General features: G+C 39.6%; 3 protein-coding genes across 3 annotated transcripts; all 3 read left to right on the top strand.

Annotated features, from left to right (window-relative positions):
- Positions 1-30,730: 30,730 nt before the first annotated feature.
- On the top strand, positions 30,731-31,768 carry LOC108404181 (olfactory receptor 8S1-like). The gene has a single exon (XM_037003995.2). It carries the CDS (start codon positions 30,731-30,733, stop codon positions 31,766-31,768), a length of 1,038 nt encoding a protein of 345 aa, XP_036859890.2.
- Positions 31,769-41,653: 9,885 nt separating this feature from the next.
- On the top strand, positions 41,654-42,598 carry LOC140843896 (olfactory receptor 8S1-like). The gene has a single exon (XM_073214310.1). It carries the CDS (start codon positions 41,654-41,656, stop codon positions 42,596-42,598), a length of 945 nt encoding a protein of 314 aa, XP_073070411.1.
- A 20,650-nt stretch (positions 42,599-63,248) lies between these two features.
- On the top strand, positions 63,249-64,181 carry LOC140843805 (olfactory receptor 8S1-like). The gene has a single exon (XM_073214234.1). It carries the CDS (start codon positions 63,249-63,251, stop codon positions 64,179-64,181), a length of 933 nt encoding a protein of 310 aa, XP_073070335.1.
- Positions 64,182-72,089: the final 7,908 nt, after the last annotated feature.

Below are 72,089 nucleotides of genomic sequence, written 5' to 3'. Positions count from 1 at the left end.
TGTGAATCTCTTTGATCTTCATCCCTAAACATTTTCTCAGGGTCCAAGTCCCAAGTCCCTTCCTCATGCCCAGATTATGTTCTGTCCTTGGTTTCTAGTCTTATCTAAGACTCAATATATAGTTTATAACAGTTGAATAATCTTACCTATAGATTCCGATCTGTCCTGACAGGCTAGCACCTATTCTTTGATGACTTCAGAATTCGTGGTGTCCAGCTTGATTCTTGGTTTCAGCTAATCCTGAGTTGCTTGGTACCTGATAATGCAACATCCAGCCCAGATTTCATTACCCAGAAAGGGTGACTCCTGAGCCCTTATTTATCTACATCCAGTTCTTCATCCATGACCCCAGCTTCAAAGCCTTTCCCACAACCCAAATCCTGATCACCTGCAGATTCTGTCCAACAGGGGCATTCTGATGCCCAGGAAATCTCAGAAGTGTGATTTAAGTCCAGTTTCTAAGAGGGTGAATGAACTGAAACATAGTTAAATTCATAAAATCCTATTGATAACTAACTGTGTTGCTGGATTCTGCAGTAACAATTTGAAATAGCCACAAGAAAGTTTCTTCTTTCAAATGATCTCAAGTGTCTTCATCAAAGCATATCATCATTTTGATTTCCACATGATTCTTTATAACATGACTCAGCCACTCATAGGATTATATGGTCTAACTAATCCTAAAAACAGCTGTGTTTAGACAGCCTGAGCATTAACTCCCTGGTTTAGAAGCTCAGGAGAATAACAATTCTGCTATTCCCAGTAGTCACAATTTGAAATTAACCTTCTACGCAACAACTCTTGCAACTGCACTCAAGAAAGTCAGTAAGTTTAAATTTGTGGAGATAGCTTGGATGTGGCCTTTAGAACTACTAGGTTAACACAATGCCAAGAAGCATTATGTGTGAAACTTTGTTATTCTAGAGACAGTTGACTGGAGACAACATGGGGCCAAGAGTATTAGGCTGGTCTCCATGAAGCAACAGAAATTTACTTGGAAGTGAGTTGCTGACTCACTTTATTTACAAAATAAGGTAAAAGAAAAAAAAGTAATGAACGTAATCATTTCTCTAAATAATTTGATTCCCTTTGTATCTGTGTAGATTCATTCTACATAATGGCTCTGTTGAAATTTGAGTCCTTATTCATTGAGATGTCACTTGGGAAATCATTTGCTTAAGTTATCACGGTCTTGATATAAAACAAATTTCCATTTATTTATTAAAATTAGGCATAAAAATGGAGCCACGATGGGAGCATGAGAACAGCAGCAGAAATCTCCTCAAAAAAACCACATATATTTTTGAAAATACAACGAAGACAACTCTTCCTAAAAGAGAAACTAGAAAACACAGGAAAACAGCCACACTACATCCACATATGCAAGAACCCAGCAACTCGCAAAAGGGGTAACATACAAGCCCCACCCCAGCGGGACCTGAGCACCCCTCATCCCAGCTCTCTGGTGGGAGGAGAGGAGTCAGAGCAGGGAGGGAGAGGGAGCCCAGGACTGCTAAACACCCAGCCCTAGCATTCCACACCAGAGCACAGACACAGCGCATGGGTGGGGAGCTGAAAACCAGGGAAACAGGACAGTAAGACCTGTGAGTGGGTTCCCGCAGCTGGTGCCCCAGGGACAAAGAAAAGGGTGTGGTTTTTGGAAGTATTAAAGGAACAGGGACCCCACAGCTGGATGGAAGTGCCCCAGGACACCTACCCGAAGAGTAGGGAATCTGGGGAACTCCAGGCCCCCTAACCCCCTGGATAGCAGGGCAGCTCAGAGGCCCCTCACGGAGATAAACAGCCTCCCACCTGTTTCTCTCCAACGCAGCTCCGCCATATCGAGCAGCGGCCCAAGGCACGCCACGCACACAGCAACAGTGGAGATAAACTCCATAGCACCCAGGCAGGAATCAGAAGCCCTGTCTGCATGCAGCTGCCCAGCACAAGCCACTAGAGGTCGCTGTTCTCCCAGCAGAGGAAGGCCACAAACCAACAAGAAGGACAAGAAGGGACGTTCTCCCAGCCGTCATTCGTGCCAGCTCTGCAAACTATCTCTATCGCCATGAAAAGGCAAAATCTGAGGCAGACAAAGATCACAGAGTCAACACCTGAGAAGGAGACAGACCTAACCAGTCTTCCTGAAAAAGAATTCAAAATAAAGATCATAAACATGCTGACAGAGATGCAGAGAAATATACAAGAGCTAAGGGATGAAGTCTGGAGGGAGATTACAGAAGTGAAGCAATCTTGGAAGCATTTATAAGCAGAATGGATAAGACACAAGAGGCCATCGACGGAATAGAAACCAAAGAACAGGAACACATAGAAGCTGACACAGAGAGAGATAAAAGGATCTCCAGGAATGAAACAATATTAAGACAACTGTGTGACCAATTCAAAAGGAACAATATCCCTATTATAGGAGTACCAGTAGAAGAAGAGAGAGAAAAAGGGATAGAAAGTGTCTTTGAAGAAATAATTGCTGAAAACTTCCCCAAACTGGGGGAGGAAATAATCAGTCAGACCATAGAAGTACACAGAACTCCCAACAGGAAGGACGCAAGGAGGACAACACCAAGACACATAATAATTAAAATGGCAAAGATCAAGGACAAGGACAGAGTTTTAAAGGGAGCTAGAGAGAAGAAAAAGGTCACCTATAAAGGAAAACCCATCAGGCTATCATCAGACTTCTCAACAGAAACCTTACAGGCCAGAAGAGAATGGCATGATATATTTAATGCAATGAAAGAGAAGGGTCTTGAACCAAGTATACTGTATCCAGCACGATTATCATTTAAATATGAAGGAGGGATTAAACAATTCCCAGGCAAGCAAAAGTTGAGGGAATTTGCCTACCACAAACCACCTCTACAGGGTATTTAAAGGGACTATTCTAGACAGGAGCACTCCTAAGACTAAACAGATGTCACAAGAGAAAATAAAATCATAGCAAAGACAACAGACCAACCAAATACTAACTAAAGGCAAAAAATAAAATCAACTACCCACAAAAAGCAGTTAAAGGAAACACAAAAGAGCACAAAATATAACAACCAACATATAAAGAATGGAGGACGGGGAATAAGAAGGGAGAGAAGAAAAGAATCTCCAGACAGTGTATATAATGGCTCAATAAGCGAGCTAAGTTAGGCAGTAAGATACAAGAACCTAACCCTGAACCTTTGGTAACTATGAATCTAAAGCCTGCAATGGCAATAAGTACATATCGTTAAATAGTCACCCTAAATGTAAATCGACTGAATGTACCAGTCAAAAACACAGAGTAATAGAATGGATAAAAAAGCAAGACCCATCTATATGCTGCTTACAAGAAACTCACCTCAAACCCAAGGACATGTACAAACTAAAAGACAAGGGATGAAAAAACATGTTTTAGGCAAACAACAGCGAGAAGAAAGCAGGAGTCGCAGTACTAATATCAGACAAAATAGACTTCAAAACAAAGAAAGTAACAAGAGACAGAGAAGGGCATTACATAATGATAAAGGGCTCAGTCCAACAAGAGGATATAACCATTATAAATATATATGCACTCAACACAGGAGCACCACCACATGTGAAACAAATACTAAAAGAACTGAAGGAGGAGATAGAATGCAATGCATTCATTTTAGGAGACTTCCAGATACCACTCACTCCAAAGGACAGATCCACTGCACAGAAAATAAGTAAGGACACAGACAAACTGAACAACACACTAGAACAGATGGACCTAACAAACATCTATAGGACTCTACATCCAAAAGCAACAGGATACACATTCTTCTCAAGTGCACATGGAACATTCTCCAGAATAGACCACATACTAGCCCACAAAAAGAGCCCCAGAAAATTAAAAAAGATTGAAATTCTACCAAAAAACTTTTCAGACCACAAAGGTATAAAACTAGAAATAAATTGTACAAAGAAAACAAAAAGGCTTACAAACACATGGAGGCTTAACAACATGGTACTAAATAATCAATCGATCAACGAACAAATTAAAATAGAGATCAAGGACTACATAGAAACAAATGACAACAAAAAAAACAAAGCCCCAACTTCTGTGGGAAGCAGCAAAAGCAATCTTAAGAGGAAATTATATAGCAATCCAGGCATATTTAAAGAAGGAAGAACAAACCCAAATGAATAGTCTAATGTCACAATGATCAAAATTCGAAAAAGAAGAATGAGGCCTAAAGTCAGTGGAAGGAGGGACATAATAAAGATCAGAGAAGAAATAAACAAAATAGAGAAGAATAAAACAATAGAAAAATTCAATGAAACCAAGAGCTGGTTCTTTGAGAAAATAAACAAAATACATGAGCTCCTAGCCAGACTTATTAAGAGAAAAAGAGAATCAACACACATCAACAGAATCAGAAATGAGAAAGGAAATATCATGATGGACAAAACAGAAATACAAAGAATTATTAGAGACTGCTATGAAAACCTATATGCTAAGAAGATGGAAAACCTAGAAGAAATGGACAACTTCCTAGAAAAATACAACCTTCCAAAACTGACCAAGGAAGAAACACAAAATCCAAACAAACCAATTACCAGCAAAGAAATTGAAGTGGTAATCAAAAAACTACCCAAGAAAAAAACTCCCAGGCCACACGGATTTCTCTCAGAATATTATCAGACATACACAGAAAACATAATACCCATTCTCCTTAAAGTTTTCCAAAAAATAGAACAGAAGGGAATACTCCCAAACTCACTCTATGAAGCCAACATCACCCTAATACCAAAACCAGTCAAAGACCCTAGCAGAAAAGAAAATTACAGACGAATATCCCAGATGAATGTAGATACAAAAATACTCAATAAAATATTAGCAAAAACTGAATTCAAAAATATATAAAATGGATCATACACCATGACCAAGTGGGATTCATCCCAGGGATGCAAGGATGGTACAACATTCGAAAATCCATCAACATCATCCACCACATCAACAAAAAGAAGGACAAAAACCACATGATCATCTCCATAGGTGCTGGAAAAGCATTTCACAAAATTCAACTTCCATTCATGATAAAAACTCTTAGCAAAATGGGCATACAGGGCAAGTACCTCAACATAATAAAGGCCATATATGATAAACCCACAGTTAACATCATACTGAAAATGGAGAAGCTGAAAGCCTTTCCTCTGAGGTCAGGAACAAGACAGGGGTGACTACTTTCCCCACTGTTATTTAACATAGTACTGGAAGTTCTAGCCACAGCAATTAGACAAAACAAAGAAATACAAGGAATCCAGATTGGTAAAGAAGAAGTTAAACTGTCAGTATTTGCAGATGACATGATATTGTACATAAAAAACCCTAAAGACTCCACCCCAAAACTACAAGAACTGATAACAGAATACAGCAAAGTTGCAGGATACAGAATTCACACACAGAAATATGTGGCTTTCATACACACTAAAAATGAACCAATAGAAATAGAAATCAGGAAAACAATTCCATTCACAATTGCATCAAAAAAAATAAAATGCTAGGAGTAAACCTAACCAAAGAAATGAAAGACCTACACATTGAAAACTATAAGACACTCTTAAGAGAAATTAAAGAGGACACTAACAAACGGAACCTCATCCCATGCTGCTGGCTAGGAATAATTAGTATCATCAAAATGGCAATCCTGCCCAAGCAATAAACACATTTGATACGATCCATATCAAATTACCAGCAACATACGTCAACGAACTGGAATAAATAGTTCAAAAAGTAATGTGGAAACACCAAAGACTCCAAATAGCTAAAGCAATCCTGATAAAGAAGAATAAAGCGGGGGAAATATCACTCCCCAACTTCAAGCTCTACTACAAAGCCATAATAATCAAGACAATTTGGTACTGGGACAAGAACAGAACCACAGACCAGTGGAACAGATTAGAGACTCCAGACATTAACCCAAACATATAAGGTCAATTAATATTCAGTAAAGGAGCCATGGATATAAAATAGGGAAATGACAGTCTCTTCAACAGATGGTGCTGGCAAAACTGGACAGCTACAGGTAGAAGAATGAAACTGGGCCAATGTCTAACCCCATACACAAAAGTAAATTCAAAATGGATCAAAGACCTGAATGTAAGTCATGAAACCATAAAACTCTTAGAAAAATACATAGGCAAAAATCTCTTGGACATAAACATTAGCAAGTTCTTCATGAACATATCTCACCAGGCAAGGAAAACAAAAGCAAAAATGAACAAGTAGGACTATATCAAGCTGAAAAGCTTCTGTACAGCAAAGGACACAATCAACAGAGCAAAAAGGTATCCTACAGTATGGGTGAATATATTCATAAATGACAGATCCGATAAAGGCTTGACATCCAAAATATATAAAGAGCTCACACACCTCAACAAACAAAAAGCAAATAATCCAATTAAAAAATGGGCAGAGGAACTGAACAGACACTTCTCCAAAAAAGAAATTCAGATGGTCAAGAGACACATGAAAAGACGCTCCACATCACTGGTTATCAGAGAAATGCAAATTAAAACCACAATGAGATATCACCTCACACCAGTAAGGATGGCCACCATCCAAAAGACAAACAACAACAAATGTTGGTGAGGTTGCGGAGAAAGGGGAACCCTCCTACACTGCTGGTGGGAATGTAAATTAGTTCAACCATTGTGGAAAGCAGTATGGAGGTTCCTCAAAATGCTCAGAAGAGACTTACCATTGACCCAGGAATTCCACTTCTAGGAATTTACCCTAAGAATGCAGCACTACAGTTTGAAAAAGACAGATGCACCCCTATGTTTATCACAGTACTATTTACAATAGCCAAGATATGGAAGCAACCTAAATGTCCATCAGTAGATGAATGGATAAAGAAGATGTGGTACATATACGCAATGTAATATTATTCAGCCATAAGAAGAAAACAAATCCTACCATTTGCAAGAACATGGATGGAGCTGGAGGGTATTATGCTCAGTGAAATAAGCCAAGTGGAGAAAGAGAAATACCAAATGATTTCACTCATCTGTGGAGTATAAGAACAAAGGAATAACTGAAGGAACAAAACAGCAGCAGAATCACAGAACAAGAATGGACTAATAGTTACCAAAAGGAAAGAGACTGGGGAGAATGGCAGGGTAGGAAGGGATAAGGGCAGTGAAGAAGAAATGAGGTATTATGATTAGCATGTACAATGTGGGGGGTGGGGGAAAGGGGAGGGCTCTGCAACACAGAGAAGACAAATAGTGATTCTACAACATTTTGCTATACTGATGTACAGTGACTGTAATGGGGTTTCTGGGGGGGGACTTGGGGTAGGGGAGAGCCTAGTAAACATAATATTCTTCATGTAATTGTAGATTAATGGTAACAAAAAAGGGGAGGATTACTCCCTGATAGGATAAAATTAACTACAATTCAACAATTAAAGTATGCTTTACATATCCTTAATTTTGGTCTTTTAAAGGGTGTCGGATGATCAGCTATGGAAGTACATGTTTCTGATAATATTTCTTTCGCTTAAAAAAAAAGCAGTTCCTGTGTGATAGTCTCTAATAGGTTCTTCATAATGGTATAAAGGTCATATCAAAGTGTGGTCAAAGGGTTTGTATGTGTTTATACAGAGGATCAAAGCCTAATTTGGCTACCCAGAAAATGAATTAAGATACAATATGAAGAACAACTTCCAACATCAACATCCTCTGGAAGAGTCACTCCAGAAGATGATCATCAAAAAACTTCAACAAAGATCCTGGCACTGTTGCAGTTGTAGTTGCATTCATCCTGTCGGTTCCTGGGCTTGCCATTGGAATGAAGAAGGAGATATCTAAGCTGGCCAGTGCATACAGCAAAACAACAAAATTGACTGGATCTATACTGTTGGAACTCAACCAAGAATTAGGAGAAGTGCAACTTGCAGTTCTCCAAAATCTTGCGACTATAGACTATCTACCATTAAAAGAATGTATGGGATGTGAACAGTTCCCAGGAATGTGTTGTTTTAATTTGTCTGATTTTTCTCAAACTATTCAAATTCAGTTAGGCAATATCCATCATATCATTGATAAGTTTTCACAAATGCCTAGGGCGTCAAAAAAAAAAAACTGTTTTTTTTGGTTTCACTGGAGATGGCTGGTAATTGTAGGTCTGCTTTGGTTATGTAGCTGTATTTCTATTATGTTAATGTGTGTACACAATTTAGTTAGTAGTTTAAAACCTATACATGCTTATGTTTCTCTACAAGAAGTTATGTCGAAGAAATAATTAATCCTCCCATGTTTTCTTCCATATGCTACCTCTATAGCTTTTCTTCTTCCTTCCTAATTGTAACCCTTTAGTAGCATTCGTGCCTCATATCGAAAATTACAAAGTATCATAATTCTTCCAAGTGGTAAAGATATCTCAAGACAAATGCTGGGCATAGAAGCCACAGGGCATAAATCTGCAAAGAAGTAAAAAGCTAACCTTTTCAAACAATATTGCTTCTCTCTCACTTACCAACTTTACATTTCCCTGTATGGCCCCCGAAGATGACTGGTTAGCCAGAGATGGGTAAGATTCCTTAAGGGAGGAACAACCTAAGACAGGCACAATCGCAGGGGGGGGCCATCAGGAGAGAAACTGGCGAACAACAGAGGGGAGGCTTAGAACCTCACCCCCCCCCCCTGTTTTGAGAGAAATCTTCTGCATCCATGGATGTTTTTGTTGCCCTTGTCTAGCTTGGATTAATACTTAGTCTATAGGCACAGACCTGATCATCTACATTTGCCCTCTTACAGCACTAAATTATGTTTTCTACCTTTATCTTGCATATACCTACCACTTCAGCATTTTATTTAAAATAATAATAATGATAATAATAAGGGAGAAATGTGGGATTCACATATGAATCAAGTATAAAAATCAAACAACTAATCATATCTGACTTAATTGTTTATAGTTGATGATGCGTGATCAAAACCAAAAGTTTCTGTGATATGACTGCCCTTGCACTGTTCACCACCTAAGAACTTATTCACTATGTAAGACCTTGTTCACTATGTAAGAACTTGTTTGTTATGCTTCAGAAGATTGGAGACTGTTGAGATATAGGCTTGGGGTTGATTAATGACTGTGCATTGAGTCCCCTATACAGAATTTTATTGTTAACAACCATTTGATCAATAAATATGAGAGATGCCCTCTCAAAGAAAAAAGTGCAAATCCTGAAATTCATTACCTGACATTTTTCCAAAATAATTATTCTTAGTTTTGTTTGCCATGAGTGTGCTTCTACAAAAGAAAAACTAACTAAAATGATCTGTTAAGCATTATGCAAGTTAAATAAATACCTAATTGTAAAAAGAAACAAAAACCTTCAGGATATGATGTCTAAACTGAAAACCATTGTTCTTTTAGGCCCCAGTGTATGGTCAATATTTCTGATACCTTTTTTTTAAGGTATCACTGTATCATTGATATACAATCATATGACGGTTTTTACAACATTCACCATATGTTCAAGGCCCCCGCACAACCCATTGCGGTCAGTTTCCATCAGCATAGAAAGATGCCACAGAGTCACTACTTCTATTCTCCATGCTATACTACCTTCCTCATGAGCCAGCTACATTATCTGTGCTAATCATAAGGCCCCTTAACCCCCTTCTTCCTCTCCCCAACCCACCCTCCCTAACCCTTCCCCTTTGGTAACCGCTAGCCCCTTCTTGGAGTCTGTGAGTCTGCTGCTGTTTTGATCCTTCAATTTTGCTTTGTTGTTATACTCCACAATGAGTAAAATCATTTGGTACTTGTCTTTCTCCACCTGGCTTCTTTCACTGAGCATTACATAGCACCCTGCTTGTTTCCTCTTCTAGGCTTTACTGTTGGCTCAGAAGGGTTAGTCTGGGAGACCTTGTGCTGGGGAAAGTGATGAGGTTTAGAAAAGTACATGGACTAGGGAGGAGACGAAGCAGGAATTTCCGGAGGGAAAAAAGGGTGGTCAGAGACCAATGAGAAGAGCAGCACAAATCCATCTCCCCAAGCTTCCTAGACATCTACATAAAACCACTTCCTGGAGCATTCTAGAAATCTTAGAAATCCAATTTAGAGCCAGACAGACACAGTAATTTACTCCAAAAATCTAAAATAAGGATGGATTTAATACTAAATAGTTGGAATGACTGGATAGCCAAAATGGAGGTGGATGGAGGGGGTCCTGGAGAAGCAAGAAAGAATGAAGTTACTCCAACTCTAGGCTGAGGCTGATGGCTCCACACTGGCTGCCACTCCACTGGGGATACCAGGGCCACGATCACCTAGGAGAGGCATCGCAGACCACGCTGGGACTGCCGACGAGGGGCTGGGCGCCGCATGCTGGGATCAGATGCGCTGCAGTGTCTCCTTTCCTCCTCCTCCTCCATTCTTCTTCAGTCCTCCTCTTCCTCATACTCTTTTTCTCCTTTTATTTTTAATTATTATTCAAAGAGACCGCTGTTCGCTGATTGACTCAATGTAATCAAAAGCCTATGAGCAAGAGAAGTTGGGAAATATTCTGTGCAGGCTTCCAGTCCAGGCCACGTAAAGTCAAGAATATAAAGGTGAATGTAGGGCTTGTAAATGATTAGAAAGGAGACACCTGGGAGGCCAAGAACTGGGAACCTATGCCTGTCCCTGCCCTGTACAGCAAATGGCTGCTCAGCATAAGGATGGATCTGAAGAATTCCCTGCCCCAGTGATTGCACAGAAATACAGGCAAAGGACTGATGTAATTTCCATAACTCTAAGTTAAAATATTGCAATTTGAGGCTCTGAGGTGCCTCTGGCTTTTTGTCCAAACTGTGGAAACTTTGGAAATTACCAGGCAACTTTCAGAGTGAAGCTGGTTAAGGCCCCCTCTTCCCTTTCTGTATCCCTCTCACTTTATGGAGTCCCATTTCCCCCAGGAAACTGCCCTGTGCAGACTTCTCCTGGCTCTTTCATTGAACCGGCAAATTCACCTAAGGTTTTTATTCTCTGTTTTTTAAAAAGTGTTTACAAAAGGAAATTTGGCTAATGCAGATTTTCCTAATAATCACCTCCACTAACAAAACATTTACTAATTATCTAATTTCAAAATTTCATAAAAAGATGGACCAGTTTTAGTTCTTTACAATCTTTTGCCCTATTTTAGACTTGTTTTCCACTTTGGAAATTTCAGAAGTTTTGTGTTGTTTATTTACTGGCATTATAAAAGGAATATTCAGCAAATATTCAATTCTTAGTATATAATTCATTTAAGTTCTGGTTTATGATGACTCATAATTTCTTTTAGATCTTTTGTCTCATGTTTGCATGATTTTTGCAATATGCGGATTTATGAAACAAATTAACATCTATCTATTTTTCTTCATATTAGATACAAGATTGAAAATATTTCTTGGATAATGCTAAACAGTTTAAATTATTTTTCACTTTAATTTTAACTGTGTTGAAATTGTAAAGTATTATTGATTCATGTCAACTACTAATATTTTTCTTTAAATATTTTAAAATAAGAAATTATTAAGAACAGGAAAATGTTTTTACTCCCAGTAAAAACCACTGTTAACATTTAGGTTTATATCAGTCCAATTTTACTATAAGAAATGTGTCTAGGCTACCTGCTTATAGATAGCTATAATTATAATTCATAAGCAATTTTGTTTATCATAAAATAACCATTCCCAGTTTTTAAAATATTTAGTCTCTACTGTATTTTATCAAGAACAAAGAACGGTGGTCATCAGTTATTTAACAACTTCCCTACTATTGAATATCACCAAAGTTTCCCTATTCCATTCACTCATTTATCTAGCAGTTGTTTTAAAGAGTATTCCCCTCCATTTCCTCCCCTTTTCCATCTGTTTCTACTTTCTTTCCTTCACAACTTTTTACGTTTTTCCTGATTAAGGATTTCAGGAGGATAGATTGAATTATTCTTAATTCCTTGTTCATAATGTGCTACCCATCGGTGCATATATACTACTGTTTTGTGCTGGTCTCAGCTTATCAATAACCAATGTTGTGGTTGGACCAGCCCTCGTGGTTCTTATGATTGCATGACACCCTTCACCAACACACACCTATTTGGAAAAATCAAAGTTTATTAATTAAAATACCTGGAAATAACACAACACTCCTGGGGTGACACAGCGAGTTCAAGGGGAAGAAAGAGAACATGCGCTGAGTTTCTGCTGTTACTGGGGTTCAGGATGGGGCCTAGGGTTTTGAGGCTCAAACGATATTGCTGATCTTGAAGTATAAGAGCAGGAATTTACAACTCAAGGAAGAGAAAAGACACTTGGTCCAAAAGGTCAGGTATGAAATCAGCAAAGATCCCTAAGGCAATCACTTGGAAAATCTGTGCTTCGATGAATGATTATCCAACTTCTGGGATTAATGACATCGTCTCTGCTGGTTCATAATGGGCAGACTTTTCTTGAAACAGAGGTCTTTGTTCCTGTGTGTCTTGGTATTGTTCTTAAGTATCCATTTACCATTAATTCATATTACTCTTTTAGAGTCTATCAAATAACAAAAGTCAATGTTGTTATTGGAACAAACAGAGTGACAGCAGGAGCCCAGCCTTCTATCATAGTGCAAGATACTTTCTTGAATCTGCAGCTCCTTTCATACTTGTAAACATGTATATCATAAACCTTAAACTCAATTTCCTTCTATGAGACTGTTTAGCTTAGTAACAAGCAGTAAATTTTGAAATCTTATGATACAAAATTGAACACTGACTACACCATTGACTAACTTTGTAAACTAGACTAACTATTCCACTGCACCTCAGTCTCCTCTCCTGTAAAATGAGGGTAATAAAATGTTACAGCTCCTAACATTGCTGTGGGGAATTATCATGTCTAAAATATGGAAAACAGTGCCTGGAATTTGTTAAGAAATTAATAAGCATTGACTATTACTTTACTGTTGCTCTGGTCTCATTCTCTTCCAAAATTTTGTAAACACCAGTTTTTAGGACTAATGCACATCTAGGTCATCTTCAGTCTGACTAATGCTTGCCGTTCCCTATAGACAATAAAGTGTAAGTCTAAAATAACAGATACTTTGCATTTCTAATCCTTCAGAAACAAACAGCTGCGGCTCAGTTTAACACCATCTCTCCCCTTGGCTTTCATGACCCACATTCAGCTCTTTCCCTGAAAACCTTTCTTTTGACACAGTGATCACTAAAATATTCATCTGACAGATGTGTATGAATTCAAACCATGTGAGTAAAGGGAAATAACCTGAAGGTTAGTTAAAGGTCAATGGCCAGTTTTCCTTTGCTTCCCCAGGTGTGATATCCTGAAACTAAGTGCACAAGGATGCCACCACCCACCTGTCTCCTTTGAAAGCTCACAGGACACCTGAGAGTTTCATCAAAGTCAAAGCTTCAACACAAAAGGTGCAAAGGACACACTAAGTAGAATCCCTTGAGTTTTTAAAAATGTGTTTGTGGGCAGAGGCAGAGTCAACATGGCGGCATCAGTAGGACAGTGGGAATCTCCTCTCAAAACATATATGTTTTTGAAAATACAACAAATACAACTAATCCTAAAAGAGAGACCAGAAGACACAGACAACAGCCAGACTACATCCACACATGCGAGAGTCCAGCGCCTGGTGAAAGGGGTAAGATACAAGCCCCAGCCCGGCAGGACCCAAAGCCATAGTAATCAAGACAATTTGGTACTGGCACAAGAACAGAGCCACAGACCAGTGGAACAGATTAGAGACTCCAGACATTAACCCAAACATATATGGTCAATTAATATTCAATAAAGGAGCCATGGACATACAATGGGGAAATAACAGTCCCTTCAACAGATGGTGCTGGCAAAACTGGAGAGCTACATGTAGGAGAATGAAACTGGACCATTGTCTAACCCCATACACAAAAGTAAATTCAAAATGGATCAAAGACCTGAATGTAAGTCATGAAACCATAAACCTCTTAGAAAAATACATAGGCAAAAATCTCTTGGACATAAACATTAGCAACTTCTTTATGAACATATTTCCCCAGGCAAGGAAAACAAAAGCAAAAATGAACAAGTGGGACTATATCAAGCTGAAAAGCTTCTGTACAGCAAAGGACACCATCAATAGAACAAAAAGGTATCCTACAGTATGGGAGAATATATTCATAAATGACAGATCCAATAAAGGCTTGACATGCAAAATATATAAAGAGCTCACACACCTCAACAAACAAAATCAAATAATCCAATTAAAAAATGGGCAGAGGAACTGAACAGACAGTTCTCCATAAAAGAAATTCAGATGGCCAACAGACACATGAAAAGATGCTCCACATCGCTAATTATCAGAGAAATGCAAATTAAAACTACAAGAGATATCGCCTCACACCAGTAAGGATGGCTGCCATCCAAAAGACAAACAACAACAAATGTTGGCGAGGCTGTGGAGAAAGGGGAACCCTCCTACACTGCTGGTGGGAATGTAAATTAGTTCAACCATTGTGGAAAGCAGTATGGAGGTTCATCAAAATGCTCAAAACAGACCTACCATTGACCCAGGAATTCCACTCCTAGGAATTTACCCTATGAACGCAGCAATCAAATTTGAGAAAGACAGATGCACCCCTATGTTTATTGCAGCACTATTTACAGTAGCCAAGAATTGGAAGCAACCTAACTGTCCATTGTAGATGAATGGATAAAGAAGATGTGGTACATATACACAATGGAATACTACTCAGCCATAAGAAGAGGGCAAATCCTACCATTTGCAGCAACATGGATGGACCTGAAGGGTATTATGCTCGCTGAAATAAGCCAAGCGGAGAAAGAGAAATACCAAATGGTTTCACTCATCTGTGGATTATAAGAACAAAGGAAAATCTGAAGGAACAAACAGCTGCGGAATCACAGAACCCAAAAATGGACTAACAGGTACCAAAGGGAAAGGGACTGGGGAGGATGGGTGGTTATGGAGGCATAATGGGGGGAAGAAGAAGAGGGGTATTAAGATTAGCATGCATAGGGGGGTGGTAGAAAGGGGAGGACTGTGCAAGACAGAGAAGACAAGTAGTGATTCTTCATTTTGCTATGCTGATGGACAGTGACTGTAAAGGGGTTTATAGGGATACCTGGTATAGGGGAGAGCCTAGTAAACATAATATTCTTCATGTAAGTGTAGATTAAAGATAACCAAAAAAAAGAAAGAAAGAAAGAGAACTGGGATTAATCCCTGATAGAATAAAACTAACTGTAAATCAACGATTAACGCATGCCTTAAATATCCTTAATTTTGATCACTTAAAGGGTGTCAGATGATCGACTATGAATGTACACTCTTCTGATAATATTCCTTTCCCCTAAAAAAAAAACAGTTCCTGTGTGGTGACCTCCAATGAGTTCTATACAATGGTATAAAGGGCATATCAAAGTGTGGGCAAAGGGTCTGTTTGTGTTTATACATCGGAACAAAGCCTAATTTGGCAACCCAGAAAATGAACTAAGGTACGAAATGAAGAACTTCCAACATCAGCACTCTCTGGAGGAGACATACCAGAAGATGATCATCAAAAAACCTCAAACAAAGATCAAGTTGATGCTACAGTTGTAGCTGCATTCATCCCACTGGTTCCTGGACTTGCCATTGGAATGAAGAAGATATCTAAGCTGGCCTGTGCATACAGTAAAACAACAAATCTGACTGGATCTATACTGTTGGAACTCAATCAAGAATTAGGAGAAGTGCAAGTTCTAGCACTCCAAAATCTTACAACTACAAACTATCTACTGTTTAAAAGAACATATGGGGGCGGAGCCAGGATGGCGGCGTGAGTAGAGCAGTGGAAATCTCCTCCCAAAATCACATAGAGCTATGAAAATATAACAAAGTAAACTCTTCCTAAAATAGAGACCAGAGGACACAGGACAACATCCAGACCACATCCACACCTGCAAGAACCCAGTGCCTTGCAAAGGGGGTAAGATACCAGCCCCGGACTTGCGGGACCCGAGCGCCCCTCCCCCCGGCTCCCGGCGGGTGGAAAGAAACTGGAGCAGTTTTTTTTTTTGCTGAGTGCTTTTTTGAAGCCTTAAAGGGACAGGGACCCCGTTGCTAAGGAGGCAGGGCGGCGGGACCGGTGAGCGGGTGCCTGGAACCGGCACCTGAGGACAACGATTATCGCGCGTTTTTCCCTACGGGACCCGGTGGGCGGGTGCCTGAGACCAGCGCCTGAGGACGGAGGGAATCGTGCATTTTTCCCCTTTTTTTTCTCTTTTTGGCGAATGCTTTTTGGAAGCCTTAAAGGGACAGGGACCCTGGTGCTAGGGAGGCAGAGCAGCAGGACCGGTGAGCGGGTGCCTGGGACTGGCACCTGAGGACAAAGAATATCGTGCATTTTTCCCTGCGGGACCGGTGGGCGGGTGCCTGAGACTGGTGCCTGAGGACGGAGGAAATCGTGCGTTTTTCCCCTTTTTTTTCTCTTTTTGGCAAGTGCTTTTTGGAAGCCTTAAAGGGACAGGGATCCCAGTGCTAGGGAGGCAGAGCAGCAGGACTGGTGAGCGGGTGCCTGGGACCGGCACCTGAAGACAAAGAATATCGCGTGTTTTTCCGTGCGGGACCGGTGGGCAGGTGCTTTTTGGAAGCCTTGAAGGGACAGGGAGCCCGGTGCTAGGGAGGCAGGGCAGCAGGACCAGTGAGCGGGTGCCTGGGACGGGCGCCTGAGGAAAAAAAAAAATCACGTGTATTATCCTTTTTTTTTTTTTTTCTGTTCCCGCTCTCATTGTTGCTGTTGTTGCTTTGGTTTGGAGAGTGCTTTTTGGAAGTCTTAAAGGTGCAGGACAGGACACTTAGACCAGAGGCAGGGAATCTGGGGATCTCTGGGCACTCTAACTGCCTAGGCAACAGGGAACACAGAGGCCCCTTACAGAGATAAATAGCCTCCCAGCTGCTCCCCCTCCAATGGGGCTCCACCACTTTGGAGGAGCAGCCCCTGACAGGCAATGCCCACAGCAACAGCAGAGATAAACTCCATAGCAAATGGGCAGGTAGCAGAAGCCCTGTCTGCGCACAGCTGACAAGCATAAACCACTAGAGGTCGCTATTCTCCCAGAAGAGGAAGGCCACAAACCAACAAGAAGGGAAGCTCTTCCAGCGGTCACTCGTACCAGCTCTGCAAACTATCTCTATCACCATGAAAAGGCAAAACTACAGGCAGACAAAGATTACAGAGACAACACCTGAGAAGGAGACAGACCTAACCAGTCCTCCTGAAAAAGAATTCAAAATAAAAATCATGAACATGCTGAAAGAGATGCAGAGAAAAATGCAAGAGCAATGGGATGAGATGAAGAGAAAAATGCAAGAGCAATGGGATGAAGTCCGGAGGGAGATCACAGATGTCAGGAAGAAGAACACAGAAGTGACACAATCCCTGGAAGGATTTATAAGAAGAATGGATAAGATGCAAGAGGCCATTGAAGGAATAGAAGCCAGAGAACAGGAACGTACAGAAGCTGACATAGAGAGAGATAAAAGGATCTCCAGGAATGAAACAACACTAAGAGAACTATGTGACCAAGCCAAAAGGAATAATATTCGTATTATAGGGGTACCAGAAGAAGAAGAAAGAGGAAAAGGGATAGAAAGTCTCTTTGAAGAAATAATTGCTGAAAACTTCCCCAAACTGGGGGAGGAAATAATCGAACAGACCATGGAATTACACAGAACCCCCAACAGAAAGGATCCAAGGAGGACAACACCAAAACACATAGTAACTAAAATGGCAAGGATCAAGGACAAGGAAAGAGTTTTAAAGGTAGCTAGAGAGAAAAAGGTCACCTATAAAGGAAAACCCATCAGGCTAACATCAGACTTCTCGACAGAAACCCTACAGGCCAGAAGAGAATGGCATGATATACTTAATGCAATGAAACAGAAGGTCCTTGAACCAAGGATACTGTATCCAGCACGACTATCATTTAAATATGATGGTGGGATTAAACAATTCCCAGACAAGCAAAAGCTGAGGGATTTTGCTTCCCATAAACCACCTCTACAGGGCATCCTACAGGGACTGCTCTAGATGGGAGCACTCCTAAAAAGAGCACAGAACAAAACACACAACATATGAAGAATGGAGGAGGAGGAATAAGAAGGGAGAGAAGAAAAGAATCTCCAGGCAGTGTATATAACAGCTCAGTAAGCAAGCTAAGTTACGCAGTAAGATACTAAGAAGCTAACCTTGAACCTTTGGTAACCACGAATCTAAAGCCTGCAATGGCAATAAGTACATGTCTCTCAATAGTCACCCTAAATGTAAATGGACTTAATGCACCAATCAAAAGACACAGAGTAATAGAATGGATAAAAAAGCAAGACCCATCTATATGCTGCTTACAAGAAACTCACCTTAAACCCAAAGACAAGCATAGACTAAAAGCCAAGGGATGGAAAACATATTTCAGGCAAACAACAGTGAGAAGAAAGCAGGGGTTGCAGTACTAATATCAGACAAAATAGACTTCAAAACAAAGAAAGTAACAAGAGATAAAGAAGTATACTACATAATGTTAAAGGGCTCAGTCCAACAAGAGGATATAACCATTCTAAATATATATGCACCCAATACAGGAGCACCAGCATATGTGAAGCAAATACTAACAGAACTAAAGAGGGAAATAGACTGCAATGCATTCATTTTAGAAGACTTCAACACACCACTCACCCCAAAGGATAGATCGACCGGGCAGAAAATAAGTAAGGACACACAGGCACTGAACAACACACTAGAACAGATGGACCTAATAGACATTTATAGAACTCTACATCCAAAAGCAACAGGATACACATTCTTCTCAAGTACACATGGAACATTCTCCAGAATAAACCACATACTAGCTCACCTAAAGAGACTCAGTAAATTCCAAAATATTGAAATTCTACCAACCAATTTTTCAGACCACAAAGGTATAAAAGTAGAAATAAATTCTACAAAGAAAACAAAAAGGCTCACAAACACATGGAGGCTTAAAAACATGCTACTAAATAATCAATGGATCAATGAACAAATCAAAATAGAGATCAAGGAATATACAGAAACAAATGACAACAACAACACTAAGCCCCAACTTCTGTGGGACGCAGCGAAAGCAGTCTTAAGAGGAAAGTATATAGCAAACCATGCACTCCTGAAGATGGAAGAACAATCCCAAATGAATAGTCTAACATCACAATTATCGAAAATGGAAAAAGAAGAACAAATGAGGCCTACAGTCAGCAGAAGGAGGGACATAATAAAGATCAGAGAAGAAATAAACAAAATTGAGAAGAGTAAAACAATAGCAAAAATCAACGAAACCAAGAGCTGGTTCTTCGAGAAAATAAACAAAATAGATAAGCTTCTAGCCAAACTTATGAAGAGGAAAAGAGAATCAACACAAATCAACATAATCAGAAATGAGAATGGAAAAATCATGACAGACTCCACAGAAATACAAAGAATTATTAAAGACTACTATGAAAACCTATATGCCAACAAGCTGGAAAACCTAGAAGAAATGGACAACTTCCTAGAAAAATACAAACTCCCAAGACTGACCAAGGAAGAAACACAAAAGTTAAACAAACCAATAACCAGCAAAGAAATTGAAACGGTAATCAAAAAACTACCCAAGAACAAAACCCTGGGGCCGGATGGATTTACCTCGGAATTTTATCAGACACACAGAGAAGACATAATACCCATTCTCCTTAAAGTGCTCCAAAAAATAGAAGAAGAGGGAATGCTCCCAAACTCATTCTATGAAGCCAACATCACCCTAATACCAAAACCAGGCAAAGACCCCACCAAAAAAGAAAATTATAGACCAATATCCCTGATGAATGTAGATGCAAAAATACTCAATAAAATATTAGCAAACAGAATTCAACAGTATATCAAAAGGATCATACACCATGACCAAGTGGTATTCATCCCAGGGATGCAAGGATGGTACAACATTCGAAAATCCATCAACATCATCCACTACATTAACAAAAAGAAAGACGAAAACCACATGATCATCTCCATAGATGCTGAAAAAGCATTTGAAAAAATTCAACATCCATTCATGATAAAAACTCTCAGCAAAATGGGAATAGAGGGCAAGTACCTCAACATAATAAAGGCCATATATGATAAACCCACAGCCAGCATTATACTGAAAAGCGAGAAGGTGAAAGCATTTCCTCTGAGATCGAGAACCAGACAGGGAGGCCCACTCTCCCCAGTGTTATTTAACATAGTACTGGAGGTCCTAGCCATGGCAATCAGACAAAACAAAGAAATACAAGGAGTCCAGATTGGTAAAGAAGAAGTTAAACTGTCACTATTTGCAGATGATATGATACTGTACATAAAAGACCCTAAAGACTCCACTCCAAAACTACTAGAACTGTTACCGGAATACAGCAAAGATGCAGGATACAAAATTAACACACAGAAATCTGTAGCTTTCCTATACACTAACAATGAATCAATAGAAAGAGAAATCAGGAAAACAATTCCATTCACCATTGCATCAAAAAAATAAAATACCTAGGAATAAACCTAACCAAAGAAGTGAAAGACTTAAACTCTGAAAACTACAAGTCACTCTTAAGAGAAATTAAAGGGGACACTATCAAATGGAAACTCATCCCATGCTCGTGGGTTGGAAGAATTAATATCGTCAAAATGGCCATCCTGCCCAAAGCAATATACAGATTTGATGCAATCCCTCTCAAATTACCAGCAACATTCTTCAATGAATTGGAACAAATAATTCAAAAATTCATATGGAAACACCAAAGACCCCGAATAGCCAAAGCAATCCTGAAAAAGAAGAATAAAGTAGGGGGGATCTCACTCCCCAACTTCAAGCTCTACTACAAAGCCATAGTAATCAAGACAATTTGGTACTGGCACAAGAACAGAGCCACAGACCAGTGGAACAGATTAGAGACTCCAGACATTAACCCAAACAAATATGGTCAATTAATATTTGATAAAGGAGCCATGGACATACAATGGCAAAATGACAGTCTCCTCAACAGATGGTGTTGGCAAAACTGGACAGCTACATGTAGGAGAATGAAACTGGACCATTGTCTAACCCCATATACAAAGGTAAACTCAAAATGGATCAAAGACCTGAATGTAAGTCAAGAAACCATTAAACTCTTGGAAAAAAACATAGGCAAAAACCTCTTAGACATAAACATGAGTGACCTCTTCTTGAACATATCTCCCCGGGCAGGGAAAACAGCAGCAAAAATGAGCAAGTGGGACTACATTAAGCTGAAAAGCTTCTGTACATCGAAAGACACCATCAATAGAACAAAAAGGCACCCTACAGTATGGGAGAATATATTTGAAAATGACAGATCCGATAAAGGCTTCACGTCCAGAATATATAAAGAGCTCACATGCCTCAACAAACAAAAAATAAATAACCCAATTAAAAAATGGGCAGAGGAACTGAACAGACAGTTCTCTAAAAAAGAAATACAGATGGCCAACAGACACATGAAAAGATGCTCACTAATTATCAGAGAAATGCAAATTAAAACTACAATGAGGTATCACCTCACACCAGTAAGGATAGCTGCCGTCCAAAAGACAAACAACAACAAATGTTGGCGAGGCTGTGGAGAAAGGGGAACCCTCCTACACTGCTGGTGGGAATGTAAATTAGTTCAACCATTGTGGAAAGCAGTTTGGAGGCTCATCGAAATGCTCAAAACAGACCTACCATTTGACCCAGGAATTCCACTCCTAGGAATTTACCCTAAGAACACAGCAATCAAGTTTGAGAAAGACAGATGCACCCCTATGTTTCTCGCAGCACTATTTACAATAGCCAAGAATTGGAAGCAACCTAAATGTCCATCGATAGATGAATGGATAAACAAGACGTGGTACATATACACAATGGAATACTACTCAGCCATAAGAAGTGGAAAAATCCAACCATTTGCAGCAACATGGATGGAGCTGGAGAGTATTATGCTCAGTGAAATAAGCCAAGTGGAGAAAGAGAAATACCAAACAATTTCACTCATCTGAGTAGTATAGGAACAAAGGAAAACCTGAAGGAACAAAACAGCAGCGGAATTACAGAACCCAAAAATGGACTAACAGGTACCAAAGGGAAAGGAACTGGGGAGGATGGGTGGGCAGGGAGCGACAAGGGGGTGGGGAAGAAGAAGGGGGGTATTAAGATTAGCATGCATGGGGGGGAGGGAGAAAGGGGAGGGTGGGCTGCACAACACAGAGAGGACAAGTAGGGATTCTACAACATTTTGCTAAGCTGATGGACAGTAACCGTAATGTGGTTGTTAGGGGGGACCTGATATAGGGGAGAGCATAGTAAACATAGTACTCTTCATGTAAGTGTAGATTAAATAATAAAAAAAATAAAGAAAGAAAGAAAGAAAGAAAAGGGGGATTACTCCTTGATAGGATAAAACTATTGGTAAATCAAAGATCAACGCATGCTTTAAATATCCTTAATGTTGATCACTTAAAGGGTGTCAGATGATCAGCTATGGAGGTACTCTTTTCTGATAATATTCCTTTCTCTTAATAAAAAAAAAAAAAAAAGCAGTCCCTGTGTGCTGACCTACAATGAGTTCTGCACAGTGGTATGGAGGGCATGTCAAAGTGTGGGCAAAGGGTCTGTTTGTTTCTATGCAGAAGATCAAGGCCTAGCTTGGATACCCAGAAAATGAACTAAGATACGATATGAGGAGGATCTTCTGGCATCAGCACTCTCTGGAGGACTCGTGCCAGGGGATGATCATCAAAAAGCCTCCACAGGGATCTGGGCGATGCTGTGGTTGTGGCTGCGTCCACCCCACCGTTTCCTGGACTTGCCATAGGAATGAGGAGGGAGATGTCTAGGCTGGCATGTGCATACAGTGAGACAATGAATTTGACCAGATCTGTACTGTTGGAACTCAACCAGGAGTTGGGAGGGGTGCACGTTGTAGCGCTCCAAAATTTTATGACTATAGACTATCTATGGTTAGAAGAACATATGGGATGTGAACAGATCCCAGAAATGGGCTGCTTTAATTTGTCTGATTTCTCTCAGACTGTTCAAGTAGAGTTGGACAATATCCATCATATCATAGACAAATTTTCACAAATGCCTAGGGTGCCTAAATGGTTTTCTTGGCTTCACTGGAGATGGATGGTAATTGTAGATTTGCTTTGTTTATGTCACCGTATTCCTATTATGTTAAGATGTGTGTGCAAATTAGTTAGTAGTTTAAAACCTATACATACTTAAGGTACTCTACAAGAAGATATGTCAAAGAAATAATCAATCCTCCCATGTTTCCTGCCATATGCTACCTCTATAGCTTTTCTTCTTCCTTCCTAATTACAACCTTTAAATAGAATTCGTGCCTCATATGGAATTTACCGAGTATCATAATTCCTCCAGGTGGTAAAGATACCTCGAGACAAGTGCTGGGCATAGAAGCCACAGGGCATAAATCTGCAAAGAAGTAAAAAACTAACCTTTTCAAACAATATGGCTTCTCTCTCACTTACCAACTTTACATTTCCCTGTATGGCCCCGGAAGATGACTGGTTAGCCAGAGACGGGTAAGATTCCTCAAGGGAGGAACAACCTAAGACAGGCACAGTCGCAGGGGGGCCATCAGGTGAGAAAATGGGGATCAACAGAGGTGAGGCTCAGAAGCTCATCCCCCCTGCTTTGAGAGAAATCTTTTGCATCCATGGATGTTTTATTGCCATTGTCTAGCTTGGATTAACATATAGTCTACAGGCACACACCTGATCATCTACAATTGCACTCTTACAACACTAAACTATGTTTTCTACCTTTATCTTGCATCTACCTACCACTTCAGCATTTTATTAAAAATAAAAATAATAATAATAATAAAGGGAGAAATATGGAATCAACATATAAATCAAGTATAAAAATCAAATGAATATTCATATTTGACCTGATTGTTTATAATTCATAATTCGTGATCAAAACCGAAAGTTTCTGTGATGAATACCCTTGTACTGTTCACCATGTAAGAATTTATTCACTATGTAAGAATTCGTTCACCATGTAAGAACTTGTTCGTTATGCTTCAGAAGATTGGAGACTGGCGAGAGTTAGGCTTGAGATGGATTAATGATTGTACATTGAGCATTGACCCCCCTATACTGAATTTTATTGTTGTTAACAACCATTTGATCAATAAATATGAGAGATGCCCTCTCAAAAAAAAAAAAAAAGAACATATGGGATGTGAACAGTTTCCAGGAATGGGTTGTTTTAATTTGTCTGATTTCTCAAAGACTGTTCAAGTACAGTTGGACAATATCCACTATATCATAGACAAATTTTCACAAATGCATAGGGTGCCTAACTGGTTTTCTTGGCTTCACTGGAGATGGCTGGTAATTATAGATCTGCATTGGTTATGTAACTGTATTCCTATTATGTTAATGTGTGTGCACAATTTAATTAGTAGTTTAAAACCTATACATGCTTTTAAATTACTCTACAAGAAGATATGTCGAAGAAATAATCAATCTTCCCATGTTTTCTTCCATCTGCTACCTCTATACCTTTTCTTCTTCCTTCCTAATTACAACCCTTAAATAGAATTCGTGCCTCGTATCGAATTCACCGAGTATCATAACTCCTCCAAGTGGTAAAGACACCTCAAGACAAATGCTGGGCATAGAAGCCACAAGCCATAAACCTGCAAAGAAGTAAAAAGCTAAGTTTTTTAAACAATATGGCTTCTCTCTCACTTACCAACTTTACATTTCCTTGTATGGCCCTGGAAGATGACTGGTTAGCCAGAGACGGGTAAGATTCCTCAAGAGAGGAACAACCTAAGACAGGCACAGTCGCAGGGGAGCCATCAGGTGAGAAATTGGGGATCAACAGAGGTGAGGCTTAGAACCTAACCCTTCCCCCCTGTTTTGAGAGAAATCTTCTGCATCCGTGGATGTATTATTGCCCTTGTCTAGCTCGGATTAACACATAGTCTACAGGCACACACCTGATCATCTTCATTTGCTCTCTTACAACACTAAACTATGTTTTCTATATTTATCTTGCATCTACATACCACTTCAGCATTTTATGTTAAAATAATAATAATAATAAAGGGAGAAATGTGGGATTCACATAAAAATCAAGTATAAAATCAAATGAATATTCATATTTGACCTGTTTGTTTATAGTTCATAATGAGTGATCAAAACCGAAAGTTTTTGTGATGAATGCTCTTGTACTGTTCACCACGTACGAACTTATTCACTATGTAAGAATTTGTTCACCATGTAAGAACTTATTTATTATGATTCAGAAGATTGGAGACTGATGAGAATTAGGCTGGGGGTGGATTAATGATTGTGCATTGAGCATTGACTCTCCTATACAGAATTTTATTGTTGTTAACAACCATTTGATCAATAAATATGAGAGATGCCCTCACAAAAAAAATATTTTTAAAATAAAAATAAAAAGGTTTTAAGGGAAAAATTTCACATAAGCTGAGTACCTTCTCACTGTGGTCCAACAACTCAGCCCCAGAGATGAGGATACTTCCATCAGAATGAGAAGCTGGAACCTGTGATTGTGCCATAAGCTGCTGTTTGCCATACTTGGACAGCACGAGGTTTCACAGGGGCAGCCAATGCAAATTGGATACCTGCATAAGTAACTGTGTCTGATTTTTTAAATATATTTAATCATCAAAATGTTCATCCCAATTATGTTTAGAGATACAGTTCCCTGTGCAATGGGGAAGCAATCTGTCAGGTGAGTTAACTCTCACTGCACACCTTCCTTCATAATTTCTAAGAAGGTATCTCCCCTGTCAGTGGCCAAAAGGAAAAGCTTTCCCAGCTGGTCTACTTTCAAAGCCCATAAGACTCCAGGGTTTACAGGAAAGCTTCAACCCTACAGTTCTATAGCCTATATCATGAAATCCCCTAAGACTTCTATAAGCTTCTCTCTTCTAGTTAATGAGCTTCAGGTTTGTCTTAGACTATGACCTTAGGGAATACAGCTTTATGGACATGCTAAATTACACCAGCTACATTAATCTATCTGGGTCCCTTAAGCTAAATTGTATCTGAAGGTCACATGCTTCACTGATACTGTTTGCCCACATATAGAGTCACAGACACAGGTAAAGCAAGTATAGCCTCTTGTGGTCTTGTCAGACGAAAAGTGTCCTTAGGCTAATCCATCTGAGATCGTTATTTGTCCTTCCTCACTGAGACTTGTAAACAGGAAAACTTAACATGGATGCTTCCTGAAATTACACTACAGAAATATCAGTTCTACTGCACATTGTGATCACCTGACCAAAGATGAACATTTATCATGGTAAGACTTGAGCCAAAGGAAAACATTTGTGCCAGAAAATCTCGGATCTCCATGATTTTTCTAAAAGTTCCCCTCATTCCCACATGGAGACTTTCAATTTCTGCTTACTCCCGACCACACAGCCTTCGGGGTCTCACTTCTCAGGCACCTCCTTTCTTGAGTTCTCTCACCATCCTTTCCTTGTGCTGAAGACTGAGTTCCAGACATCCAGACAATCTTTATGAACGTTTCTCTCCTTTGAGGTTCTTGTCCTCAGTTGTTTTCAGCACCTACTAAATAAACTCTCTCTACGCTCTTCAGTGTTGCATGTGCTCTGGGTGTGGAAACTGCAATGATCTGGGAAACTCACAGCAGAAGCGAAGGTGTTCCCAGCCTGGGGAGGAGTGGCGGAAGCACATCCAGTAGACATACTTAAGTGGTCTGAGGTCCTCTTCCTTCCCTAAATACATAAAAAGATCATAAATACAGGTACTGAAAATACTTACTTGTCTATTATTAACCACCCTATCAAGTCTGGTTATCACAAATATTAGTCATTAAGGGAGAAGAGAAAAAGCAGAATCCAGGGAAGATTCAAAGGAAAATACTGAGGTGTGTGAAGTTTGCCTTCCATGCACTCGAACCACAAGCCCTGTGGCCCTTCCCATTTCAGGTGGCCTTCGGAAATCAAAGGTGTTAATGCTCTTCTGAGTTTCTCACATCCCTAACAGTATCTACCTAGACCATGTCTGCCTTCCAGCAGTAGATCTCTCTCTCATCCTGTCTTCATTAATCTGTTTATCCAGTACTTTCATAATTAACAATTATTTTCTGGGAAATTGCACTGAGTAGATAAATTGTGAGACTTTTTCTTGGAAATGACATAAGATTATTGAATCTAAACAAGTTAGTAATATACAATGGCATGATATTCTTTGTCTCTCAGAATTTACTAAAGTTTACATTTGGGCAAATGTTAATTTAGGTAAAAAGAGTTCTTATTAAACAGTAGTATAAACTTGGGCTGAAAGTGAAAGGATGGAAGGTGATAATTATTTGTGATTATTTTTTGAATCATCCAGAATATGCAATGTCTTGCTCCACTTCTCTTCAGGGTGATATCTGAAATTAACATATGCAGAAAACTAGAGGTGACCTATCTGAGATGTGCTCAAGCACAGCTACCCAGGCAAATTGGGAAATAAGTATTTTGTTGAGACAACCACCCTGGGATCTACCTTCTTCTTACCTTCTGCTCTTCTCTGTATAAGCACCCAAACTTCTCTGGCTTCACCTCTTTCTGAATTTCAAAGTAGGCATTCAACTTGAAATGACTACAAGCCACTGTATTTCCTCTCTCAAGGTAAGTGAAGAGAATTTGAAATTAGTGCTCACTTCCCACTGCCAGGGTGAAGTGAAGCCCCATTTTCAGTTGGACACAGTCAGAGGACACACGTTGGGAGCCAGGGGGAGTAAACCATAGAAATCTCATAATGTGTGATTTCACCTGTCTTGCTGACAGCTTGCATGGAGTCACCACAGAACAGAGGTTTTTGATATTGGATCTCTAACCCAGTTTCTCCAAAATTCTTTGGATATGCTGGAGTTTTCTCAGCTAAATACCGGAAACAAAAATGGGTTGTAGCCAGGTGACATTAAATATGGGAAAACCAGAGAGTAAATACAGAGCAAAGGTCTGACCAAAATCAGGCAGTAAATTGCAAATTTTGAGAAATTTTCCAGTTAAATTGAATGAATGGGATTGACTTTTTACTACTGAAGAATAAAAAGAAATTGTTTATTTAGACAAGATTTTACAAACCAAAAGATGAGAAAATTGACTTTTCCATCTGGTCATTCATCCTTGATGCAGAATCAGATTTATTTTGGGCCAGCACACTGGGCTGTGAAGTGCTCACCAGGTATAGAGAGGTAATTTGAATATGGGATCTCATTAGGGGTGAGAGTATGGGAACTTGTCTAAGTAAGAAAGAAGAAGAGAAAGGAAAGTTAGGCAAAGCGGGCCTTGGCTGGCCCAGCAGGTATGGCATTTGTTATGGTGACTTCTCTGGGCAAGAACAACATGAAATTGGTGAAATCTCCCAGGGGAAAGCTGGGGAATTCAGAGTTTCTAGCTGATAGATCAGGATGACCGTAAGCAGTTATCATACCAAGAAGGAGAACTCATGAAGGAATAGAATCTGAAATTTCAAGGTGGGTACAAAAAAATGTATCCAATATGAGATTTCAGGCCGGATGCTGAACAAGTAGGACAAATAAGTGTGTTCACACAACAGTTCAACAAAGGCTAAGTAAGGTTACTTACACAGTATGGTTAAGCAGAGGATCTTGCACAAAGTAGACCTATAATACTTTGAATATTTAGATAAGTGAGAAGTGATGATGTGTTTGATAAATGAATGAATGGAAACATGGATGGAGATGACTGAATATGGAGGAGATAAATGAAATATTATGTAACTAAATAAAGGGATGAAATAATGGATAAATTATCCAGTGGATAGATGAGTAAGTGTCATGGTTTTAAGCAACCCTCCATATGTGGACAGAAATGAGCTAGTAGGTGTTAGCTGCTCACTGAGGCGAAGGAATCTGTAGCTGCCAATTATTACAACAGAAGGTGAGCCTTCCGCCTTCACAGTCACTACAAAGTAAACCCCTTAATCCTCATGGCCTTCCCTTCCTCCTCCACCTCCCAGTCAACCTTAAGTTTTCCATATTTCTGAAACTACAGTTCAACCAGGGAATATGCTGCTAAAAAAACACATGTAACATGCCATATTTGCTTCATTCTTTCATTCTTTGTACATTCAGCAGATATTAAGGACCCGTTGTTGCCTCCCATTATGCTGTGTATTCAAGACTGAAGATAATATGCATGACTAAATACCAAATCTGTTCTCCATAAGAATGTTTGGAGAAAAAAGAACAACTATTAACACATCGTAGTAAAGGCCAGATCACGATAGCTGTCCAAGCGAATGTCCAAAAAAATTTATAGAATAAAGGATAAATGAGAACACAGAATGGAGAGATGCAGATGTGTAAAGGAAATGGACATCAGCCAGTCTGGGCTTAAAAATTACAGATATGGTAGCTTCACAGATAAGAGACAAATGTAAAGCCAATCTACTTACTCTCTCAACACCAACAAGTTATGACAACATTTTAGTTTCAATTTCCTTATTCTCAAATTTGAATAATGCAACTCACACAGTTTTGTTGTGATCTTCAAGTAGAGAAAAAGCCAAATGTTTGATTGTTTATATGCTTAAATATAACTGGAACCAAAGAACTGATAGGTGTCATTACTGTGCAATAGTCTGGGCTGGCAAAGGAGATAATCAAACTATATGTATATATATATATGGAAGAAGAAAGAATTACTGTGAGGACTGAAGAGTCCAACGGATTTGGGTCAAGACCTGAAGAGAAAAATGTCAACAGGGAATCACCTGGAATCCAGGCAGAGAGTCGGAAAGGAATGAAGGCAACGGGGTGCTTCTAGTAGGACCAACAGATTTCTGATTCTGCAACGGAGGCTCATCAGAACCACATGGGGAGGCTTTAAAATACCCATAAACAGAATCCAAAAAAGCCCTAGTAAGACAGGATTTCTGCAGGTAGAGAAGCCAGTTTGTACAGAGATTGCCTGATCTGTAACTGCAGAACAGAGAAGTTCACCATTTAGGAGGGACTGTTGCAAACGGCACCATAGACAAAGTTCTGGTCATAGGCTCATATTGAGTGGATGCAAATCTTGAGTGTTCAAACTGAGGAACTGAACAAGTTTTATCAATCTCAGGAGGGTTTTTTTGTTTTTTACTGTTAAAAAGATAATTTAGGAATCTCCTTCCTTAATCCATTCCCTCTCCCAACACCTGCACCCACATGTGTTTCAAAATTGGCCCTTGAATCAAATAACTAAATGTACTAGAGATACGTGAAAAGTAAAAATGTAACAAACACAGCATGCTATCATTAAGAAATATTGCACTATTTCAAACTTGTGAATGAAGAGTAAAAGACTGTGTGGCTGAAACCAGAAACTAGTAGAATTATTTCTCGAGGAAGTGTCCAGGATGTAATTTGATGAGTAGGACAGTTCAAGGTGATGAAATGAATTGGTCATGGACTAGACTGAAAAATTATATGAAGTTCTTCAAAGATATTTAAGGTAGAGGAGTCAGAAGTGGAAAGAGCATACATGGGCATAGGGTTGAGGAGCTGTGCAGTTAGAAATTTAAGTGACAAAAGGATTCTAGGAAAGCAGGGAAAGTAGATTTTTTAAAAAATTAATGTAAAAGATGAGCAGGCTGAGGAGAGATGTGTGCAGACACTGAGTGAAATGGAAAGCCTGAGGTGCCACGATGTGGAGGTGAACACCCATGCATCTGTCTGCTTTCAATCCAGTAAAATATCTCCCAGCACGGTCCTAGGAAACCACAGCACCATCACGGGATTCCTCCTCCTGGGGCTGCCGGCCGACCCCCACATCCAGGTCCTGCTCTTTGCCCTGTTCCTGTATATTTACCTCCTGACCATAATGGGGAACCTCATGATGATGCTGGTCATCAGGACTGATTCTCACCTCCACTCACCCATGTACTTCTTCCTGAGTCACCTCTCTTTTCTGGATCTTTGTTTAACTTCAGTCACTGTGCCTAAGATGCTGGAGAGCCTCCTGTCTCAGAAGAAAGCAATCTCAGTAGAGGGCTGCCTCGCTCAGGCTTTTTTTGTATTTTCCATTGCAGGGACTGAAATCTTTGTGCTCTCTGCCATGGCTTATGACCGCTACAATGCCATCTGCCGCCCGCTGCTCTATGGCCAGGTGATGAGGAGACAGTTGTGTGGGGGTCTGGTATGGGCCTCATGGGGCCTGGGCTTTCTGGATGGTCTCGTGAACATCCTCATGGCTTGGGATTTGGATTTCTGTGAGGCTCATGTGATGCCTCACTTCAGCTGTGAGCTGCCATCTCTGCTCTCTCTAACTTGCTCTGATGTCTCCAGCAACTTTGCAGTGCTCGTGTGCGCTATTATTGTGCACGCCTCAGGGACCTTACTCCTGGTCTTCTTCTCATATGCCCGCATTGTCACCACCATTCTGAGCATCAGGTCCACCACGGGCAGAAGCAAGGCCTTCTCCACCTGCTCCTCCCACCTCACTGCAGTGAGCTTTTTCTACGGATCTGCTTTCCTCCGCTATCTGATGCCAACCTTAAGTTCCCCGCTGGAGTTGGTTTTTTCCATACAGTACTGTGTGGTCAGTCCCCTGGTGAATCCCCTTGTCTACAGCTTAAAGAACAAGGAAGTAAAAGCTGCTCTGAAAAGAATGTTGCAAAAAGGTCTACAACATCTCACAGAGCAGAGAGCAAGCAGAAGATGACTAGCAAATGAGGTAGAATCTCATCAAATGGTTGAATAATAGAATAGGGAAAAGCTTCTTACTTCACAATAGATATGACAAAATATCTTACAAGAGCCTGTTTCCTTTGAAATGCTAAAGAAGAACAAGAGCTACTTGTTTACTTTGGCTCATATTTACTTCATTGAGGGACAAAGCAATATGTCTGGTAATTATTATTTTGATACAGATTTTAGCACCAATTTTTGCACCAATTATTAATTTGGTATAAACTTACACTACCTTTTAGTTATGAAACATTCCCAATGCAGTTAGCACTGAGTCAGTGCTAACTGTCTAGAACCTCAATTCTTATCTTGATCTAATATTTAAAAAGGAAGCTATGCTATACATAAAAAATCAACGTCCACTGATAAAAAGGAGACATAAACTTCAGATTTACGGTTGAACAGAGAGCTGGGGGTGAGTCTGCACTGGAGAGGGATTTGTAGAAAAGACGGAAGGAGCTAAGTAATGCTGAGAGAGGTAGTGTCCTATTAAGGCAAAGCCAGACCCACAGACACTTTCTATACTCTGTGCCTCTCCTGGCACCTTCACCTAGTGGCACAGGGCAGAAAAGCCACTCCAGTATATTTTAGCATTACTCTGATCTTATCCATTAGCAAAAGAGATGAGGAAATTCATATTTACTGAGCTGTTACTATGAGCCAGGCACCATATGTGGAATTTTATATGCTTTGTGAACATAGCAATTACTCCTCTACAATTTTAATGAAGAATTCCATTTTCTTTTAATTTGCCAATTCTTTAAAACATTGAACATTTCTGTTTCTCCAATTATAAAATAAGGCACTTTTATTTGGGAAATATGAAAACTTTGAAAATGATAAAAGTATCATTCATAATCCCAAAGTGTTGTCCGTGACTCTTTTTGTGACATCCAAGGAGGTAAAAATGAAAATATCCTTCTCCTTCAGTGTATATACAGAAATATTTACAGAATATATTACAGACACACAGCTTTGTAAACACCAGCATTTCCTTGCTCTGTCAGCCGAGGGCCTGAAAGTAAGAACACCCCAGGAGCCAGGAGCACATTCAGCTCTGAGAGCTTGGTTTCTAATACTATTTTCCAATAAAGCCCAGTGCTGCATGGAGAACCTGCTGATTGTAAAGCTGAGGCAGAGAAAATACAACAATAGCCTATAATACACAAAAAAATTGCATTATCTAGAACAAATGGATAAATTGATAGAAACATGCCACCTAACAAGACTGAATCTTCAAAAATACAAAATCTGAACAGACTTCTACAAGAGGCTGATTCAATAATCAAACCTCCCAACAAAGAAAAGTTCATGACCTCATATCTTTGCTGGTGAATTCTATCAAATATTTAAAGAAGAATTAACACCAGTCCTTCTCAAGCTCTCTCAAAAAATTGACAAAGAGGGAACATTTTACAAGGCCATCATTAACCTGATACCAAAACCAGACAAAGACACTACAACATAAGAAAACTACAAGCCAATATCCCTGATGAATAAAGACACAAAACCACACAACCAAATACTATCAAACAGAAATCAAGAGCACATTAAAGGGATAGTAAACCATGATCACCTGAGATTTATTCCATGATGCAAGAATGGCTCAAAACACATGATATTTACCATATTAACACAGAAGATAGAAATCATGTGATCATCTTAATGGATATGGGATAAGATTTTGACAATGTTCAATGTCCTATCTTGACAAATCTAAATAAGTACAGAAAGAATGCACCTCAATATAATAAAGCCTACATATGATAAGCCTACAGTTAACATCACATTTAAGACTTGTACACTGAAAACTATAAGACACTGAAAAGAAATTGAGGAAGACACAAATAAATGGTCAAAAGGAATTCCAACTGTGTAGCTGTTGTAGACAGGTATTAAAAGCCAAAGTTTCTACAGAGACATAGTGAACATAGTGAGGCAGAGTTCAGACACATAAAGTTTCCAAGGCCTGCTCTGGATGTGCAGTGTGGGGGCAGATCTCCCGTGCGAGGCTGCAAGGAGGCTCTGCGGCTCTAGACACTTCATTTCTCACTGATCTTCATTCAGATTTAGATATTATCCAATTGGCCTATTTTATCAGTATTCTTTTCCTTGCAGAGTGCAGACTATGTGCTCTAGACAGCTACTCTGGTTTTGACCTCATCATGACTGAAACCTGAAATCATCCTTGTCTCTCATCTTTCAGCTGTCACACAACTGGCCGCTGTTCAGGGGACCCATGGTGTGCTGCTCTCAGGCACCGCATCACTCACATGAGAGGAGAGCCACCACTTACTGTGCATGCGGTTTCCTTTGAGGTGATGAAAATATTTGGCTCTAGATGGAGTTGGTGACTACACAGCAAGCTGAATGTACTAAATGCCACTGAGTTGTTCGCTTTAAAATGGCTAATTTATGGTATGTGGTGTTCATCTCAGCCCTAAAAATAGTAATGTCTTGAATTTCACGGATGTCTTAGGTCTCCTGAGACAGAAGTTAGTGATATACAATACTCAATTCTTGTTTATAAAATTTACCTGGAACAGCATTTTATTGTGCCTGTTTTTTTTAAGAAAGATTGTAGGGACAAATTTGTGCAGAATTTCAAATAATAGATGTAAATAATCTTACTTCCAGGAGATGATAATTAATTCTCTTCCTTTAAGCATGGGTGGGACTTAGTGACTCACTTACAAAGAACAGAGAATGGAAAGGGGAAAACAATAACTTTACAGGGGGCAAAACTGGCAGATAACACTTTAATCCAGTGATCAGTAACATTATCAGTGATAACTTATGCTTTTATCATAACTCCCTGTATGATGAGATTGAAGGGTATTACACATCTGTGGTCTTCTTAACAAACCCATCTCCTCAATTTAATCACAAGAAAACATTGGACAAATCACAATCGAGGGACATTCTCAAAATGCCCAAACAGTACTCTTGGAAACTATCAAAGCCATGAAAAACAAGGAAAGACTGAGAAACACTCATGATTGGAGAAGGCTAAAGAGACATGATGGCTCAGTACAATATGGTATCCTGAATCATTTACTGGCACAATAAAGGATGTTAGTGGAAAAAACTGGTGATTCTGAATAAAGACTATAGTTCAAGTCATAATATTGTTCTAATATTAACTTCTTGAGAAATGTACCATGGTTATATGTCTACATGAGAGAAAGGTGGATAAATGGTATACAGACTCTGTGTGATATATTAACTTTTATCATTTAAAGCTTTTCCCGAAAAACTTAGAAAGATGAATCAATGTAAAGTAATAAACAGTAATGACAGTTCACTTCAGGAAAACAGTCATTATTTTACCTCTGTGGTGATTCCCTGCAAGATCCCACTTGAAAGGCTTGGTGGCCATGTGTGAACAGTATTTTCCTCAGGAATGTCTGCTGATAAAAGTAAGAGGCAAATGTGAAACATCACAGCTGCCTAAGACAATGGATAACAGTTGGAGAAAAAAATATGCTAATTAAAAAGCTGTAAATGAATACATGAGGAAGGAGATGTCCACTTTGAAAAGCCCCAACATATTGCTTGGATTCTAGAAGTTCATGCACTTTCATAGGTCTGTGCCCATAACCGAAGCTGTGTGTATGCTGTGGAAATCAATGTCACTAAAGGAACTGATCATTAAGACAAACTTTCTTCCTTCAGAAAATATCCCCTGTTGAATTGTTCTTAGATGATTTGTTCAGCTTCTGAAAATTCGAGGAGGTGGTGCAAAAGGAATTCTGTTGAAGGTAGGTTGAGGGCCCTGGGAACGTGTTGGGCAAGGGGCATCAAGAAAGGGGAGGAGAAGGCACCCATCTTCCTGTGTGGACCCAAGGTTCTGAGCCCAGTGCTACTTGACCATCTACGTTTAGGACCAGTGTCATCAGGGAGAACTTTCTATAATCATGGAGATGTTCTACTTGAGGCCGGTCCAGTCAAGTCCTACCAGTTGTGTGAAACTATTGAGCACTTGAAATGTATCTAACTCAAATGAGGAATTGAACATTACATTTTATTTCATTTTAAATATTTTCTATTAAATGAACACATGAGGCTAGCGGCTACCACATTGGCCAATGCAGCTCAACACGGGAGAATGGCAAACTTCTGCTGTAAAAGGCCAGATAGTAAATATTTAGACTTTGAGATCCATTCAGATCCTGTTGTAACTACTCAGCTCTGCCGTTTTTCCACCAAGGTGCCACAGACAGTAAGTAAATGAATGAGCTTGTCTGCAGTCCCATATACTTTATTCATGGAACACAGGCAGTTAGCCGGATTTGGTCCATGGCCATAGACTGCCCTAGAGTATCAGATGCTTGTGCACACTTATCCCCATGAGGGAACTTTTACATTAACTGTGGACTCAGATTATTTCTTCTACTTTCCTTACCAATTCCTTTAAGAGCTTTGATTTTTTCTCAGAAAATTTCTGGTTGGCACCAAAGAGGTAATCTGTCACATGAGCCTCTCCATTCCCCAGCCCCAGAAAGATGAGGAAATCTCTCTCTACATGGCTTCCTCTAAGGGAAGGAGACCTTGCCTGGAACCTTTTCTTTTGCTAATAATATCTTGCTCCATCCACCTTCCTATAAAAATCTTCCATTTTGTTCAGCACCTCAGAGCTTATCTCTGTTTGGTGGATGGAATGCTGCTCCACTCATGAATCACTCAATAAAGCCAATTAGATCTTTAAATGTACTTGGTTGAACTTTGTTTTTAACACAATTCCTTTAAGATCTTCTTTTTCAGTTTTGTATTTGATTGAGCAGATTTGGAAATTATGTAGCAGTAGTGTTGTGATTTCAAGTCACCACTTTACTGGAAACAATTTTGTAACACACAGTGGCTCTAGGAATCCATCAGATTCCTCCAGTTTAAAACTGTGACAGAACGCTGACTCCCGACTCTCATTTACCATAAGTGTCCAAAAACAGGTAGAACTCAGCTCCTTAGTCTTGTTTTCCTTTTACACAGCTCTAACTCAGAACTTCATTATTTCAGAATTAAATTACAGGCATCCTCCTAATCGATCTCCTCCCACAGTTCTGCTCCCCTCAAATTCATTTTCTATGCCTGTAGTACAATGTTACCTAGAAAAGTGCTTATACACCCATGTTCTTCTAAGTTTAAAACCTTATGCCCAGTGCTGGAGAAGTAAAATTCCAAGTTACTTTATTTAGCAGGACATATAAAACCACAGACAATTAACTTCTATCTACCTAGAGTCTCATCCCTAATTGATTTCAGTTTTAAATCACTAAACTCATGAATCATGCTATTCATCATCTATTTAAATTTTTTTGAACTTTCCCACGTGACCATTCATGTTCAACATCCTGGATAAGCAGTGTCTCTTGTCTACATCAGCCCTGCCTTTTGCACACTGCCATTTCCGTACATGGCACGTTTCTCCACTACTGCCCTGTCACACACATGATCCTCACTGAGCTGTCAAAACCTCTGTAGGCCAGGGAGTCTGCCATAATCATTGTCATAATTATGTTTGTAGAGTTCATTCTGGCACTTAAAATGCCCCTTGCTACATAGATGCCTAGGACAATATCCTGGTATCACAGGATAGGAAAATTAATTGCTTTCAAATATATGAATCAGATAATACCTCTTTATGTTTCTAAATTAAAGTTTAATTCTCTAATTTTAAAACCAATTGCATAACAATTAATAAATGCATTTAAAAAGAAGTGCCATTAAAGCAAAATGTTACACCATGTATAATTCAGATTCACTTCTCTTAATACAGTATTTTAACATTTTATTATAATATAAAACTGTAGTCTCAAATACTTACTTATGACACCCAACTAAATTCTCATTAACATAACTTATAAGCCATGAAGACCTTGTTCCCACTGGGAGTTATCTCAAATCCCTGAATCAAACAGTTTTGTAAAAAAACCTACTATCTAAAGGAGACATCACAAGTTCAGATTCTTAATCTTTTTGCTCCAGTAAAAATGTAATGTTAATTGTGATGAAGATAATCTTTTGTGTGAGGAAGGAAATACATATATTCTGAAAAAATGTTTCTGTATATATCTATATATATCTTATAAATGCCTCTTTATTCTGTTTCAAATATTGACTATTTCCCTCTTTAATTATTGTCAATCAATATGCTATTTGCCAGTAACAAAAAAACATCACACATTTTTTACAACTAGCTTTATGATGTAAATGTATTAGAAATATATAAATCGAAATACTTAGAGGCACATTGGTATTGTATCTGCCTCTTTGCTTATAAGGAGCATAATGAGAATTAGAAAAATCATCTATGAAAAGTGCAGTCCTAGCTCTGCCATAAATCAATATGTAAGTTAGGACAGTCATTCCTTTGGTCTTAGTCCACAATATTTACTTGAATGACCTGAACAGGAGGTGGGACAGGCTCATCTCAGAAGGTGATTGGATCAGGTTTCCAGAACATCATTCACAGGTCCTTATGAACCAGTGCTTCACTCACCCGGCTCAGCCCGACTAGGCCAATCCTACCACCAAGTTCCATCATTTAATAGTTTCCAAAATCATTAGACCAAAGAGCCCATTTGCATTGTAGAATACAGTGGTAGTACCCATTTTCAAAGCTTAATATTCACCATGTAATATAAATTGATAGCAAGGTAGCAGTATTTAAAAGATCACCTATAGAAAAATTTTTGAAATAATCCATTCAGTCAATACTGTGTAATAAAGTCAGAAATTAAAACAGATTAATGGGACAGAATTTATTCTCCTGAAGAATAACGTTTTAGTGATGTGGGAAAGTCCCTGCCTAGATGTAAATTTTCCAGGTGCAAGGATACCTTATTTTACTAAGAATCTCTAACTTATTTCTCAGTACTGAGAATATATTGGGAAGGAAATACATGCTTCTTTAGATAAAATTCTTAAAATTAATCTTCTATTGCTCTCCTTAGCAATGCCACCACCTAGTCCTATCTATGTTAATTATTATATTTGGATCATATAAAATATGTTTTGACATTTCGGCCACAACAGTTAAGTCAAAAAAAAAATCTAAAAATATAATTTGTGTTGCCCATGTAGATGCAATTTTTAGTTGATAATTCATTCCTGGAGATGAAGCTGTTCCCTGAAAAGTTGTGTTAGCTTTAAGGGTGGTTTCACACAAGCCCTTTTAAGCACCGGACTGCAGGTTGGAGGTTCACAGACGTCTCCCATAACATATCTACGCACAAATCTTTGTGTTTTCAGTTACTCCCATCATTTCATCATCAGGCTGTTTATATTCAGAAATGCAGCTTGTATGACCACAGGACAATAATATGGATGTGAGGAGTGTGTACAGCCAGCTCCTAGGAAATTCACATATGAGGCGTCCAGTTACTAACTATGAAATTGTACTGCAGGGAAATTCTTCTGACCCTTCCTCCTCTCTGGAGGGCACAGGCCCTCAGGAACACTTACCAAGGTTAGAACTGTGTGTCAACACAGAAGCTCCATTAAATGCCCAGGCCAAAGAATTCCCTGTGGCTTAGAAAGTTAACTTTACTCAAGCAACGAGTTAAAATCTGGCTTCAGGCTGTGACTTCAGGGAATAGAGGTTACTGTCTTGGTGTCTCTGAAACTGCCAGGCTCCCGTGGCCAACACATGGCATCCTAAACAGAGATGCCATCCCAGAAGACCAGAACTCAAGTCACCCATTTGCAGAGAGCTGTAGTACTGTGTTTAGATTCACAGTGAGAATTAAATGCAGAGATGTCTGTGAGGCAGGGCCTAGGATCAGGAGAGAGGAATTCTGCACTCCCAGGGTGGAGACTGGCCTGTGGAGAGGTATTGCGAGGATGAGCATGAGGGAGATTTTCCGCTGACTATACCCAGAGTTTGTGGCTTTCTGAGGAAGAAAATATTCTGTGCTGTTCTTAAAAGAACTGGGTCTCTTATGTGTGAAGAATTACTGGCCTGAGACAGGTCCATCCAGGGCAGGAGAAAGAAACACGTGTTCTGTACCATATAAAACAGGCAACTTGGTGGGTCAGATATTTCTCTGAAGGTTTTTTCTCCCTTTTTCCCAGCTTCTTCTGGCTCTGTTCCTCCCGCCTCTTCAAGTCTCCTCCTGGCTCTCTAAGGTATGTCCTTTCCCCTGGAATATCCTTCCCTCCGTGCCTCCTGATGCCCATCTCTCTCTGCCTCAGTGCACTGCTTCCTTTCCACTAGGTGGGATTCCGTGCTCAGCTGCCCAGTAAGAGCATGTCTCCTTCCTGAGTGACACTGACCATTGGCAAAAGAGGTCCTTTGCTTTCTGTGAACAAAAGCTGCCTGGTCTGGGGCACTGGAGGATTAGAGGATTAGGGAGAGTGAAATCCCTCACCTCAACTTCCATTCTTCGTAGAAGAGGGGAGAACATGCCAGAGCAGATATTGGATTCTTGGTGGCGCACGCTTATACTCTTTCGTAAGACCCAAAATTTAATGTTATTGAAAACCACCACTGCCAACCTCAACCATGGACTCTGCTGAGGGAGGAGGTGAGGGCCCAGGAGAGTGGGTAAGAGCCACAGCAGTTTTGGGAGGTGGGAAATATACTGCATGAAACTTTGTCTTTCCTGCTGTATTAGCACCAGCTTCCTCCTATTTCTCCTCTTTATGGATCCCTGCCCCTATGAACAGAGGTATGCACACTGTCTCTCTGGAAGCCCCCATTCTGGTCAATCTGTTCAGTCCTTCCTGGGAGCTGTGGTGTTCTCACCCTCCTTAGCCTCCAGACCTTCGTCAGCTATCATTTCACTCACTTAAGGACTCATTAGCACTTTCTGAGCAGCATGGACCAAGGAGCAATCACTTGTCATATTTCTTATTTTCCAAAAAGGAAACATAACCTGCCTGACGTCTTGGGAAGGTATACATCTTCTGCACACGAAGCAGTTACCTGTGAACCCAGATTCATGTGCTGTGTCTCCCAGAGTTGTTCCAACTTTTCTGTACCTACACACTTACAGTAATAGGACGAACCTCCAGTGGCGGAATTTTAGCCATTGCCAACGGCAGTTATCCCGGATGAGCCCCATTTAGGATGCCGGTGGGGCCATTGGGGGAGTGTGGGCAATATGACAGGAAAGAGAAGTTAATCTTCGATGATGGGTCCTCTCCAATATCCTGCAGGAACGTCTCAATTTATTCCTTTGGCAGGGATTCAGAGCATTGGGACATCTCACAAATACAAACCAAACTAACGTAGGAAATTGGATTTTTTTTATGGACCTCCCATATTCTCACCTGCAAAGCAGACATTCTCTTTCATTGTTAGTTAATTCCCGTCCACCTCTCCACACACATAATTAGCACACACTGGCCTCTCAAACTGATTCCTAGAAGTTAAATAGGCAGTATCTATAACTGCCAAGTAAAGGATAGAATCTAAGAAAACACAATTAGCTCTTAGTAAGCACTAATTAATTATGGAGAGGTGTTGAATAAGCAACTGAAGAATGAGGAATAACGGGAGCAGAGAAGGGGTGAGGGGCAGCCACTCTCAGGAGCACACTGGAGTGCATGAGAGATGCTGGAGCTGAGGGCCCCAGGCCCAGAGGAAGAAGGTGGAGCAGACTGACATGGCTTTTAGAACAGAATGAGGAAAAGAAGTCAAATTTAGTACAAGGATTGTAGAGGTTTAGGAATTGTGAGGTGGATGGTTGGTGGGGTTGGGGAGAAAAATGCCTGGAGGAAACCAGGTAGGAGATTTAAAATCTTGATAAAATGAAACAGTGAATAGTTAGAGGATGGGGACGACTTGGGACATTGGCAAGGGCACTGAAGGCTCTGCCCACTTCCTGTTCTTATTGCAAAGGAACAAAGGAACTGAATGGCTCTGGGGAACCACAGCGCCGTCACCGAGTTCATCCTCCTGGGGCTGTCTGCAGACCCCCATGTCCAGCCCCTGCTCTTTGCGCTGTTCCTAATGATTTACCTCAAGACCCTGCTGGGGAACCTGATTCTGCCGCTGCTGATCACGGCTGATTCCTGCCTCCACACTCCTATATACTTCTTCCTTAGTCACCTCTCTATCCTGGACATTTGTTTCTCTTCTGCTACAGTGCCCAAGCTTCTGGAGAACCTCCTGTCTCAGAGGAAAATCATCTCTGTCCAGGGCTGCCTGGCTCAAGTCTTCTTTGTGTTTGAGTTGGGGGGCACTGAAGGCTGCCTGCTCTCAGTGATGGCCTATGACCGCTACGTTGCTATCTGTCACCCTCTGCTGTATGGCCAGAAGATAACCAACAAGCTCTGTAATGGGCTAGTGTGGGGCTCCTGGGGCCTGGGATTTCTGGACGCACTCATCAACATCCTTCCAGCTATGAGCTTGGACTTCTGTAAGGATCAGTCCATCCCCCACTACAGCTGTGAGCTGCCCTCTCTCTTCCCTCTGTTCTGCTCTGATGTCTCCACCAACATTACTGTTCTGCGCTGCTCCAGCCTCCTGCATGCGCTTGTAACCTGTGTCCTAATTGTCTGTTCCTATACTCCTATTGTCTCCACCATCCTGAGCATCAGCTCCTCCTCAGGTAGAAGCAAGGCCTTCTCCACCTGCTCCTCCCACCTCACTGCTGTCCTCCTGTTTTATGGCTCAGCTTTCCTTCGCTATTTCACACCAACCTCAGGTTCACCCCTGGAGTTAGTGTTCTCTGTACAGTACAGTGTGGTCACTCCCTTAGTGAATCCCCTCATCTACAGCTTGAAGAACAAGGAGGTGAAAGCAGCTGTGAGAAGGGCCTTTGGAAAATATCTCCAATATTCCAGTAGCTGGCCATAGTCAGAGGATGGTGAAGAATTTGTTTACTGCAGGAAGATTGTCTGGCAACTTGACAGTAAGTCAGTAACTTAACATTGAATGCAAAAAGGAATCTTAGACATTCATAATGTAGCCAGATGATGATGAGAGCAATAACAAGAAAGAGAGGGGACTGTTTCTTTTCCTTGCTGAGTAGTATTCCATCATAAGGCTCTTCCATGGTCCATTTATCTATTCCAGGCCAAGAACATTTGGGTTATTTAGTTACTAGCTATTACAATTAAAATGGCTATGAACATTCATGTACAGGTTTTTGTGTGAACGTAAGTAAGTTTTCACTTTGTGAGCACCCATACCCAGAATGGGATTTCCTGTGGCATGTGGTAAATGTAGGTTTAACTTAGTAAAAACATTTTTCTGAGCTGTTTCTCAGAATGGCTGTACCATTTACATTCCCATCCAGAAAGTATGAGAGATTCAGTAACTCTGCAACTTGTCCATACTAGTGTTGTATTTTTTATTAATTTTAGCCATTCTTACTAAGTGCATAGTGGTTGTAGTTAGAAATCAACTATAACCGAAAAACACAGTACATGTGAAAAATGGTGAAATCGTAATAAGCTTAGTAGTTTTGCACCACCATCACTCTCCTGGATTTAACAACTGTGGTCCAACTGTGTAGAATAATATCATTTAGGAAAGCTAAGTGAACAGTGCACAAGGACTATCTGCCCTATTTTTGAAGATTTTTTATTTTTAAATTTTTTCATAACAAAAGGTTTCAAAAATATGTTAACAAGTATGGACTCTGGGTGATGATAACGTGTCCTTGTAGATTCATCATGTATCAAATGTACCTGTCTGTTGGGGGTTATAGATAATGGGGGAGGCCACCTCTGTGTGGAGGGCAAGGTGTATAGGGGAAATCTCTGTACCTTCATCTCAATTTTGTTGTGAACCTAAACCTTTTCTATTTTAAGTCTTCATTTTAAAAATATGGTATCACACAGATGAAGAGTAAAGGATGTGAGAGAATTAACACAGCAAACTCAAACTAAAATTGTTGGAATGCTCATATTAATATTAGACAAAATCAATTTCAGAAGAAGATATGTTATCAGTGATCAACAGAGGGATATGGTAGGTCTAAAGGAATTAATACATCTTAAGGATATAGGAAACCTAAACATAGAAAAATCACAAATGAATAGTGCTTATTTTATAACACTTGTGAAAATATGCCAATAAAAGGAAGAGATAAATTGACCATAATCCTCCCAAAGAATCAAAACTGGGAAATAGATTGAAACTAAAATAAAATATTGAATGCCTAAACATGTTTATCTTTTATGAAATTATAAAGTTTAACAAGGATACATATTGAGAAAATGTTTTAAAAAAAGAATTGAAATGGGCAAATTAATCAACCATGATTATGGTTCATAAAAATAGTCCATAATGATGATGATCTTCAGATAAATATCTTATTCGAGAAAAGTCAGAGTTTTCAAGAAGGTAATTTGGAGGTACTGGGTAGACACAGAGACCCCCAGGGGAGGCAGACTTGCAGAAGAATAGGAAGGAAGAAGGTGGCTCTGTATTCAGCCTGGACCCTGGGCAGCCCAGAGCTGTTCCAGGGTGTCTACTGTGTAAAAGGAAGTAACCTGGACCTTGTGCAGGATCATATTTCCAAATTTGTGTCTCTAATTTGTGCATTGAAAAGTTTAGAGCAAGGAGGCCGATTGAATAGATCTGGGATATGCCCCATATTCTGCAGGATGAGCTGATTCTGAAGAAGGTAATTGATAGCCCACTAAGAAAGATTAATCTCATTTAGTAGAAAGGGAGGTTAAAGGAATTAAGAAGCCCAGGTTAAAGAAGAAATTTTAAAAAGTCAGTGTCTGGAACACCCTGGGTCTGATAATCACCATGCCGAATACACTTTTTTCAGAGGCAGTGAGAAAATCATAGCAAAAGACCAGCATAAAAGTACAAATCCTGAAATTCATTACCTGACATTTTTCCAAAATAATTATTTTCAGTTTTCTTTGCCATGACTGTGCTTCTACAAAAGAAAAACGAACTAAAATGATCTGTTAAACATTATGCATGTTAAATAAGTACCTAATTGTAAAAAGAAACAGAAACCTTCAGGATATGATGTCTAAACTGAAAACCATTGTTCTTTTAGTCCCCAGTGTATGGTCATTCTTTCTGATACCTTTTTATTAAAGGTATCACTGAATCATTGATATACAATCATATGACGGTTTTACAACATTCACCATATGTTCAAAGCCCCAGCACACCCCATTGTGGTCACAGTCCATCAGCATAGAAAGATGCTACAGAGTTACTACTTGTATTCTCTGTGCTATACTACCTTCCCCATGAGCCACCTGCATTATGTGTGCTAATCATCAGGCCCCTTAATCCCCTTCTCCCTCCCCGCAACCCACCCTCCCCAACCTCTCCCCTTTGGTAACCACCAGCCCCTTCTTGGAATCTGTGAGTCTGCTGCTATTTTGTTCCTTCAATTTTGCTTTGTTGTTATACTCCACAATGAGTAAAATCATTTGGTACTTGTCTTTCTCCACCTGGCTTCTTTCACTGAGCATTATATAGCACCCTGCTTGTTTCCTCTTTTAGGCCTTACTGCTGGCGCAGAAGGGTAAGTCTGGGAGACCTTGTCCTGGGGAAAGTGATGAGGTTTAAAAAAGTGCACGGACTACGGAGGAGATGAAGCAGGAATTTCCTGAGGGAAAAAAGGGGTGTAAGAGACCAATGAGAAGAGCAGCACAAATCCATCTACACAAGCATCCTAGATCTCTACATAAAACCACTTCCTGGAGCATTCTAGAAATCTTAGAAATCCAATTTAGAGCCACACAGATACAGTAATTTACTCCAAATATCTAAAATGAGGATGGATTTTATACTAAATTCTTGGAATGACTGGATAGCCGAAATGGAAAGGGATGGAGGGGATCCTGGAGAAGCAAGAGAGAATGAAGTAACTCCAACTCTTGGCTGAAGCTGATGACTCCACACTGGCTGCCATTCCACTGGGGATACCAGGGCCACATCCACCTGGGAGAGGCATTGCAGACCACGCTGGGACTGCCGACGAGGTGCTGGGCGCCGCATGCTGGGATCAGATGTGCTGCAGTGTCTCCCCCTTGTCCTCCTCCTCCACTCTTCTTCAATACTCCTCTTCTTTGTACTTTTTTTATCCTTTTATTTTTAATTATTATTCAAAGAGATCATCATTTTCTGATTGGCTCAATGTAACCAAAAACCTATGAGCAAGAGAAGTTGGGAAATATTCTGTGCAGGCTTCCAGTCCAGGCCACGTAAAGTTAAGAATATAAAGGTGAATGTAGGGCTTGTAAATGATTAGAAAGGAGACACCTGGGAGGCCAAAACTGGGGACCTATGCCTGTACCTGCCCTGCAGAGCAAATGGCTGCTCAGCATAAGGATGGATCTGAAGAATTCCCTGCCCCAGTGATTGCACAGAAACATAGGCCAAGGACTGATGTAATTTTCATTAACTCTAAGTTAAAATATTGCAATTTGAGGCTCTGAGGTGCCTCTGGCTTTTTGTCCAAACTGTGGAAACTTTGTAAATTACCAGGCAGCTTTCAGAATGAAGCTGGTTAAGTACCCCTCTTCCCTTTCTGTGTCCTTCTAACTTTATGGAGTCCCTTTTCCCCCAGGCACCTTCCCTGTGCAGACTTCTCCTGGCTCTTTCATTGATCCAGCAAATTCACCTAAGATTTTGTTCTCTGTTCTTTAAAAAGTGTTTACAAAAGCAAATTTGGCTAATGCAGTTTTTCCTAATAATCACCTCTACTAACAACACATTTACTAATTATCTGATTTCAAAATTTCATATAAGATGGACCAGTTTCAGTTCTTTCCAATCTTTTGCCCTATTTTAGACTGGTTTTCTACTTTGGAAATTTCAGAAGTTTTCAGCAAACTTGCCTTGTATATTTAGTGGCATTATAAAAGGAATATTTATCAAATTTCAATTCTTAGTATATAATTCATTAAGTTGTATTTTATGATGACTCATAATTTCTTTTAGATATTCTGTTTCATGTTTGCATGATTTTTGCAATATGCACATTTATGAAACAAATTAACATCTATTTTTCTTCATATTAGATACAAGATTGAAAATATTTCTCGGATAATGCTAAGCAGTTTAAATTATTTTTCACATTAATTTTAACTATGTTGAAATCATAAAGTATTATTGATTCAAGTAAACTACTAATATTTTTCTTTAAATATTTTTAAATAAATTATTAAAAACAGGACATTGGATTAAAGATGGCGGCATGAGAAGAGAGACAGAGGCTTCCTCCTAAAACTGGACACAATTAGAAAATATAGTTGTTGGCGCAACTAATCCTGAGTGAGAAACAAGAAAGAAGATGATGTCAGACCGCACACAATTTGAGAAAAGAGCAGACCTCACCAAACGGGGTAACACACCAGCGCTGTGGCTATGTGAGACCTGAGCCCCTCCCTGATCCCAGATCACCAGAGGGAGTTGAAAGCCTGGGACTGCTGAATACCTAGCTCCGGAGATCTGCTCTGGGATCAGGGACCTGCATATCATGGTGCTTTCATGAGACTCGCATGACTACCAGGCTGGAAAGTTAATACAGGCAGAGTTCCTGGGGAGAATGGGATACTGGCCACTTGTGGAAAGCAGGAATCCATATCCAGCTGCTCTGGGACAAAAACCTATACCTGTGTGCTCCGCCCACTGGCTCATGCAGTGGAGACAGGCACAGCAGCCGGGAAGCAGGGAACAGCTCTTTCCTCCCCTCAGGCACCAGTACTGCTCCCCTGCAACCCTCAACATTGCTTCAGGGGCTGAGCAGCTACAGAATAGAGCTTCTGGACACTAGAGAGCCCCATATACAAAAATGAAAAACCAAAGAAACCTGGTCCAGAGTAAAATTAATATAACTCTGGAGAAAGACTTAAATGACATGGACCTTAGGACACTTCCTGAAAGGGAGTTCAAAATAAAAATCATAAACATGGTAATGGAGACATGGAAAGATATCCAAGAACTCAGGAATGAATTCAGGTCAGAGATCCAATCACTTAAGAGCATGATGAAGGGTATTAAAAGCAGGTTGGATACCGTGGAGGAGATGATAAATGAAATAGAAACCAAAGAAGAGGAATACAAAGAAGCTTAGGCACAGAGAGAGAAAAGTATCTCTAAGAATGAAAGAATATTGAGAGAACTGTGTGACCAAACCAAAAGGAACAATATTCACATTATAGGGATACCAGAAGAAGAAGAGAAAGAGAAAGGAACAGAAGAAAGTGTCTTTGAAGAGCTAGCTGCTGAAAACTTCCCCAGTCTGGGGAAGGAGAATAGTCTCGCAGGCCATGGAGATCCACAGACCTCCCAACACAAGGGACCGAAGGAAGACAACACCAAGACATATAGTAATAAAATTGGCAAATATCAAGGATAAGGACAGACTATTAAAAGCAACCAGAGAGAGAAATAAGATCACATACAAAGGAAAGCCCATCAGGCTAACATCAGACTTCTCAGCAGAAGCCTTACAGGCCAGAAGGGAGGGGCATGATGTATTTAATGAAATGAAGCAGAAGGGCCTGGAACCAAGATTACTTTATCCGGCAAGATTATCATTTAAATTTGAAGGAGGGATTAAACAATTTCCAGATAAGCAAAAGCTGAGAGCACTTACTTCCTACAAACCATCTCTACAGTCTATTTTGGATGGACTGTTATAGATGGAAGTTTTCCTAAGGGTGAATAGCTGTCACCAGAGGTAATAAAACCACAGTAAAGAAAGTAGAACAACTAATTATGAAGCAACTGCAAAATTAATTTAACTATCCCCAAAGTCAATCAAGGGATAGACAAAAAGTATAGAATTTGATATCTAATATATAAAGAATGAAGGGGGAAGAAAAAGGAGGGCAAATAAAAAAAACTCATTAGATTGCATTTGCAACAGCATACTGTGTGAATTAAGATACTAAGGAAACTCTTAGATAGTAAGGAAAATAACCTGGAACCTTTGGTAACCATGAATCTAAAGCCTCAAATGGCAATAAGTACATACCTATCGATAATAACCCTAAATGTAAATGGACTGAGTGCACCAATCAAAAGACATAGAGTCACTAAATGGATAAAAAAAAACAAGATCCATCTATATGCTGCTTACAAGAGACTCACCTCAAATCCAAAGACATGCACAGACTAAAAGTCAAGGGATGGAAAAAGATATTTCATGCAAACAATAGAGAGAAAAAAGCAGGTGTTGCAGTACTAGTATGAGACAAAATAGACTTCAAAACAAAGAAAGTAACAAGAGATAAAGAAGGACATTACATAATGATAAAGGGGTCAGTCCAACAAGAGGATATAACCATTATAAATATATATGCACCCAACACAGGAGCACCAGCATATGTGAAACAAATACAGACAGAACTAAAAGAGGGAATAGATTGCAATGTATTCATTTTAGGAGACTTCAACACACCATTAACTCCAAAGGACAGATCCACCAGACAGAAAATAAGTAAGGACACAGAGGCACTGAACAACACTCTAGAACTGATGGACCTAATAGATATCTATAGAACTCTACATCCAAAAGCAACAGGATACACATTCTTCTCAAGTGCACATGGGACATTCTCCAGAATAGACCACATACTAGGTCACAAAAAGAGCCTCAGTAAATTCAAAATGATTGAAATTCTACCAACCAACTTTTCAGACCACAAAGGCATAAAACGAGAAACAAATTGTACAAAGAAAGCAAAAAGGCTCACAAACACATAGAGGTTTAACAACACACTCCTAAATAGTCAATGGATCAACGGCCAAATTAAAATGGAGATCCAGCAATATGTGGTAATAAATGACAAGAAAAACACAAAGTCCCAACTTCTGTGGGACGCAGTGAAAGCAGTTTTAAGAGGAAATTATATAGCAATCCAAGCATATTTAAAGAAGGAAGAACAAACCCAAGTGAATAGTCTTATGTCACAATTATCAAAATTGGAAAAAGAAGAATGAGACCTAAAGTCAGCAGAAGGAGGGACATAATAAAGATCAGAGAAGAAATAAACAAAATAGAGAAGAATAAAACAATAGAAAAAAATCAATGAAACCAAGAGCTGGTTCTTTGAGAAAATAAACAAAATAGATAAGCTTCTAGCCAGACTTATTAAGAGAAAAAGAGAATCAACACACATCAACAGAATCAGAAATGAGAAAGTAAATATCATGACGGACCCAACAGAAATACAAAGAATTATTAGAGACTACTATGAAAACCTATATGCTAAGAAGATGGAAAACCTATAAGAAATGGACAACTTCCTAGAAAAATGCAACCTTCCAAAACTGACCAAGGAAGAAACACAAAATCTAAACGAACCAATTACCAGCAAAGAAATTGAAGTGGTAATCAAAAAACTACCCAGGAAAAAACACCCGGGCCACATGGATTTACCTCGGAATTTTATTAGACATACAGAGAAGATATAATACCCATTCTCCTTAAAGTTTTCCAAAAAATAGAAGAGGACAGAATACTCCCAAACACATTTGATGAAGCCAACATCACCCTAATACCAAAACAAGGCAAAGACTCCCCCAAAAAAGGAAATTACAGACCAATATCCTTGATGATCGTAGATGCAAAAATACTCAATAAAACATTAGCAAACTGAATTCAAGAATATATCCAAAGGATGATACACCACGACCAAGTAGGATTCATCCCAGGGATGAAAGGATGGTACAACATTCGAAAATCCATCAACATGGTCCACCACAGCAACAAAAAGAAAGACAAAAACCACATGATCATCTCCATAGACGCTGAAAAAGCATTCAACAAAATTCAACATCCATTCATGATAAAAACTCTCAGCAAAATGGGTATAGACGGCAAGTACCTCAACATAATAAAGACCATATACGATAAACCCACAGCCAACATCATAATGAACAGCAAGAAGCTGAAAGCTTTTCCTCTGAGATTGGGAACAAGACAGGGATGCCCACTCTCCCCACTGTTATTTAACCTAGTACCAGAGGTCCTAGCCACAGCAATTAGACAAAACAAAGAAATACAAGGAATCCAGATTGGTAAAGAAGAGTTAAACTGTCATTATTTTTAGATGACATGATATTGTACATAAAAAAACCCTAAAGACTCCACTCCAAAACTACTAGAACTGATATCAGAATACAGTAAAGTTGCAGGACACAAAATTAACACACAGAAATCTGTCACTTTCCTATACACTAACAATGAGCCAATAGAAAGAGAAATTAGGAAAACAATTCCATTCACAATTGCATCAAAAAAAATAACATACCTATAAATAAGCCTAACCAAAGAAGTGAAAGACCTATACACTGAAAACTATAAGACACTCTTAAGAGAAATTGAAGAGGACATTAACAAATGGAAACTCATTCCACGGTCTTGCCTAGGAAGAATAAATGTTGTCAAAATGGCCATCTGCCCAAAGCAATATACAGATTTGATGCAATCCATATCAAATTACCAACAACATTCTTCAATGAACTGGAACAAATAGTTCAAGAATACATATGAAAACATCAAAGACCCCGAATAGCCAAAGCAATCCTGAGAAAGAAGAATAAAGTGGCAGGGATCTCACTCCTCAACTTTAAGCTCTACTACAAAGCCATAGTAATCAAGACAATTTGGTACTGGCACAAGAACAGAGCCACAGACCAATGGAACAGATTAGAGACTCCAGACATTAACCCAAGCATATATGGTCAATTAATATTTGATAAAGGAGCCATGGACACACAATGGGGAAATGAGAGTCTCTTCAACAGATGGTGCTGTCAAAACTGCTCAGCTACATGTAAGAGAGTGAAACTGGAACACTGTCTAACCCCATACACAAAAGTAAATTCAAAATGGATCAAAGACCTGAATGTAAGTCATAAAACCATAAAACTCTTAGAAAAAAACACAGGCAAAGATATCTTGGACATAAACATAAGTGACTTCTTCATGAATATATCTCCCCAGGCACAAAAAACAAAAGCAAAAATGAACAAGTGAGACTATATCAAGCTGAAAAGCTTCTGTACAGCAAAGAACACCATCAACAGAACAAAAAGGTGCCCTACAGTATGGGAGAATATATTCATAAATTACAGATCCGATAAAGGCTTGACATCCAAAATATATAAAGAGCTCACGGACCTCAGCAAACAAAAAGCAAAAATCCAATTAAAAAATGGGCAGAGGAGCTGGACACACAGTTCTCCAAAGCAGAAATTCAGATGGCCAACAGACACATGAAATGATGCTCCACATCGTTAGTTATCAGAGAAATGCAAATTAAAACCACAATGAGATATCACCTCACACCACTAAGGATGGCTACCATCCAAAAGACAAACGACAACAAATGTTGGCGAGGTTGCAGAGAAAGGGGAACCCTCCTAAACTGCTGGTGGGAATGCAAATTAGTTCAACCATTGTGGAAAGCAGTACGGAGGTTCCTCATAAAGCTCAAATTAGAAATACCATTTGACCCAGGAATTCGACTTCTAGGAATTTACCCTAAGAATGCAGCAGCCCAGTTTGAAAAAGACAGATGCACCACTATGTTTATCACAGCACTATTTACAATTGCCAAGAAATGGAAGCAACCTAAGGGTCCATCAATAGATGAATGGATAAAGAAGATGTGGTACATATACACAATGGAATATTATTCTGCCATAAGAAGAAAACAAATCCTACCATTTGCAAAAACATGGATGGAGCTAGAGGGTATTATGCTCAGTGAAATAATCCAGGTGGAGAAAGCAAGTACCTAATGATTTCACTCATATGTGTAGTATAATAACAAAGAAAAACTGAAGGAAAAAAACAGCAGCAGAATCACAGAATCCAAGAATGGACTAACGGTTACCAAAGGGTAAGGGACTGGGTAGGAGGGGTGGGAAGGGAGGGATAAGGGGGAAAAAGAAAGGGAACCTTACAATTAGTATGTATAATTTGGGGGAGGGGGTGCATAGGGAGGGATGTGCAACACAGAGAAGACAAGTAGTGAGTCTACAGCATCTTAATACGCTGATGGACAGTGACTATAATGGGGTTTGTGCAGGGGGGACATGGTGAAGGGGGAAGTCTAGTAACCATAATGTTCTTCATGTAATTTTAGATTAATGAAATTAAAATGAATTTAAAAAAACAGGAAAATGTTTCTACTGCACAGTAAAAACCACTGTTAACAATTACGTTTATGTCAGTCCAATTTTACTACAAGAAATATCTCTAGGCTACCTGCTTATAGATAGCTACGATTATAATTTATAAGCAATTTTGTTTATCATAAACAACCATTCCTATTTTTAAAAATATTTAGTCTCTACTGTATTTTATCAAAAACAAAGAACAGTGGTCATCAGTTATTTAACAATTTCCCAACTATTGAATATCACCAATGTTTCCCTATTCCATTCACTCATTTATCTAGCAGTTGTTCCAAAGAGTTTTCCCCTCCATCCCATCCCCTTTTCCATCGGTTTCTCCTTTCTTTCTTTCACACCTTTTTCTGTTTTTCCTGATTTAGGATTTCAGGAGGACAGATTGAATTATTCTTAATTCCTTGTTCATAATGTGCTACCCATTGGTGCATATATACTACTGTTTTGTGCTGGTCTCAGCTTATCAATAACCAATGTTGTGGTTGGACCAGCCCTTGTGGTTCTTATGATTGCAAAACACCCTTCAGCAACACACACTTATTTTGGAAAAATAGAAGTTTATTAATTAAAATACCTGGAAATAAGACAGGACTTCTGGGGTCACACAGCGAGTTCAAGGGGAAGAAAGGGAACATGTGCTGGGTTTCTGCTGTTCCTGGGGTTGAGGATAGGGGCATAGGGTTTTGAGGCTCAAATGATATTGCTGATCTTAAAGCATAAGAGCAGGAATTTACAACTCAAGGAAGAGAAAAGACACTTGGCCCAAATGTTGTCAGGTATGAAATCAGCAAAGATCCCTAAGACAATCACTTGTAAAATCTGTGCTTCGATGAACGATTATCCAACTTCTGGGATTGATGACATTGTCTCTGCTGGTTAATAATGGGCAGACTTTTCTTGAAACACAGGTCTTTGCCTCCTGTGTGTCTTCGTATTGTTCTTAAGTATCCATTTACCATTAATTCATATTACTCTTTTAGAGTCTATCAAATAACAAAAGTCAATGTTGTTATTGGAACAGACAGACAGCAGGAGCCGAGCCTTCTATCATAGTGCTTGACTTTGCTGTATCAGTCTCCCCTTCTTTCTTGAATCTGCAGCTCCTTTCATACTTGTAAACATGTATATCATAAACCTTAAACTCAATTTCCTTCTATGAGACTATTTAGCTTAGTTACAAGCAGCAAATTTTGAAATCTTATGATACAAAGTTGAACGCTGACTCCACCATTGAATAACTTTGTAAACTAGACTATTCCACTGCACCTCAGACTCCTCTCCTGTAAAATGAGGCAAATAAAATGTTCCAGCTCCTAACATTGTTGTGGGGAATTATCATGTCTAAAACATGGAGAACAGTGCCTGGAATTTGTTAAGAAATTAATAAGCATTGACTATTACTTTACTGTTGCTCTGGTCTCATTCTCTTCCAAAACTTTGTAAACACCAGTTTTTAGCATTAATGCACATCTAGGTCATCTTCAGTCTGACTAATGCTTGCTGTTCTCGAGTGTAAGTCTAAAATAACAGGTACTTTGCATTTCTAATCCTTCAGAATCAAACTGCTGTGGGTGTCGCTGCTGATGGCTCAGTTTAACACCATCTCTCGCCTTGGCTTTCATGACCCACATTCAGCTCTTTCCGCGAAAACCTTTCTGTTGACACAGTGATCACTAAAATATTCATCCGACAGATGTGTATGAATTCAACCCATGTGGGTAAAGGGAAATAACCTGAAGGTCAGTTAAAGGTCAATGGCCAGATTTCCTTTGCTTCCCAAGTGTGATATCCTGAGACTAAGCACACAAGGAGGCTGCCACCCACCTTTCTCCTTTCAAAGTTCACAGGACACCTGAGATTTTCATCAAAGTCAAGCTTCAACACAAAAGTTGTAAAGGACACACTAAGTAGAATCCCTTGAGTTTTTAAAAATGTGTTTGTGTATGAGTCTAAAATAGGCCTTCAACTTATGACTCCAGAGAATTAAGGACATAGGCTCCTCCATCTCCTGACCTTCCTGGCTCAGCCAGCCAGTCACGGCTGCCCAGGCAGTACCTGCCCTTCTGAAGGGTCATATCTGAGAACCACTTACAGATTCTCCTAGCATAGTATTTAGAATCAGACAGGAAACTAAAACAAAGGAAGCCCAGGTTGTTGGGCTTAAGGCTGTCAGAGAGAAGCTTCCCTCACCTTTTGCAGAGGATTTGAGAATCCCGGTGTCCAGTGGGACAGAAAAGCAGCACCAAGCCAGAGCTCATAGGATGAGCGTCCTGAAGCTTCTTGGGGAATTTTTTTTTGCAGCGCTCTCTTGGGGACCTAGCAAGAGAAATCAACCATCTGAAGTCCTGTAATTTAGTTATCAAACTACTGGTCCTCATGAACACAGACACCTCTCAGCCTCAGGTTCAAGATCAGAACAGCAGGAAGTCTTCTGAGCCATAAAACGCCAGAGCTTGGTAATGTCCAGATTCTCTGGTTTCACTCTCTCTCTTCCTTCCCTCTCCTCATATGACCTCTTTCTGCATCTCTGAGATCACCTGGGTCTTTCCATAGACATTCTAGGTACTGGAGACTGTTCCCCAATTTGGGGCAGACTTCCACACACTCCATGCAGTGGGCCTGTGTGCTCACCTCTCTAAGCAGCTACATGGGAAATCCTGTCAGGCCTCAGTGACTTATGTCAGGCGGTGGGCATAGAGATTTCATGCACTCTGGGTTGAAACTCTGCATTAGCCCTAGGAATACAATGAAAGCAGGGTACATGAGCTAGGCTGACAGTCAGGGAGGGATGGTGAGAGGACATGAGAACAGATGAATATTTGCTTCTGTTTACGGCCCATTCACATGTATATAGAAAGATCCCTTCTCTGCTATCACCAGCTCTCTCCTTCAAAACTCACCAAACTGATGTAGATGCTGTAGCACACAGGAGACGGGCAGAAGCCAAGAAAAACTGAAGAAAAAAAGTTAAATGTAATGCTGTTATTATTCCATATTTTCCTACTTTCATCCCTTTGTCTAGTTCTGGAGCCTCCCCGACACCCGTGGGATTAATCCTACCTCTGATTATCCACATATCCCCTCCCGGGTCATGTAGCTCCCTCTCCCATGATCAGTGAATAGAAGAAACCCGAAACCTCTCTGGTCCCCTCTCATTAACCCATCGGTCGCAGTGTGATGGGAACTTGTGAAATTAACTAACAGTGTTACTTGAAATAGACTGGAGACCAGCAAAGTGATAGGAATCTCTTGCTCTAGGTCTCACTCTCCAGGCATACGTCTCATCCACCTGTCCCCTTGGAAAGGGTGTGGTCAGCACATGTCAATCCACAGAGCTCAAATTCATCTCCAGCTCTTGGAGCCTTGGTGACCTTGGGCAAGTTGCCTAACTTCCTTTCCACAGTTCCTCACCTGTTTTTTTACAAAGTAAAAGGTTAAAGGAAGACAATGACCTCCATCAGGTAAGACTTACTTGAGAAATAAGTAAGTTAATACATGTAAGGTGCTTGCAGGGTGTCCAGCATCATCTTCACATCATCAGCACCATCATAACCATTACTCATTAGATACAGAGGTGTTAAAACTGAGCTGAGCTTGAAGTGCTAACCTGCATTTAAATGTATACTCATTCTAGTGGAGAAAATAGTAGGAGGAATGACCTGCAAAATAACCCCCAAAATTCAACATCCTGTTTTTGGACAGATGTGTTCTCATACTGCAACTTATGCAGATTTGTAAACCCAGCTTCCCATTAGGAGCGGCACTAACTTCTATGTAGCCCTTGCTTTCCTCTTTCTAAAGATGAAATACATCCCTTCTGCCTCTTTGGATCCAGGCTCAGTCACCCAACCTTCAGTATGAATTGAAAACCCTATAATCTCTCTCTGCAGGGGTAAGTGAGCACCAGGGGCTGAAGGAGTAAATGTGCATGAATTAAAACAACTATCTGCTAATTCACACAGAAAATTCCAAACAGAAATGTTCATGTTCTTATATAAGTGGCCTCTGCTTCATTTATGCTTCATTTTTTTTTGCTACTATAACTACCAAAGAAGATGTTTTCTTCCAACAGGATTTGACAAATAAGGAGATGAAAGGCTCCTTATTTCTTATTTTGTCCAACAGGCTGTTCCCCTCATGGTGAACTTGAGTTGGTTTGAACCACATATGCTGCATTATTAGCCTTGTAAGAAGACTTGTGATGCAAATGAAATCTAAAAAGTTCCCACAGTCTAGGAAACTGTTGAATATACAGTATTAACAGAGGATAAATGACCAGAGAGAACAAGGACTTGGAAGGTGGCTGCTCTATGGGATTTATCTTGTGAGTGTGTCAGGCAAAACCAAGGTCACACTCTGTGGTATCAGGGCAAAGCCTGAGAATACAGCGCAGATTAGAGCTATAAAGAGACCGGTCAGAAGACTGTGTGATGCTACCAATCCATTAATAGTTTTCATGAATAGGCAGAGCCTACATGCATAGACACATATCCGGTGTAAAACTGGGCACTGGACAGGCTGAGAGAATAAATCCCTGAATGCAGGGCAAGAGTGGCAAAAAATCTAAGGAAATAAAGATTACTCATATAACAGTTGAACAGAGGAACAGAAAGGTTGTGTCCTGTCGATACCTAGCATAGCCTGGCATATACAGGCAGTTATGTGAAAATTTGGCATCTGAAAAAATGGGTTTATGGAGAAATCATAGAAGATATCATCTATAGAAATAGAAAGAGGTATTGTGAAATTGAATCTTTGAATTACAAAGGAATGGATGTCTAGGCAATGGACAAGGATAAGTGGAGGATGGATGAATGTGTGGATGGGTGGGTGGGTGGGAGGTTAATGGCTCATATCATGGTTTTCCAGTATTGTTGTAAATATACGTGACATAAAACTTACCATTTTAACCATTTTTAAGTGTCATGGGTTAACAGTTTTTCTAATATGGTCAATATTTGGGGGTGGAGTACCTCCTCAGATGCATGGGTCAGGTAGACACACACACACACACACACCTCTTTTCCCCTTTTCCCTTGCACTTCACCTTAGTCCCAAGTATTTATCAAGCTTTATGGGCTTGAGCTCTTTACCAAAAAACATTAACTACACAGTCTGTACAATGCACACCACTATTTTCTTTCTTCATTGAGCAAGATGAATAAACACTCATGTGCATTTCCCGTCACTGTGCCAGATATTCTAGGTACAAAATATTAAATGGCACGGCCACTGTTCTGAAGACATTCTGATGTCATGGGAGGGGAAAAGAAATACATGAGATATATATTAACACTAACTACCAGATTAAGAGAGTGATTCCTGAGATGGCATTTAGGGAAGAGTTACTTAATGTGAGCAGATGAGTTGTATCATACTGTGGGGAGACATTATGTCCTACTTAGGAGGAAATGCAAAAAATTCTTCAGAAGGAAGGGATAGGACAGAAAACTTGCCTTTTTAAAATAGAGATCAGAGTTGTACTCATGCTGATGATTTTAGGGAAAATATCCAAACACATTCCTTATTTTAAAAATCTGAACATAATGATTTGCCCAATTTTTTTCTAACAAATAAAAAACAAAGCCTAGAATTCATCAGCTTCTCACTAAACAATATTTGGCCTATTACATATTATGGTAAGTTTGGAAAAGGAAGTTACCAAGGAAGATCTAAAAAAGAGTTTAAGATGACAGTTAAAATAGGCAAGGGATTTGGATTGAAAAGCAGAGCATCCAGAGATGTTTGAGCGAAGGCAGGAAGAAAGGATGTCCACAGGGTGCTCAGGGGTAAGTACACTAGTCTGCCCTTAGCAGCGAGTCTTTTTAAAAATGTGGATAACCTTAAAGATCCATAAATGCCCCATGATTGAGGATATTGATTGCAAAGCCTTCATTGAAGGATATTGCATGGCACAAAGACCTCTTGCCTTGGGCCCCTACATAATGAACTCAAATACTGACTTTTCAAACTGGCAATTCAGACAAGTTACATAACATCTGATACTCAATTTTCTCTTCTGTAAAATCTATTCAGCAAGTTTCTATCTCATTTCTTCTACCACCTCGTTACATGCAGAGACAAAGAAATAAACACATACCGACACACCCACGTACTGGTTCTTGAACACATGCTCCTGTCTACACCTTTTAATCTTGTCCCAAAGATAAAATAGGCAATGTATGTGAAATTACCATGTGAAAAAGCTAAAGAAAGGAAAAAGTAATACCATTAAGCAGTTATGCAGCTTGGGTGGGTCTTGAATAGGGGTAAAATTCTGAAGGATGCAGAAAAGAAGACAAATTTGGAACAATCAGTCTAGGCAGTCCACCACAATATACAATGTATACAGAAAATAGTTGAGCACTGTTTCAGCTAAGAGAAAGAGACTAAATTAGGTCATCGTCCAATTTGGAAATATATGTCAATTTTTCCAGAAATCTTAGACATAGAATATCCAAAAAAGAGTTATCACACTGATGTTAACCCAAGGTTAAGGGTTGAAGTAGATCATTACCACAGGAAGAAAGGATTCTAAGGAATGAGTGAAGGCACATATGAAGGCTAAATTAGTTGGGATCCTGCATTCTGGTAATTGAGTTGGTCCATAGCGTTTTCACTTTTGTTGCTGTTTTTAGTAAGTGTTTTACTGAAACAAAATTTACATAAGGCAAAAGTAATTATTTTTAATTGGATAGCTTTTACTACAAATGTTCAATAACCATTTCTGTCAGTTTCAAAACATTACCATCACTTCAAAGTAACACCTGAGACCACAGAGCATTTTCACTCCAATTACCCCTGACCCTGTCAACCACCAATCTCTGTTTGTCTCTATGGATTTTATCTGTATTATCTATTCTGGGTATATCAAATAAATGGAATCATATAATAAATGACTTCCCTGCCTGTGTTCTTTCACTTAGCCTAATGTTTTGGAGTTTCATCCTCCTTGAAGCATGTATCAATACTCCATTCCATTTTATGACTGAATAATATTCCACTGTGTGTAATACAATTTGTTAATACATTTATCTGTTGATGGGCATTTGGGCTATTTCCATCTTAAAGTTGTTTTGAATAATACTGCTATGAGCATGGGTGTATATATACTTGTTTGAGCACCTGTTTTCAATACACTTTTGTTATATACCCAGGAGTGGAGTGCAGGGCTATGGTAATTCTGTTTAACTTTTTGAACATCATCAAACTGTATTCAACAATGGCTGTATCATTTTGCATTTCTAACAGCAATGTACAAGGATTCCAATTTCTCCACATTCATGTCAAAACTTGTTACTTACTGGGTTTCGGTTAATTACTCTTACAGCCACCTCAGTGGATGTAAAGCAGTACCTCATTATGGTTTTTGGTTTACATTTTCCAAATGACTACGGATATTGAGTATCTTTTAATGTTCTTTTTGGCAATCTTGTGTATCTTCTTTGGAAAATGTCTGTGACTTTTGCCCTTTTCCTCACTGGATACTTTGCATTTTCTTGTTGAATTGTCAAAGTTATTTCTGGATAGCAGATGCTAATCAGACATACAATTTCCAAATATTCTGTAGATTGTCTTTTCATTTTGACAGTGTTATTTGATGCACAAAAGTTTTTAATTTTGATGAACTCAATGGTATCTACTTTTCTTTTGTCATTCATGTTTGTGGTGACATATCAAAGAAACCATTGCCAAATCCAAGAATGTGATAAACTGTGTTTCTTCTAAGAGTTTTATGGGTGTAGCTTCCATATTTAGGTTGTAAAAAACTATTTTTACAAAGATTATATATTGTGCTATGTGCTTACTGAAGTGTCATTTCGTTGACCTTGAATTCAACCAGTGTTTTGATTTATTTTGAGTTAATTTTCAATATGATATGAGATTGTGGGTCAAATTCAGTCTTTTGCACATGGACTTCCACTTGTCTCAGCTCCATTTTTTGTAGAGACACTTCTTCCTTTATTGAATGGTCTAAGTACCAGTGATTAGCCATAGTTGTATGGGTTTATTTCTGGACTTTCAGCTTTATTCTTTGGCCTATATGTTTATCCTCATGTCAGTACTACACTGTTTTCTATTAACATAGCTTTGTAGGAAGTTTTAACAACTGGAAGTGCAAGCCCTCCAACTGAGTTATTCTTCTTCAAGATTGTTTTGGCTATTCATGATCCCTTCTAATGCTATATGAATTTGAGGGTCAGATTTTTCGTTCATGCAAAAAAAACATTGGATATTTCTGTATTGATTGGGTAGTTTGAACATCTTATGAATATTGTCTTTCAAACCATGAATATGGAATATCTTTCCATTTATTCAGATCTTTCATTTTTTCAGCAATATTTAAAATTTTCAGAGTTCAATTCTTCCATTTCCTTAAGCTTTTCAAAAATATTTTACTTTCCTAGATACTATTTTTTTAAATTGTGCTCTTGATTTACTTTTCAAGTTGTTCATTGATTATTTACGAAAATACAACTGATTCTTATATTTGCTCTTTACTCTTGGCTGAACTTTGCTGCAATGTTGCTGAAATCTTTTGTTAGCTCCAGCAATTTTGTGTTTGTTCATTGGGATTTTCTATTTATAAAATCATGTCATTTGTTAATAGAAGTTTCTTTTTCTTTCCAATTTGAATGCCTTTCTTTTTCTTGTCTTATTTCTCTAACTAGAACTTACAGTACAATGAGTAGACATCATTGTCTTGTTCCAATTCTTATGGGTTAAGCTTTCTCCCTTTCACCATTATGAAGTATTGCCCATTATGAAGACTACTATGCAAACTGCATTTTTCTCTTCTGGAATGCTCTTTGCCATGTTGAGCAATTTCCCTTTGTTCATAGTTTTCTAAGTGCTTTGTAACATGAAAGATGTTTGAATGCTTTGTCTTGACAAGTGAGATGATGACCTATCTTTTCCTTTGTTGTACTTATATTGTGTATTACATTTATCGATTTTCTTAGATTGAATCACACTTCTATTCCTGGATTAAATCCTACTTGTTTATGGAGTACAAATCTTCCAATATACTGTTGGACTTAGTTTGCCAGTATTCTCTTGGAGCTTTTTACATCCATATTCATAAAGGATATTTGTAATTTTCTTATCTTGTGATGTCTTTATCTTGTTTTATATTAAGGTAATGGTGACATCACTATACATCTCAATAAAGCTGGAGGCGTGATGGTCTTGTCTAGTAAGAACAACGTCTAGGCTGCCTTATAGACAGTTTATGTCAACTTACGTTTGTCCTTTGAATGGGCCATATTTTCTTGTTTATATCTCTTGTAATATATTGTTGAACACTACACATTTGCTTATTATGATGTGGTGACTCTGGAAATTAGATTCTCCTCCTTTTCTCTTTTTATATTTGAAAGCTGTAGTCCTCTTATTTAGTGATTTCTACAAACTATTTTTACAAAGGTTATATATTGTGCTATGTGCTTACTGAAGTGTCATTTCGTTGAGCTTGAATTCAACCAGTGTTTTGCCAGAGTTCCTTGATTTCCTGAGCTAAAAATTTTTCTAATTTTGAAACACCCCTCCAGGTCTTCGCAAACTGGAGCTGTGCTGAGGTATTCAACTTAATATTTTCCCAGAGTGTTTATAATTCTGCCTTCTACTTCACTTCCTGCCTGCACTGAAACTAAAAATCAGCCAGAAGTGAAAATGTAAGATCTTCTTGAGTCTTCTTTGAGCAAGAGAGAAACTGGGCTACTGTGTAGCTTTCTAAATTCCCTACTACACACAGGCACTGTTGAGCACTCTAATTTCCCAAAGAAACTCTCTCCCAAACATTGCCTTCGAGGCTGTAGGTGGTCTATTATATGTTTCAGCCATAATCTTTTGCCCAAGGCAGCTATAGGTTTTTGTTAGCCTTATGATGTTTTCAAATAATGTGTGCCACATTTGATCCCTGAGTGATTTTTGTGTTATGTGAAAATGAAACAAAATATCTTGCATAAGTTCTTCAGGAGTCCCCAGATAAATTAGAAGAGCAAACACAATAATTTGTGAATAAGGTCCGCTCTGCTCCCTCCAGATCTGGGACCAGGGTTCTGTACTAGGAACTTGGGGTGTCATCTTCAATATAGCCACAGAGACTGGAAGGGGGTAAGCAAGGAAAAATAAAAATTACACAAAGCTTTGCTACTATTTTTAAGTTGCACTTTTCTTTATTGAGTGTTCACTTGGTTGCTATAAACCTTCGACGGTTTCTCAAAAAAACCTACAAAGTTGGTGCTTGACTGTCTGATTGTTTTCTGATGTTTCTATAAAGGAACAGGAGCTTGGAGCTCCACACTCCATCGCATTGCTGAAGTCCCTCTCTGTTCCTCTTTTTATTTCTATTCTACAGTCTCTCCAAATGGCCTTGCGGAACCACAGCGCCATCACTGAGTTCATCCTCCTGGGGCTGTCTGCAGACCCCCACGTCCAGGCCCTGCTCTTTGTGCTGTTCCTAGTGATTTACCTCCTGACTGTGATGGGAAACCTCACGATGCTGCTGGTGATCAGGACTGATTCTCACCTCCACACCCCCATGTACTTCTTCCTGAGTCACCTCTCCTTCCTGGATCTTTGCTACTCCTCAGTCACTGTGCCCAAGCTGCTGGAGAACCTCCTGTCTCAGAAGAAAACCATCTCTGTGGGGGGCTGTCTGGCTCAGGTCTTCTTTGTGTTTGTCACTGGGGGCACTGAAGGCTGCCTGCTCTCAGTAATGGCCTATGACCGCTATGTTGCCATCTGCCACTCTCTGCACTACGGACAGATCATGAACAGCCAGCTCTGTAATAGTCTGGTGTGTGGATCCTGGGGCCTGAGCTTTCTGGATGCACTCATCAACATCCTACAGGCTATGAGTTTAGACTTCTGTGAGAATCAGTCCATCCCCCACTACAGCTGTGAGCTGCCCTCTCTCTTCCCTCTGTCCTGCTCTGATGTCTCCACCAGTTTTACTGTTTTACTGTGTTCCAGTGTTGTGCATGGGCTTGGAACCTGCTTGTTGATCATATTCTCCTACGTCCTTATTGCCTCCACCATCCTGAGTATCAGCTCCTCCTCAGGTAGAGGCAAAGCCTTCTCCACCTGCTCCTCTCACCTCACTGCAATCCTCCTGTTTTATGGCTCAGGTTTCCTTCGCTATCTCATGCCAACCTCAGGTTCACCACTGGAGTTGATCATGTCTGTACAGTACGGTGTGGTCACTCCCTTAGTGAATCCCCTCATCTACAGCTTGAGGAACAATGAGGTGAAAGCAGCTCTGAGAAGAACTTTTAGAAAATATCTCCAATATAGGTGACAAGACACAGAAGATGATGGGGGATTACTACAGCATGATCTATTGTTGGCTACCACTAAGAGCATTTTCTGAATGTCATGATGTTGGAGTCAGGAAAATTTTCATAGCAATTCACGTAGGTATTTGGGGATCAGGTTGAGAAAGGTGGAACAAATTCACTCTGGTTTAGGAGCAAACAAAACATCGAATGATTGTATTAATCCAGCCATTTTCCATGAATCATCTTTTTGAAATTTTGGTGGGGCTTGTTCCTAACCTATTTCCCTTTGCTATGCAGTTCATTGATCTACATGGAATAAAGTCACCTAACCATCACAGAAGGGAGCATAAAGCAAACCTGTTGCATCTTCAATCTGGGGAAGATTCAACAACTGGGGGAAAGGATGCGCAGTATTATCAAGTATTTGGGCTTGGAGAGACCCAGGCCTAAGAAAGGTGGGAGAATCCAAAGGGAAATAAGCCAGCCCAAGTGTAGGAGGATCCACCATGGATTCACCAGATGCAAGTTTCTAAAATCTAATGGAAAGTGGCACAAGGAACTATCAAGACTACTTCATGAGGCAGACAATTTAGTAGAAAAGCATTTTGCAATCTGAGCTAGATGCTAAGAACTAGAGTAGAAGTCATAGTTTAGGGAGGAAAAGGGGAGAATTGGTGAAAAACAAGAGAGTCAGAGAGGAGGAGAACACAGTGAGAAATCCAGACCAGCTGGGAAATGCAAATTACTGGTTAACTTAGGTTTAGTGTGTATCTGATCTGGCCAAAAAACAATGACTCCTTGGGGCTACAGTGAAGGATGGAAGTTTTCTCTAAAATTCCACTTAATAGATAATTCCTGCAGATTTAAAATACAATAGAATGATTACAGACAAACATCAAACTTGCTGAGACTATATCTTGATATTTCCCACCACAAAAAAAGAAATCATAATTATGTGCCATGATAGAGATGTTAGCTAATCCTATAACTGCAGGCATCCTGCAATATACAAATGTATCAATTCAACATGTTATAAACGTGTACTCAATACACTTTCACAAAGACGCATGTCAATTATATATCAATTTAAAATTTTCAAATAAAAATAAAAAGGTTTTAAGGCAAAATTTTCACATAAGCTGAGTACATTCTCACTGTGGTCCAACACTCAGCCCCAGAGATGAGGATACTTCCATGAGAATGTGAAGCTGGAACCTGTGATTGTGCTGTAAGCTGCTCTTTGCTACACTTGTATAGCATGACGTTTCACAAGTGCAACCAATGCAAATTGGGTAGTTGTATAAGTAACTGTTTCTGATTTTTAAAATGTTTAATCATCAAAATGTTCATCTCTGTTATGTTTAAAGATACAGTTCCCTGTGATATGGGAAAATAAGCTGTCAGGTGAAACAAGTCTCACTAAACACCTTCCTTAATAATTCCCAACAAGGTATCTCCCCAGTAAGTGGGCAACAGGAAAGGACTTCCCAGCTTGCCTACTTTCAAAGCTCACAAGACTCCTGGGTTTACAGCTAAAGCTTCTACCTTAAAGTTCTATAGCCTATATCTTAAGAATCCTGTAGGGCTTCCATAAGCTTCACTCTTCTACTTAATGAGTTTAAAGTTTGGCTTCAGACTGTGACCTTCGGGAATACAGCTCTCTGGCACTTCCGAGTTACACCAGCTCTATTAGCCTACTGGTCCCCTTAAGCTAGATTATAGCTGAAAGTTACTTGCTTCACTGATATTGTTTGCCCATATATAGAGTCACCAAAGCAGGTAAATGAAGGGTAGCCTCTGTGTTGGGTTGGGGATGACCTGAGAGAAATCTCTCTGTGCTCTTTCTAGAATCAGACTATTTCCCACTGGATTTACTTGTGACAGCAGCAGGACAAAGGCACAATTCAGATAATAAGTGTCTCAGATGGTTATTTGTCTATTCTCACTGAGACTTGTAAACAGAAAAACTTAACACGGATGCTTTCTGAAATTAGGTTATAGAAATATTGGTTCTACTGTGCATCATGATCACCTGATGAAAATGAGTTCTCATATCATGGTAAGAATTGAGCCAAAAGATGACTTTTGTGCAAGAAAATCTCAGACCTCCATGATTTTTCTAAAGGTTCCCCTCATTCCCTCATGGAGACTTCCAATTTCTGCTTCCTCCCGCCCACACAGCCTTCGGTGCCTCGCTGTCTCAGGCACCTCCTTTCACCTGAGTTTCTCTCACCATCTTCTCCTTGTGCTGTAGACTGAGTTCCAGACACTAAGAAGTTTATGGATGTTTCTGTCCTTGGAGGCTTTTGTCCTCAGTTGTTTTCAGCACCTACTAAATAAACTCTCTCTATGCTCTTCAGTGTTGCATGTGCACTGGGTGTGGAAACTGCACTGATCTGGGAAACTGACACCAGAAGCGAAGAGGTTCGCAGTCTAGGAAGGAGTGGAGAAAAAGCAAATCACAGTATAAAGAGACAAGTGGTCTGAGATCCTCCTCCTTCTCTAAATATGTAAATAGATCCTAAATACCTGTAGTAAAAAGTATACTTTTCTGTTACTAAGCACCCCATCAGCTCTGGTCATAAACAATATTAGTTGTTAAAGGGGAAAAGGAGGAGCAGGATCCAGAGAAGATTCTAAAGGAAATACTGAGGTGTGCGAACTTTGCCTTCCATGCACTCAAACCACAAATGTTGTGAGCCTTCTTCCCTTTTCAGGTGGCCTAGGGACATTAAAGGCCTTTATCCTCTTCTAAGGTTCTTATATTCCCAATAATAGTTACCAGACCATCTGCCTTTCAGCACTTGATCTATCTCTCCTCTAGTCTTCAATAATCTATCCAGTCATTTATGTAATTAACTAAAATTTTCTGTGTGATTGCACTGAGTAGATACATTTTAAACCTTTTTTCTTAGAATATCTTCTTGGAAATTATATAAGATCATTGGATATAAACAAGGTAATAATTTATAATGACACTGATATTCATTGCCTCTCAGAATTCACTGAATTTTAAGTTTAGGCAAATGTTAATTTAGGTCAAATGAATTCACATTATATAGCAGTATAAACTTGAGCCAAAAGTCATAGATGGAAGGTGATAACTAATTGTGATTATTTTTTAAATGACTCAGAAAATGCAATTTCTTGCTGTACTCCTCTTTAAGGTGATACATGACATGAACATATATATACAGGACACCAAGAGGTCACCTACCTGAGAACAGCTCAAAACACAGCTACCCAGGCAAATTGTGAAATGACATATTTGGTTAAGAGCTTCACCCTGGCCTCTATTTTCTTCTTACCCTCTCTTCTTCTCTATATAAGCACCCACACTTCCCTCTCTCCACCTCTTTCTGAATTTCAAAATGCCATTCAACTTCAAGTGAGCTGAAGCCTCTGCGTTCCCTCTCTCAAGGTAGGTGAAGAGAATTTGAAATTAGTGTGCTTGTTTTTCACTGCAAGTTTGAAATAAGCCCAATTTTCAGTTGGTCACAGTCAGAGGATCTACTTTGGGAGCCAGGGGAGTAAACCACGGACTCTTACAAGGTCCGCTTTCACCGGCCCTACTGACAGGCTGTATGGACTGTCAGCTCAGAAGAGAGGTTTTCGAGCATTGAATCTCTAACCCACACTTTCCACAAAATCCTTTGTATGTGCTGGAGTCTCCTTAGGCTGAATACTGGGAACAAAAAGGGGACGTAGGCAGGTCTGCACTTTTAGTAAATGTGGACAAACTAGAGAGCAAATATAGGTCAAATGTGTGACCAAAATCAGATACTAAATTAGAATTTTGAGAAATTTTCCACTTAAAGTAAATAGACTAAATTGACTGTTTTTACTGAAGAATACAAATAATGGTTTATTTCAACAAGATTTTACAAACTCAAAGACAAGAATATTGACTTTCCATCTGGTCAATCATCTTTGCTGCACAATCTGAATCAATTTGGGCCAGCAAACTGGGCTTTGAAGTACTCACCAGGTAGAGAAGTAATTCCAATATGGGAACTGATTAAGGGTGGGAGTATGGGAACTTGCATAAATAAGAAATAAGAACAGAAAGGAAAGTTATGAATACATGGGCTGGACCTGCAGGAATGGAATCTGTTGTAGTAAAATCCTTGGGCAAGAACAACCTGAAACTGGTGAAATTTCCCTGGGGGAAAGCTGGGGAATTCAGAGTCAGTTGAGAGTTCTGGCTGACAGGTCAGGATGACTATAAGCAGTTACCACACCAAGAAGGAGGGCTCAACTGCTTTTTGACAAAAGCACCAAGAACACACAGTAGGAACAGGTAGTGATAAATGATGTTGGAACTGAAAAGCTTCATGCAAAAAGTAAAACTACACCCTATCTTACACCACTCACAAAAGTTAACTTAAAATGGATTAAGGGCTTAAACATAGGACCTGAAACCTTAAAACTCACAGAAGAAAACACAGGAAGAAAGCTCTTTCATCCAAATGATTTTTTGAATATGACACCTAAAGCACAAATAAGTAAAAGCAAAAATAAATAAACGGGACTATCAAACTTGTAGTCTTTTGCACACCAGAAGAAACAATAAAAAAGAAGAAAAGGCAACCTACACAGTTGGGGTAAATATTTCTTTTCAAGCCATATATATAACATAGGGTTAATATTCAGACTATATAAGGAACTCATCCACTCAAAAAGAAACAAAATCCAATTTCAAATCACTTAAACAGACATTTTTCCAAGGAAGATATCCAAATGGCCAACAGGTACATGAAAAGATGCTCAATATCACTAATCATCATGGAAATGCAAATGAAAACCATGGTGAAATATCACCTCACAGAGTGATATTTTGGCCACTATCCAAAAGACAAGAAATAAGAAGTGTTGGTGAGGATGTGGAGAAAAGGGAACCCTTTTACAGTGTTGGTGGGAATGTGATTGGTACAGCAAACATGAAAAATAATATGGAGGTTCCTCAATAAAATAGAAATATAACTACCATATGATACATAAATCCCACTTTGGGAATATATCCAAAGGAAATGAAATTAATATTTCAAAAAGATATCTACACTCCCATGTTCATTATAACATTATTCACAACAGCAAAAATGAAAACAACATAAGTGTCCATCAGTGGATTAATGGATAAAGAAGATGTGATATGTATGTATATATATGCAGAGGAATATATGCCATGAGACAAAAGGAAACCTTGCCATTTGCAAAACATGAATGAAACAAGAGGACATAATGCTTAGTGAAATTATCCAGAGAAAGACAAATATTTTATGATCTCACAAATTTGTTGGGGGAGCGGGGGGCAGAAAGCCAAACTCAGAAACAGAAAGTAGAATGTTGGTTACCAGAGGCCGTGGACCTGAGGGAGATGGGGAGATGCTGTCAAAGCCTTCAGTTATGAGATGAGTAAGCTCTGGGTGGCTCATATAAAGCCTGGTGACTACAGTTAATAATACTCTATTGTACACTGGAAATTTGTTGAGACTTTGTAAATATGTGACATCTTGAATGTGTTAATCAACCTGATCATGGTAAACATTTCACAAAGTATATGTATGTCAAGTCATCACATTGTGTATTTTAAATATATATCATCTAATTTTCAATTATAACTCAATGAAGCTGAAAAGGAAGGAAGGAAGGAAGGAAGGAAGGAAGGAAGGAAGGAAGGAAGGAAGGAAGGAAGGAAGGAAGGAAGGAAGGAAGGAAGGAAGGAGGGAGGGAGGGAGGGAGGAACTGAGGAAGGAAGGAAGGAATGAAGGAAGGAAGGAAGGAAGGAAGGAAGGAAGGAGGGAGGGAGGGAGGGAAGGAAGGAAGGAAGGAAGGAAGGGAGGTATGGGAGGGGAAGGGAGGGGAGCTTAGAAGGAAAGGGAAGGGAAGTAAAGGAAAGGGAAGAGAAGAAGGGAAGGGAAAGCAGCAGACACCCAGGAGTTCCCATCCAGGGTTTCCATGGAAGGCCAGAAGCAATATCACCTAAGAAGTGATGTCACCCTTAAAGTGACATCCCTGGATCCAGGCACAGAAAGGAAATATCACCAGAAGCAGAAGTGTTGACACCAGATATGAGATCAGTCCAGAAGTGACATCATTACGAGCTGGTGTATATAAGTGGTGTTCAGAAAATAAACTGTGTCACTTGTCCACCATCAGTGGTCAGTGAACCTCCTGATCCCAGCTTTGGTTTCCATGTCTTTCTTACATATTTCTCTGTGTTTTCTTTAATCTCCCCATCCACTCCTCTCAGTTTCAGCTGGTTTGTGGAGCTGGTCTCCGCGGATTTCCAGTAAGATTTCAAAGCCGATTCCTGAAAAAAATTCCTACCATTTGCAACAACATGGATGGAGCTAGAGGGTATTATGCTCAGTGAAATAAGCCAGGCGGAGGAAGACAAATATCAAATGATTTCACTCATCTGTGAAGTATAAGAACAAGGAAAAAACTGAAGGCACAAAACAGCAGCAGACTCACAGAACCCACAAATGCACTAAAAGTTACCAAAGGGAAAGGGACTGGGGAGGATGGGTGGGAAGGGAGAGGTAAGGGGAAAAGGGGCACTACAATTACCACACATAATATAGGGGGGGCACGGGGAAGGCAGTATAGCACAGAGAAGACAAGTAGTGACTCTATAGCATCTTATTACGCTGATGGACAGTGACTGTAATGGGGTATGTGGTAGGGACTTGACAATGGGGGGAATCTAGTAACCACAATGTTGTTGTTCATGTAAGTGTATATTAATGATCCCAAAAAAATAAATTTTACATAAATTTTATTAAAAAGCTGCAGATAACAGAAGCCAGACACATTTAATATGATTTCATTTATATAAAGTTCAAGACAAAAAAATTAATGAGTGATGTGAGGATAGTGCTGCCAATGGGAAATGGGTTTACAAGAAAGAAGCATGAGGGAATGTTCTAAGCTGATGAACGTTTCTGCATCCTGAGCTGTGTGGTGGGTACACATGTGTACATATTGGAAAAAATCCATTGAGCGCTACCTTTAAGATGAAGGCACCTTACACACTTGACTTGCATATTTTGTTTCAATATATAGGAAAACTTAACTGAAAGATCCATTCCCAGGCAGGTTTTCCCAGTTCCCATGGGTATGTATTATCCATGTGGTACAGCTGGCATGGTAAATAATCCCCATCCTCCCAAAGAAGGCAGCACTTCCCCCGACCAACCGTGCTGAGACTGACCCCAGCTACTGGTCTAGACACCACTGGGGCAGGTAAGGGAGGGTGTGGGACACTTCACTGGACAGCTGCCTCCAGTGAGAGGCTTCTGCATGGCATCGAAAAGAGGGAAAAACTGCTATACTCTCACCAGGGTTGGTGGGCCCATTCTGTGGGCCCTGCTGATTCAAGGATTCGGGAACTGAAGCGTATCCACCCAGATGTACAAATCCCAAGTCTCGTGGTCTCACTCCTTTCCTATTAAGACTCTAAATATGGTATATTTGCTGAACTGTGAATCAAGCCTCCATTTCAATTCAACTGCTCTAATAATCAGGTCCCAGGCCCTATTTTAAGCCGAGTCTACCTTTTGGTTAAAGGAGAACTGTCTTCTCGTAAATTCTCATAAAGGCCTTCTGGCTCTCACACCACACCCTAGGCTAGTAATTTTCTAACCCAAGCCTGTTGTTTCTGTCCCTTAGCACACCAACTACATTTCACAATGGCAAACCAGAGGCACACTTCTTTTAATTGCCATTGTGCCCACATCTCTCAATTGCTAAAGATGTCGCACATGCCAGTGCATCCCCCTCTGCCCGTATCTCACCTCAGTCTACCGCGGGTAAGAGCTGTGCGGCTGTGACGTGGGAACAAGGTGGGCAACAGTAACAGAGAGGTCTCAGGCAGTCCTGAGACTGACATTGTGAAGCTGGGCCTGTGAGCATTTGTTGGATAG

Source organism: Manis javanica, chromosome 10 (assembly GCF_040802235.1).
Source record: "Manis javanica isolate MJ-LG chromosome 10, MJ_LKY, whole genome shotgun sequence".
Taxonomy (NCBI): Eukaryota; Metazoa; Chordata; class Mammalia; order Pholidota; family Manidae; genus Manis; species Manis javanica.
Note: the sequence above shows the minus strand (reverse complement) of the source record. Positions and strands in the feature narration are given on the sequence as shown.

What these genes read in the sequence shown, in the direction of transcription:
- LOC108404181 (XM_037003995.2), top strand. Translation starts at nt 30,731, where the DNA reads ATGGAAAGCCTGAGGTGCCACGATGTGGAGGTGAACACCCATGCATCT.
- LOC140843896 (XM_073214310.1), top strand. Translation starts at nt 41,654, where the DNA reads ATGGCTCTGGGGAACCACAGCGCCGTCACCGAGTTCATCCTCCTGGGG.
- LOC140843805 (XM_073214234.1), top strand. Translation starts at nt 63,249, where the DNA reads ATGGCCTTGCGGAACCACAGCGCCATCACTGAGTTCATCCTCCTGGGG.